The sequence below is a fragment of the Miscanthus floridulus genome, chromosome 11, assembly GCF_019320115.1.
Source record: "Miscanthus floridulus cultivar M001 chromosome 11, ASM1932011v1, whole genome shotgun sequence".
NCBI lineage: Eukaryota > Viridiplantae > Streptophyta > Magnoliopsida > Poales > Poaceae > Miscanthus > Miscanthus floridulus.
The window spans coordinates 26,542,575-26,595,687 of record NC_089590.1 but is presented as its reverse complement, the minus strand read 5'-3'; the positions used below and the strand labels follow the sequence as shown (position 1 = coordinate 26,595,687).

At 46.5% G+C, this 53,113-nt stretch overlaps 1 protein-coding gene across 1 annotated transcript; it reads right to left on the bottom strand.

The window, feature by feature from the left end:
• Positions 1–2,658: 2,658 nt before the first annotated feature.
• Positions 2,659–41,468, bottom strand: LOC136491724 (uncharacterized). The gene is made up of 2 exons (XM_066487976.1): positions 37,959–41,468; positions 2,659–2,805 (listed from the first exon to the last, which is right to left on the bottom strand). Exons 1-2 carry the CDS (start codon positions 41,364–41,366, stop codon positions 2,659–2,661), a joined length of 3,555 nt encoding a protein of 1,184 aa, XP_066344073.1. The 5' UTR covers positions 41,367–41,468.
• Positions 41,469–53,113: the final 11,645 nt, after the last annotated feature.

Genomic DNA, 53,113 nt, shown 5'->3' with positions numbered 1-53,113 from the left:
TCATCGCCAGCATGGCCAAGAGGTCGAACAGGACGCCCAAGTACACCTCAGTAACCTTCGGGATGCACGATGGCGTATCGATCAATGATGTTTTGGGCACCATGAAGATGAAGTACGATGTCGCCAAGAGTACGAACAAGAGTATGGTAACCCAGACTCAGCTCTGGAGCCGATCGTTGCCGGCAATACTGCCGATATCGGCCCCAACAGCCCGAAAGGGCCCCCAGTGTTCACCAGGGCGCTCCAAACGCTCTAGTGGCCCCACGGTTTCAAGATCACCGGAGTCGAGCCCTATGAAGGGAGGATGAACCCAACCCAGTGGCTGCAGGCTTGCACCACCGCCGTTCACGCCGCCGGAGGAGACACCAACGTCATGGCAAATTATCTCCCCATCATGCTCACGCCAGCCACCATGAGCTGGTTCACAAGCCTTGCCCCAGACTCCATCGGATCTTGGGAAGATCTGAAGAGAGTCTTTACCGACAACTACATGGCCACATGCAGGCGGCCGGGCACCAAGCATAATCTCAACCGCATCACCCAAAAGCCGTCTGAGCTACTCCGCAGCTACATTAGATGCTTCTCCGAGATGAGGAACTCTATTCCCAACATCACAGAAGACGAAGTCATCACCGCCTTTGTCCGAGGACTTCATCATCGAGAACTCCGTTCTAAGTTCAACAGGAAGCCACCCACTGGCATCGGCGAGATGATCACAACTGCCAACCAGTACGTCGACGCCGAGGAAGCGGAGGTGTGTTTTAATGAAGATACGGGCACTAATCGCCCGCCTCGTCGCCACGACGACTGCAACGACGACCGAAAGCATAACGATCACCGCCATAATGACCGCAACGATGACCGATAGCACAACGATCGTTGCTATGACGACCACAGTTTCCACTGGGACAGCGGACAAGATTGGCCAGATGGATTCAAACCTGGTCAGAATCGTTGTCGCCGACCAGATCACTTTGTTGCCAACATCAATGAGCCATGCACAAAGTGTAACTATGATGAGCAGGACAAGAAGATCCTTGACAGATCATGCCCCCTGCACAAGAACGCCAAACACAAGATGAAGGACTGCCTTGGTTTGGCTAAGGAGTTCTAGGAGAAAAAGTACAACAATGACAATGGTGGAAACGGAGGACGCCGACCACCTAGGGATAATAATAATGCCTTCCAGGATCACGACAAGGTGGTCGCCACAATCTTTGGGGGTTTTGCCTCCAACGAGAGCAGAAGGGAACGGAAGCTCGTCGCCCGACGAGTGCTCGCCGTTGTTTTAGAAGAAACTACCGTCAACCCCAGCTATCGCCCGTGGTCCGAAGTCTCCATCACCTTCAGTAGGGCTGACCAGTGGGCGGACATACCCTACATAGGGTGTTTTTCTAAGCCTGACACCACATGACTACGTCACCTACTGTCAGGCTCGGGGACTAAGTGGGCACACTTCACCTTGCGGTGAATGTGTTTGTTTTTCATCTCGAGGCTACGATTGGGGACTGGTTACCTGCTTGGCTGGTTCAATATTTTCTGAGCCTAGCACCACCTAACTACATCACCTACTGTCAGACTCGAGGACTAAGTGGGCACACTTCACCTCGCGGTGAATGTGTTTGTTTTTTTCCAAAAGACTCCGAGCCTCTAAAAGTTAAACCAAGGTTTCTTTAACCTCGTGGTCGGACTCTAAGTGGGCACACTTCATTTTACCACGCGGGAATTTTCAATTCTGAAATTGAGCTCCTTACACCCTTATGACAAGCCGTGCTCGAAACACACTGGTCGGCGATGGTGCACGCTGCTCGGCAACTGCTCACAACTGATCGGCGATTTGTTATGGTGGTCGGACCATGATTTGGACAGCTCGGTTTTTGTTCACACCTGCTCAGAAAAGTTCAAGACGGCATTGCTCAACGGGTACAAGGTGCTCGGGGACTAGCTGTGGGGGGTATGACACCGGATACCCATGGCAGGCCACATGGGCTATGCCTCCAGGGGTAGTCCAGCCCACAAGAAGGAGCCTTATGGGGCACGATTCTGCTCGACGCCTCCCGCAAGGCATGGGAAGGATATCTGGAAGATGTCACGTAGTCTGATAGGATATGCATGATCCCGTGTTTCTTGTAATCTGTTATTACTTTCCGGTTATCTCTTAGATCTAACCGACTTGTAACCTTGCCCCCTGGACTATATAAGGCGGGCAGAGACCCCCTACAAAATCATGGCAAATCATACGATAGCTAATACAAACCAACAGACCATAGGAGTAAGGTATTACATCATACTGACGGCCTAAACCTATATAACTCGTGTGTCTCTATTGCCTTCTTGTTCTTGATTACACGCTCCTCTACCGATCAATCTACCATCGCGGGATACCCCTCGGTGGACTACCGATGATATTCTATCGATAATGAACAAAGATAGAAATGTGAAGGACTGCATTAGGAGCAAGATGATTCAGGCAAATACCAAAATAGTTGAGAAATTGATGAAGAAAGGCGGAGGCAAGAAGGCAAAGTCTAGCACGAATGAAGGAGACGAAAAGAACGATCTCACCAGGACCTAGAGCAGGGACCCGATGCTCGCCTAGAACTCTCCATTTAGCAATGGCCTTGCTCTGGATCAAACCATGCTGACAAGTTCTCAAAGCTAATCTTCGGTCGTCGTCGGAGTCGGCCAAGACTTCTGGGCAGCCCTCATGGCCACGAACTCCTGGTTCTCAATCACGGAAAGTGATGATTCGTCGTCCACGAAGGTTGCCTGGGACTTGCTCACGGCCTTCTTCTTACCCACATACTAACGGAGGCAAAAAGCAACTAGGAGAAGAGAAAGCTTAGATGGTGGCGGCAATGGCGATGGCGGATTTATGAGAGCTAGGGTTTTAAGGCAAGAGATGGGCAGTAAAGAAAAAGAAGATGAAAGGTCTTTAAATAGATTTTACAGCGATAAAAATGGCCCACCAGGCCCATTAAAGCACGGTGTGAGAACGCAACGGTCCATTTACTGACACAGCTAAAATGATAGAGGGCACAAATCCACACAATGGTACAATTCAACGAGCAGATTTTAGACTTATCCATCCAACAATATGATGGAGTTATCAGATTACTGCAAAAAACAACCCATCAACCATGAAGAAAAGAAGGGCTACCTCACAAGGAACATAAGAACTCGGTTCTTACGAAAAGAACTTGGGAATCTCATGAACAACTAGGACTATAGCAGAAAAATAAATGACAACTCAGAAGACAAGATTCTTTCTATTACAAGCGACTTCAAAAATAGAAGATTACAAATCTTACAAGACCCAACAAACTCGGTACCATGAAAAGCAAAGTAGCAAAGAGGAACCCAGATGGCTAGGCTCTAGAATGACTATGTGTCCCAAATTGCTACTCAGAAGGACAAACCGCCCTCGGCTATACTATTTTCTTCAAAGGACGGACACAGTGCATCCAAGGTGGAAATCAACAGCACGGTAGGACAACATGGAGCATAGAAGGCCGGCAGGCATCTGTCTACCCAAGACCGATGTGATGCTGGATATGGTGTTGATCTGCACCGGACAGTCTCAGGATAGGCGACGAGGATCAATCCAGAACTGCCAAATGAAGGAACAAAGCCCACATCACAAGACCTCCTCCAACTACCGCCACGTACATCCTAGTACAATGCTGCTGCGGGATTAGCCTACCTCTAATCCCTATCACAAGACTTCCTCTAGCTACGACAAGACACACAGGAACTACAAAACACGCCCGGGGGCTGCTCTACTTCGCAAACTACCATGTTCATGACCATGAAGGCTTCAACAGAATATTCAATGAATGAAAACAAGCACTCCAGGAGGGTATTTATAGATCGAAGGAGCGATGCACATGGACTAGGAGTACCAACAAAACAAGCCTAACAAAGGACACAGTGAAAAGATAGGGTTCAATAATGGAAGACTCAAGCGAGAGGAAACAGTACTCGAAGACGAGCATATTCGGAAGAATATACCAACACAGTACAACCCATGAACAAAAGGCATTTACACTCAACCACCACCATACAACTACATCTGACAACAGTAGACTACCAAAGAATACGCCAAGACTCTGCATCCGAGTTCTTCCTGAACAAAACAACCTAGATATATGCTCGGGGGCTGCAAAAGGAGAGGTATACAATTCTGTCGAACAACTCAGATTCAAGACCCTACAACTTTTTGTTCCAAATAGCAAGAGGCTCGGGGGCTACACTCAGTGAGTGCATTTTTTTCTTCAAAAAAGCGCACATCACTCAGAACACTTCTTCAAGACAGACGACTTCAATGCCACAAGATAAAAAGAACCCGGACAAAGCCATATCCGAGCTCTTTCTGACAAAAAGAACCCGAACACAGCTAAATCAGAGCTCTTTTAAAACAAAGAAAGCGGGTATATGCTTGGGAGCCTTTCGACGAAGAATCAAGGCAATTTCAACAAAAGACCCTCAAGCTCCTTGTGCCAAATAGCAAGAGGCACGGGGGCTACATCCAAATGGGAGTATTTTTTTCTTCAAAAAGGTACACACCACGCGAAGATCTCATGAAGCGCTACACGGTTTTGCTCAAAAAAGCACTCGGACGACGCTTGTTCTTGCTCGACAAGACTTGAAGGAACAAGACGAGGCTTCCAGAACTCAACCATGAAGTGGTCAAGGGCTTGTCGGTGCAGGACCCATGGGATACCCCGCAAGGAAGGAAGAAGAACTAGCTTGACTAGGATTCTTCCCCTGTAATCTTAGTAGTAGTATTATCCTATAATCCTACTAGGAACTCTCATTGTAAACTGACTAGGACTCTAGCCTCCTGACTATATAAAGGAGGGCAGGGCTCCTTGAGTCTAGAGGTTTAAGACAACAATTGTACAACACAACACTGTACAATCAATCCAACGCAAAGGCAAACGCCGACTAGACGTAGGGCTATTACTCGATCAAAGATCGAGGGTCCAAACCAGGATAAATCGACTATCTCTTGCGTTAACCGTCGAGTTCTGCATACGCTGAAGCCCAAACATACTGCCCCAAGGACCCCCGTGGCAGGCTATCGGTGGTAAAACATCAACAATTACGTTCAACGCAAACCATGCACCTATCTTGCGTCAAGATTAGCACTATCTCTAAGCGGACCGAAACGAGCTTCCACTTGAACCTTGTCACCTAGTGGTACCATCGGTTGCGTCCAAAATGATCTCAGAGCCTATGGTACATCTAGCGTAAACCAGGCACCTATCTTGCACCGACACTAACACTGTCTCCAAACCAAAAGAAGTAAGATTCCACATAACCCACGTCACCTAGGAGTTCCATTGGGTGCATCCAAAATGATTTCCTAGCCAATGGTACATTCGAAGCAAACCGTGCACCTATCTTGTGTTAAGATTAGCACTATCTCCAAACGTACTGAAATGAGCTTCCACTTGAGCATCGTCACCTTGTGGTACCATCGGGTGCGACCAAAATGATTTCTGAGCCTATGGTACGTCTAGTGCAAACCATGCACCTATCTTGCACCGATGCTAACACTACCTCCAAACAGAAAGAAGAGAGATTCCACATGACCCACGTCACCAAGGAGCTCCATCGGGTGCATGCAAAATGATTTTCGAGCCTATGTTATGTTCAACGCAAACCGTGCATCTATCTTGCGTCAAGATTAGCAATATATCTAAGCGGACCAAAATGAGCTTCCACTAGAGCCTTGTCACCTAGTGGTACCATCGGTTGCATCCAAAATGATCTTAGAGCCTATGGTACGTCTAGCGTAAACCAGGCACCTATCTTGCACCGACACTAACACTGTCTCCAAACCGAAAGAAGTAAGATTCCACATAACCACGTCACCTAGGAGTTCCATTGGGTGCATCCAAAATGATTTCCTAGCCTATGGTACGTTCGACGCAAACCGTGCACCTATCTTGTGTTAAGATTAGCACTGTCTCCAAACGTACCGAAATGAGCTTCCACTTGAGCATCGTCACCTTGTGGTACCATCGGGTGCGACCAAAATGATTTCTGAGCCTATGGTACGTCTAGTGCAAACCATGCACCTATCTTGCACCGATGCTAACACTACCTCCAAACAGAAAGAAGAGAGATTCCATGTGACCCATGTCACCAAGGAGCTCCATCGGGTGCATGCGAAATTATTTCCGAGCCTATGTTACGTTCGACACAAATAGTGCACCTATCTTGCGTCAAGATTAGCACTATATCTAAGCGGACCGAAATGACCTTCCACTAGAGCCATGTCACCTAGTGGTACCATCGGTTCGCTAACACTACCTCCAAATGGAAAGAAGAGAGATTCCACAAGACCCACGTCACCAAGGAGCTCCATCGGGTGCATGCAGAATGATTACCGAGCCTATGTTATGCTAGACGCAAATCGTGCACCTATCTTGCGTCAAGATTAGCACTATCTCTAAATGGACCGAAATGAGCTTCCACTTGAGCCTCGTCACCTAGGGGTGCCATCAGTTGCGTCCAAAATGATCTCAGAGCCTATGGTACGTCTAACGCAAACCATACACCTATCTTGCACCGACACTAACACTATCTCCAAAAGGAAAGAAGTGAGATTCAACATGACGCACGTCACCTAGGAGTTCCATTGGGTGCATCCAGAATGATTTCCTAGCCTATGGTATATGTTCGACACAAACCGTGCACCTATCTTGCGTCAAGATTAACACTATCTCCAAACGTACCGAAATGAGCTTCCACTTGAGCCTCGTCACCTAGTGGTACCATCGGGTGTGACCAAAATGATTTCTGAGCCTATGGTACATCTAGTGCAAACCATGCACCTATCTTGCACCGACGCTAACACTACCTCCAAATAGAAAGAAGAGAGATTCCACATGACCCACGTCAAAAAGGAGCTCCATCGGATGCATGCAAAATGATTTCCAAGCCTATGTTATGTTCGACGGAAACCGCGCACCTATCTTGCGTCAAGATTAGCACTATCTCTAAACGAAACGAAACAAGCTTCCAAAAGGGCCTTGTCACCTAGTGGTACCATCGGTTGCGTCCAAAATGATCTCAGAGCCTATGGTACATCTAGCGCAAACCATACACCTATCTTCCACCAACACTAACACTGTCTCCAAAAGGAAAGAAGTGACATTCCACATGACCCACGTCACCAAGGAGGTCCATTGGGTGCATCCAAAATGAATTCCTAGCCTATGATACGTTCGACGCAAACCGTGCACCTATCTTGCATTAAGATTAGCACTATCTCCAAACGTACCGAAATGAGCATCCACTTGAGCATCGTCACCTAGTGGTACCATCGGGTGCGACCAAAACGATTTCTAAGCCTATGGTAAGTCTAGTGCAAACCATGCAGCTATCTTGCACCGACGCTAACACTACCTCCAAATGAAAAGAAGAGAGATTCCACATGATCTACGTCACCAAGGAGCTCCATCGGGTGCATGCAAAATGATTTCCGAGCCTATGTTATGTTCGACGCAAACCGTGCACCTATCTTGCGTCAAGATTAGCACAATCTAGAAATGTACCGAAATGGGCTTCCACTTGAGCCTCGTCACCTAGTGGTACCATCGGGTGCGACCAAAATGATTTCTGAGCCTATGATACGTCTAATGCAAACCATGCACCTATCTTGCACCGACGCTAACACTACCTCTAAACGGAAAGAAGAAAGATTCCACATGACCCACGTCACCAAGGAGGTCCACTGGGTGCATCAAAAATGATTTCCTAGCCTATGGTACGTTCGACGCAAACCGTGCACCTATCTTGCGTCAAGATTAGCACTATGTCCAAACGTACCGAAATGAGCTTCCACTTGAGCCTCGTCACCTAGTGGTACCATCGGGTGCGACCAAAATGATTTTTGAGCCTATGGTACGTCTAGTACAAACCATGCACCTAACTTGCACCGACGCTAACACTACCTCCAAACAGAAAGAAGAGAGATTCCACTTGACCCACATCACCAAGGAGCTCCATCGGGTGCATGCAAAATGATTTCCGAGCCTATGTTATGCTCTGATGAGGACATCAACACCGATCATACATCCACGCCGTCCACGCCGACACCTGCTGGTCCTATTACCCGTGCTCGCGCTCGAACACTTAATCATCAAGTGAGTTCCTTCTTGAGCTCTTGTCCATCCTGTTTAGATCTTGGAGACACGTGCACTCTTGTTTTGATTAGGAATCAAAGAGAAGACCGAAAGGGAAAAGGACTCGCGTAGGCTGGATTCGGACTGCAGCACACCTCCAACTTGCGACGGTCACCACGGTTACATACGGAGTCGGATTGGGGTGATTCTGGACTTGTTGGAAAGCTAATAAAGTCTACTTTCATACGGATCTGACCTCATACTCATACCTGCTCATAAACGGCGTCAACAGCCCAAAAATCACCAAGAGGTCTATTCTGTCCAGGGTGCTGTGCCACCTTAAGTTAGCCCAATGGGCTTGTATCGTTTAGAGTCCAGTAGGGACGCGTCCTAGAGTTGGAGCACGACCCAAACTCTCTTGTGGTCGTCCTTCACACGTCATATACCCCTTAGCCGCCACCAGGAACACTTGGGTTTTGTTTAGATCAAGTTTAGCCTTTGCTACTTGCTTGTAGGCGCGCGTGCTGATCCAGCCGCCCGTCTCCTTGTCTTCGGAACCCCACTCAAAATAAGATTCAGTTTGAGGCTTTCAATTCCATCTTGCAAATTCAGTGCTTGTTTCCTTGTTCTTGCTAGTTCTTCGATTGCTTGCAGGACAGGAGCCCTAGTGGCTGGTTGTCGCGCTCCACAAGATCGTGACGGCCTTTGGAGGTGGTGTATCGGTTGCTAAGGCGCAGTCTTGGAAGGCTGTAGTCGGGCCGTGAACGTCATCTCCATCCACCAAATCGAGTGATCTCACGCCTCTCATCGAAAGATCGTCCATAAACCCTAGCGGGTTCATATCAATTGGCCTCATTCGCCTCACACAAAGGGCATCATACAACATTTTGAAAGGAAAGTGAAGTTGCACACGGAGGGACTTGATAATGACTTGCAGGTGACAAATGACAAACTTGGGCAGTTGGAGGCTACGCAGATTACCGCAAACAACAAGCTTGCAGGTTTGGAGCAGTCCATTGCTAGTGTGGACAAAAGCCTTGCTGCTCTGCTGAGGCGTTTTGATGACCTCCACAACAATGATAAAGACCAGCATAAAGAAGAAAAGAAGGAGGAAGATCGAGAGGATGGTAGTTATGATGAAGAATACACAGGTGATACTGAACATGATGATCGAGACACTCGTGATCGACGTCGCCTACATCACAACCGTAGAGGTATGGGTGGCCACCGCCGACGCGAGGTACACAATAATGATGATGCTTTCAGTAAGATTAAATTTAAAATACCTCCTTTTGATGGTAAATATGACCCTGATGCATACATTACTTGGGAGATTGCTGTTGATCAAAAGTTTGCATGCCATGAATTTCCTGAGAACACACGTGTTAGGGCTGCTACTAGTGAGTTCACAGATTTTGCTTCTGTTTGGTGGATTGAATATGGCAAGAAAAATCCTAATCACCTACCTAAAACTTGGGATGCACTGAAACGAGCCATGAGAGCTAGATTTGTCCCATCTTACTATGCTCGTGATATGATAAATAAGTTGCAGCAATTGAGACAAGGTTCTAAAAGTGTAGAAGAATACTATCAGGAATTACAAACGGGTATGTTGCGTTGTAAATTAGAGGAGGATGAGGAACCTGCTATGGCTAGATTTTTAGGTGGGTTAAATCGGGAAATTCAGGATATCCTCGCTTACAAAGAATACAATAACGTAACCAAACTGTTTCATCTTGCTTGTAAAGCTGAACGGGAAGTGCAGGGACGACGTGCTAGCGCAAGGACTAATGTTTCTGCAGGGAAAGCTAGTTCATGGCAGCCGCACACGTCTACAACTCCATCTACACGTACTCCTACGCCATCATCTAGTGATAAGACTCGAGCTGCCCCCACCAATTCAGTAGCGAAGACAGCGCAAAAGCCGGCTGCGAGTACTTCATCCGTGGCATCGACAGGTAGAACAAGCAACATACAATGTCATCGGTGCAAGGGATATGGCCATATGATGCGTGACTGCCCAAACAAGCGTGTTATGATTGTCAAAGATGATGGTGAGTGTTCATCCGCTAGTGATTTTGATGAAGATACACTTGCATTGCTTGCGGCTGACTATGCAGGTAGTGAGGAACACATAGAAGAACACATTAATGCAGGTGACGCGGAGCACTATGAGAGCTTGATTGTACAGCGAGTGCTTAGTGCACAAATGGAGAAGACGGAGGACATTCTTTCTGGTCATTTCTTTTGGCCAAAGATGCGACGAGACGTGGAGAGATTTGTTGCTCGCTGCACAACATGTCAAAAGGCTAAGTCCCGGTTGAATCCACACGGTTTGTATATGCCTCTTCCTGTTCCTAGTGCTCCTTGGGAGGATATTTCTATGGATTTTGTGTTGGGATTGCCACGGACTAGGAAAGGGCGAGATAGTGTTTTTGTGGTTGTGGATCGATTCTCTAAAATGGCACATTTCATACCATGTCATAAAACTGATGATGCTACAAATATTGCTGATTTGTTCTTTCGAGAAGTTGTTCGCTTGCATGGTGTGCCAAATACAATTGTTTCTGATCGTGATGCTAAATTTCTTAGCCATTTTTGGAGAACTTTATGGGCAAAATTGGGGACTAAGCTTTTATTTTCCACCACTTGTCACCCCCAAACTGATGGTCAAACTGAAGTTGTGAATAGAACTTTGTCTACTATGTTAAGGACTGTTTTAAAGAAGAATATTAAGATGTGGGAAGATTGTTTGCCTCATATTGAGTTTGCTTATAATCGTTCGCTGCATTCTACTACGAAGATGTGTCCCTTTGAGATTGTTTATGGCTTGTTACCACGTGCTCCTATTGATTTAATGCCATTGCCAAGTTCTGAAAGGTTGAATTTTGATGCTAAGCAACGTGCTGAATTGATGCTAAAACTACATGAAACCACTAAAGAAAACATAGAGCGCATGAATGCTAAGTACAAATTTGCTGGAGATAAAGGTAGAAGGGAATTGATTCTTGAACCTGGAGATTTGGTTTGGTTGCATTTGCGAAAGGATAGGTTTCCTGAATTAAGAAAATCTAAATTGATGCCTAGAGCGGATGGTCCTTTTAAAGTGATGCAACGAATAAATGAGAATGCATATAAGCCTGATCTTCCTGCAGATTTTGGGGTTAGTCCCACATTTAACATTGTAGATTTGAAGCCTTATTTGGGTGAGGAAGATGAGCTTGAGTCGAGGACGACTCAAATTCAAGAAAGGGAGGATGATGAGGACATCAACACCGATCATACATCCACGCCGTCCACGCCGACACCTGCTGGTCCTATTACCCATGCTCGCGCTCGAACACTTAATCATCAAGTGAGTTCCTTCTTGAGCTCTTGTCCATCCTGTTTAGATCTTGGAGACACGTGCACTCTTGTTTTGATTAGGAATCAAGGAGAAGACCGAAAGGGAAAAGGACTCGCGTAGGCTGGATTCGGACTGCAGCACACCTCCAACTTGCGACGGTCACCACGGTTACATACGGAGTCGGATTGGGGTGATTCTGGACTTGTTGGAAAGCTAATAAAGTCTACTTTCATACGGATCTGACCTCATACTCATACCTGCTCATAAACGGCGTCAACAGCCCAAAAATCACCGAGAGGTCTATTCTGTCCAGGGTGCTGCGCCACCTTAAGTTAGCCCAATGGGCTTGTATCGTTTAGAGTCCAGTAGGGACGCGTCCTAGGGTTGGAGCACGACCCAAACTCTCTTGTGGTCGTCCTTCACATGTCATATACCCCTTAGCTGCCACCAGGAACACTTGGGTTTTGTTTAGATCAAGTTTAGCCTTTGCTACTTGCTTGTAGGCGCGCGTGCTGATCCAGCCGCCCGTCTCCTTGTCTTCGGAACCCCACTCAAAATAAGATTCAGTTTGAGGCTTTCAATTCCATCTTGCAAATTCAGTGCTTGTTTCCTTGTTCTTGCTAGTTCTTCGATTGCTTGCAGGACGGGAGCCCTAGTGGCTCGTTGTCGCGCTCCACAAGATCATGACGGCCTTTGGAGGTGGTGTATCGGTTGCTAAGGCGTGGTCTTGGAAGGCTGTAGTCGGGCCGTGAACGTCATCTCCATCCACCAAATTGAGTGATCTCACGCCTCTCATCGAAAGATCGTCCATAAACCCTAGCGGGTTCATATCATGCTCGACGCAAACCGTGCACCTATCTTGCGTCTAGATTAGCACTATCTCTAAATGGAAAGAAATGATATTCCACATGACCCACGTCACCTAGGGGTTCCATTGGGTGCATCCAAAATGATTTCCTATCCTATGATACGTTCGACGCAAATCGTGCACCTATCTTGCATCAAGATTAGCACAATGTCCAAACGTGCCAAAATGAGCTACCACTTGAGCCTCGTCACCTAGTGGTACCATTGGGTGCGACCAAAATGATTTTTGAGCCTATGGTACGTCTAGTGCAAACCATGCACCTATCTTGCACCGACGCTAACACTACCTCCAAACAGAAAGAAGAGAGATTCCACATGACCCATGTCACCAAGGAGCTCCATCGGGTGCATGCAAAATGATTTGCGAGCCTATGTTACGCTCGACGCAAACCATGCACCTATCTTGCGTCTAGATTAGCACTATCTCTAAATAGAAAGAAGTGACATTCCACATGACCCACATCACCTAGGGGTTCCATTGGGTGCATCCAAAATGATTTCCTATCCTATGGTACATTCGACGCAAACCGTGCACCTATCTTGCATGAATATTAGCACAATATACAAACGTACCAAAATGAGCTACCACTTGAGCCTCGTCACCTAGTGGTACCATCGGGTGCAACCAAAACGATTTCTGAGCCTATGGTACGTCTAGTGCAAACCATGCACCTATCTTGCACCGATGGTAACACTACCTCCAAACATAAAGACGAGCGATTCCACATGACCCACATCACCAAGGAGGTCCATTGGGTGCATCAAAAATGATTTCCTAGCCTATGGTATGTTCGACACAAACCATGCACCTATCTTGCGTCAAGATTAGCACTATCTTTAAACGGACCGAAATGAGCTTCCACTTGAGCCTCGTCACCTAGTGGTACCATTGGTTGCGTCCAAAACGATCTCAGAGCCTTTGGTACGTCTAGCGCAAACCTTGCACCTAGCTTGCTCCGACACTAACACTGTCTCCAAACGGAAAGAAGTAAGATTCCACATAACCCACGTCACCTAGGAGTTCCATTGGGTGCATCCAAAATGATTTCCTAGCCTATGTTACGTTCGACGCAAATCGTGCACCTATCTTGCGTCAAGATTAGCACTATGTCCAAACATACCAAAATGAGCTTCCACTTGAGACTCGTCACCTAATCGGGTGCGACCAAAATGATTTCTGTGACTATGGTACGTCTAGTGCAAACCATGCACCTATCTTGCACCGACGCTAACACTACCTCCAAACAGAAACAAGAGAGATTCCACATGACCCACGTCACCAAGGAGCTCCAACGGGTGCATGCAAAATGAATTCCGAGCCTATGTTACGCTCGACACAAACCGTGCACCTATCTTGCGTCAAGATTAGCACTATCTCTAAACGGAAAGAAGTGACATTCCACATGACCCATGTCACCTAGGGGTTCCATTGGGTGCATCCAAAATGATTTCCTATCCTATGGTATGTTTGACGCAAACCGTGCACCTATCTTGCATCAAGATTAGCACAATGTTCAAACGTACCGAAATGTGCTACCACATGAGCCTCGTCACCTAGTGGTATCATCGGGTGCGACCAAAATGATTTATGAGCCTATGGTATGTCTAGTGCAAACCATGCACCTATCTTGCACCGACGCTAACACTACCTCCAAATAGAAAGAAGAGAGATTCCACATGACCCACGTCACCAAGGAGCTCCATTGGATGCATGCAAAATGATTTTCGAGCCTATGTTACGCTTGACGCAAACCGTGCACCTATCTTGCGTCAAGATTAGCACTATCTCCAAATGCACCGAAATGAGCTTCCACTTGAGCCTTGTCACCTAGTGGTACCATCGGGTGTGACCAAAATGATTTCTGAGCCTATGGTACGTCTAGTGCAAACCATGCACCTATCTTGCACCGACGCTAACACTACCTCCAAACAGAAAGAAGAGAGATTCCACATGACCCACGTCACCAAGGAGCTCCATCAGGTGCATGCAAAATGATTTCCAAGCCTATGTTACATTCGACGGAAACTGTGCACCTATCTTGCGTCAAGATTAGCACTATCTCTAAATGGAACAAAACGAGCTTCCACTTGAGCCTTGTCACCAAGTGGTACCATCGGTTGCGTCCAAAACGATTTCTGCGCCTATGGTACGTCTAGTGCAAACCATGCACCTATCTTGCACCGACACTAACACTGTCTCCAAATGGAAAAGAAGTGAGATTCCACATAACCCACGTCACCTAGAAGTTCCATTGGGTGCATCCAAAATGATTTCCTAGCCTATGGTACATTCGACGTAAACCATGCACCTATCTTGCGTCAAGATTAGCACTATCTCCAAATGTACGGAAATGAGCTTCCACTTGAGCCTAGTCACCTAGTGGTACCATCTAGTGCGACCAAAACGATTTCTGGGCCTATGGTACGTCTAGTGCAAACCATGCACCTATCTTGCACCGACGGTAACACTACCTCCAAACAGAAAGAGGAGAGATTCCACATGACCCACATCACCAAGTTGGTCCATTGGGTGCATCAAAAATGATTTCCTAGCCTATGGTACGTTCGACGCAAACCGTGCACTTATCTTGCGTCAAGATTAGCACTATCTCTAAACGGACCGAAACGAGCTTCCACTTGAGCCTCGTCACCTAGTGGTACCGTCGGTTGCGTCCAAAATGATCTCAGAGCCTATGGTACATCTAGCGCCAACCATGCACCTAGCTTGCTCTGACACTAACACTGTCTCTAAACGGAAAGAAGTGAGATTCCACATAACCCACGTCACCTAAGAGTTCCATTGGGTGCATCCAAAATGATTTCCTATCCTATGGTACGTTCGACGCAAACCGTGCACCTATCTTGCGTCAAGATTAGCACTATGTCCAAACGTACCGAAATGAGCTTCCACTTGAGGCTCGTCACCTAGTGGTACCATCGGGTGCGACCAAAATGATTTTTGAGCCTATGGTACGTCTAGTGCAAACCATGCACCTATCTTGCACCGATGCTAACACTACCTCCAAACGAAAAGAAGAGAGATTCCACATGATCCACGTCACCAAGGAGCTCCATCGGGTGCATGCAAAATGTTTTCTGAGCCTATGTTACGCTCGACGCAAACCATGCACCTATCTTGCGTCAAGATTAGCACTATCTCTAAACGGAAAGAAGTGACATTCCACATGACCCACGTCACCTAGGAGTTCCATTGGGTGCATCCAAAATGATTTCCTATCCTATGGTATGTTCGACGCAAACCGTGCACCTATCTTGTATCAAGATTAGCACTATGTCCAAATGTACCAAAATGAGCTACCACTTGAGCCTCGTCACCTAGTGGTACCATCGGTTGCGACCAAAATGACTTCTGAGCCTATGTTACGTCTAGTGCAAACCATGCACCTATCTTGCACCGATGCTAACACTACCTCCAAACAGAAAGAAGAGAGATTCCACATGACCCACGTCACCAAGGAGCTCCATCGGGTGCATGCAAAATGATTCCCGAGCCTATGTTACGTTCGATGCAAACCATGCAGCTATCTTGCATCAAGATTAGCAGTATCTCTAAGTGGACTGAAACAAGCTTCCACTTGAGCCTTGTCACCTAGTGGTACCATCGGGTGCGTCCAAAACTATCTTCGAGCCTATGGTACGTCTAGCGCAAACCATGCACCTAGCTTGCACCGACACTAACACTATCTCCAAACCAAAAGAAGTGAGATTCCACATAACCCACGTCACCTAGGAGTTCCATTGGGTGCATGCAAAATGATTTCCTAGCCTAGGGTACGTTCGACGCAAACCGTGCACCTATCTTACGTCAAGATTAGCACTATCTCCAAATGTACCAAAATGAGCTTCCACTTGAGCCTCGTCACGTAGTGGTACCATCGGGTGTGACCAAAATGATTTCTGAGCCTATGGTATGTCTAGTGCAAACCATGCACCTATCTTGCACCGACGCTAACACTACCTCCAAACGGAAAGAAGAAAGATTCCACATGACCCACATCACCAAGGAGGTCCATTGGGGGCATCAAAAATGATTTCCTAGCCTATGGTACGTTCGACACAAACCGTGCACCTATCTTGCGTCAAGATTAGCACTATGTCCAAACGTACCGAAATGAGCTTCCACTTGAGGCTCGTCACCTAGTGGTACCATCGGGTGCTACCAAAACGATTTTTGAGCCTATGGTATGTCTAGTGCAAACCATGCACCGATGCAAACACTACCTCCAAACGAAAAGAAGAGAGATTCCATATGATCCACATCACCAAGGAGCTCCATCGGGTGCATGCAAAATGATTTACGCCTATGTTACGCTCGACACAAACCGTGCACCTAATTTGCGTCCAGATTAGCACTATCTCTAAATAGAAAGAAGTGACATTCCACATGACCCACGTCACCTAGGGGTTCCATTGGGTGCATCCAAAATGATTTCCTATCCTATGGTACGTTCAATGCAAACTGTGCACCTATCTTGCATGAAGATTAGCACAATGTCCAAACGTACCAAAATGAGCTACCACTTGAGCCTCGTCACCTAGTGGTACCATCGGTTGCGTCCAAAACGATCTCAGAGCCTATGGTACGTCTAGCGCAAACCATACACGTATCTTCCACCGACACTAACACTGTCTCCAAAAGAAAAGAAGTGAGATTCCACATGACCCACATCACCAAGGAGGTCCATTGGGTGCATCAAAATAATTTCCTAGCCTATGGTATGTTTGACGCAAACTGTGCACCTATCTTGCGTCAAGATTAGCACTATCTTTAAACGGACTGAAACGAGCTTCCACTTGAGCCTCGTCACCTAGGGGTACCATCGGTTGCGTCCAAAATGATCTCAGAGCCTATGGTACGTCTAGCGCAAACCATGCACCTAGCTTGCTCCGACACTAACACCGTCTCCAAACGGAAAGAAGTGAGATTCCACATAACCCACGTCACCTAGGAGTTCCATTGGGTGCATCCAAAATGATTTCCTAGCCTATGGTACGTTCGACGCAAACCGTGCACCTATCTTGCGTCAAGATTAGCACTATGTCCAAACATACCAAAATGAGCTTCCACTTGAGACTCATCACCTAGTGGTACCATCGGGTGCGACCAAAACGATTTATGTGCCTATGGTACGTCTAGTGCAAACCATGCACCTACCTTGCACCGACGCTAACACTACCTCCAAACAGAAACAAGAGAGATTCACATGACCCACATCACCAAGGAGCTCCAACGGGTGCAAGCAAAATGATTTCCGAGCCTATGTTACGCTCGACACAAACCGTGCACCTATCTTGCGTCAAGATTAGCACTATCTCTAAACGGAAAGAAGTGACATTCCACATGACCCACGTCACCTAGGGGTTCCATTGGGTGCATCCAAAATGATTTCCTATCCTATGGTACGTTTGACGCAAACCGTGCACCTATCTTGCATCAAGATTAGCACAATGTTCAAACGTACCGAAATGAGCTACCACTTGAGCCTCATCACCTAGTGGTACCATCGGGTGCGACCAAAATGATTTATGAGCCTATGGTATGTCTAGTGCAAACCATGCACCTATCTTGCACCGACGCTAACACAACATCCAAATAGAAAGAAGAGAGATTCCACTTGACCCACGTCACCAAGGAGCTCCATCGGATGCATGCAAAATGATCTCCAAGCCTATGTTACGTTCAACGGAAACCGTGCACCTATCTTGTGTCAAGATTAGCACTATCTCTAAACGGAACGAAACAAGCTTCCACATGAGCCTTGTCACCTAGTGGTACCATCGGGTGCAACCAAAATGATCTCAGAGCCTATGGTACGTCTAGCGCAAACCATACACCTTTCTTCCACCGACACTAACACAATCTCCAAATGGAAAGAAGTGACATTCCACATGACCCACATCACCTAGGAGTTCCATTGGGTGCATCCAAAATGATTTCCTATCCTATGGTACGTTCGACGCAAACCGTGCACCTATCATGCGTCAAGATTAGCACTATGTCCAAACGTACCAAAATGAGCTTACACTTGAGCCTCATCACCTACTGGTACCATCAGGTGCGACCAAAATGATTTCTGAGCCTAGGGTACATCTAGCGCAAACCATGCACTTATCTTGCACCGACACTAACACTACCCCCAAATGAAAAGAAGAGAGATTCCACATGACCCACGTCACCAAGGAGCGCCATCGGGTGCATGCAAAATGATTTCCGAGCCTATGTTACGCTCGACGCAAACCATGCACCTATCATGCGTCAAGATTAGCACTATCTCTAAACGGACCGAAACGAGCTTCCACTTGAGCCTTGTGACCTAGTGGTGCCATCGGTTGCGTCCAAAACGATCTCAGAGCCTATGGTACGTCTAGCGCAAACCATACACGTATCTTCCACCGACACTAACACTGTCTCCAAAAGAAAAGAAGTGAGATTCCACATGACCCACATCACCTAGGAGTTCCATTGGGTGCATCCAAAATGATTTCCTAGCCTATGGTATGTTCGACGCAAACCGTGCACCTATCTTGCGTCAAGATTAACACTATCTCCAAACGTACCGAAATGAGCTTCCACTTGAGCCTCGTCACCTAGTGGTACCATCGGGTGCGACCAAAACGATTTTTGAGCCTACGGTACGTCTAGTGCAAACCATGCAGCTATCTTGTACCAACGCTAACACTACCTCCAAATAGAAAGAAGAGAGATTCCACATGACCCACGTCACCAAGGAGCACCATCGGGTGCATGCAAAATGATTTTCAAGCCTATGTTACGTTCAACGGAAACTGTGCACCTATCTTGCGTCAAGATTAGCACTATCTCTAAACGGAATGAAACGAGCTTCCACTTGAGACTTGTCACCTAGTGGTACCATCGGTTGCGTCCAAAACGATCTCAGAGCCTATGGTACGTCTAGCGCAAACCATGCACCTATCTTGCACCGACACTAACACAGTCTCCAAACGGAAAGAAGTGAGATTCCACATAACCCACATCACCTAGGAGTTCCATTAGGTGCATCCAAAATGATTTCCTAGCCTATGGTACGTTCGACGCAAACCGTGCACCTATCTTGCGTTATGATTAGGACTATCTCCAAACGTACCGAAATGAGCTTCCACTCGAGCCTCGTCACCTTGTGGTACCATCGGGTGCGACCAAAATGAATTCTAAGCCTATGGTACATCTAGTGCAAACCATGCACCTATCTTGCACCGACGCTAACACTACCTCCAAATGGAAAGAAGTGAGATTCCACATAACCCATGTCACCTTTAAGTTCCATTGGGTGCATCCTAAATGATTTCCTAGCCTATGGTACGTTCGACGCAAATCGTGCACCTATCTTGCGTCAAGATTAGCACTATCTCCAACTGTACCGAAATGAGCTTCCACTTGAGCCTCGTCACCTAGTGGTACCATCGGGTGCATCCAAAACGATCTCAGAGCCTATGGTACGTCTAGCGCAAACCATGCACCTAGCTTGCTCCGACACAAACACTGTCTCCAAACAGAAAGAAGTGAGATTCCACATAACCCACATCACCTAGGAGTTCCATTGGGTGCATCCAAAATGATTTCCTAGCCTATGGTACGTTCGACGCAAACCGTGCACTTATCTTGCGTCAAGATTAGCACTATGTCCAAACGTACCGAAATGAGCTTCCACTTGAGGCTTGTCACCTAGTGGTACCATCGGGTGCGACCAAAACGATTTCTGAGCCAATGGTATGTCTAGTGCAAACCATGCAACTATCTTGCACCGACGCTAACGCTACCTCCAAATAAAAAGAAGAGAGATTCCACATGACCCACGTCACCAAGGAGCTCCATCGGGTGCATGCAAAATGATTTCCGAGCCTATGTTACGCTCGACGCAAACCGTGCACCTATCTTGCGTCAAGATTAGCACTATCTCTAAACGGAAAGAAGTGACATTCCACATGACCCACGTCACCTAGGGGTTCCATTGCGTGCATCCAAAATGATTTCCTATCCTATGGTACGTTCGATGCAAACCGTGCACCTATCTTGCATCAAGATTAGCACAATGTCCAAACGTACCGAAATGAGCTACCACTTGAGCCTCGTCAGCTAGTGGTACCATCGGGTGCGACCAAAATGATTTCTGAGCCTATAGTACGTCTAGAGCAAACCATGCACCTATCTTGCACCGACGCTAACACTACCTCCAAATGAAAAGAAGAGAGATTCCACATGACCTACATCACCAAGGAGTTCCATTGGGTGCATCAAAAATGATTTCCTAGCCTATGGTACGTTCGACGCAAATCGTGCACATATCTTGCGTCAAGATTAGCATTATGTCCAAACGTACCGAAATGAGCTACCACTTGAGCCTCGTCACCTAGTGGTACCATCGGGTGCGACCAAAATGATTTCTGAGCCTATAGTATGTCTAGAGCAAACCATGCACCTATCTTGCACCGATGCTAACACTATCTCAAAATAAAAAGAAGAGAGATTCCACATGACCCACATCACCAAGGAGCTCCGTCGGGTGCATGCAAAATGCTTTCTGAGCCTCGTAAACCATGCACCTATCTTGCGTCAAGATTAGCACTATATCAAAACGGACCGAAACGAGCTTCCACTTGAGCCTCGTCACCTAGTGGTACCATCGGTTGCGTCCAAAATGATCTCAAAGCCTATGGTACGTCTAGCGCAAACCATACACCTATCTTCCACCGATACTAACACTGTCTCCAAAAGGAAAGAAGTGAGATTCCACATGACCCACGTCACCTAGGAGTTCCATTGGGTGCATCCAAAATGATTTCCTAGCCTATGGTATGTTCGACGCAAACCATGCACCTATCTTGCGTCAAGATTAGCACTATCTCCAAACGTACTGAAATGAGCTTCCACTTGAGCCTCGTCACCTAGTGGTACCATCGTGTGCGACCAAAACGATTTTTGAGCCTTTGGTACGTCTAGCGCAAACCATGCACCTAGCTTGCTCCGACACTAACACTGTCTCCAAACGGAAAGAAGTAAGATTCCACATAACCCACGTCACCTAGGAGTTCCATTGGGTGCATCCAAAATGATTTCCTAGCCTATGTTACGTTCGACGCAAACCGTGCACCTATCTTGCGTCAAGATTAGCACTATGTCCAAACATACCGAAATGAGCTTCCACTTGAGACTCGTCACCTAATCGAGTGCGACCAAAACGATTTCTGTGACTATGGTACGTCTAGTGCAAACCATGCACCTATCTTGCACCGACGCTAACACTACCTCCAAACAGAAACAAGAGAGATTCCACATGACCCATGTCACCAAGGAGCTCCAACGGGTGCATGCAAAATGAATTCCGAGCCTATGTTACGCTCGACACAAACCGTGCACCTATCTTGCGTCAAGATTAGCACTATCTCTAAACGGAAAGAAGTGACATTCCACATGACCCACGTTACCTAGGGGTTCCATTGGGTGCATCCAAAATGATTTCCTATCCTATGGTATGTTTGACGCAAACCGTGCACCTATCTTGCATCAAGATTAGCACAATGTTCAAACGTACCGAAATGAGCTACCACTTGAGCCTCGTCACCTAGTGGTATCATCGGGTGCGACCAAAATGATTTATGAGCCTATGGTACGTCTAGTGCAAACCATGCACCTATCTTGCACCGACGCTAACACTACCTCCAAATAGAAAGAAGAGAGATTCCACATGACCCACGTCACCAAGGAGCTCCATCGGATGCATGCAAAATGATCTCCAAGCCTATGTTACGTTCGACGGAAACCGTGCACCTATCTTGCGTCAAGATTAGCACTATCTCTAAACGGAACGAAACAAGCTTCCACATGAGCCTTGTCACCTAGTGGTACCATCGGTTGCGTCCAAAATGATCTCAGAGCCTATGGTACGTCTAGCGCAAACCATACACCTTTCTTCCACCGACACTAACACTGTCTCCGAAAGGAAAGAAGTGAGATTACACATGACCCACGTCACCAAGGAGGTCCATTGGGTGCATCCAAAATGATTTCCTAGCCTATGGTACGTTCGACGCAAACCGTGCACCTATCTTGCGTTAAGATTAGCACTATCTCCAAACGTACCAAAATGGGCATCCACTTGAGCATCGTCACCTAGTGGTACCATCGGGTGCGACCAAAATGATTTTTGAGCCTATGGTACGTCTAGTGCAAACCATGCAGCTATCTTGCACCGACGCTAACACTACCTCCAAACGAAAAGAAGATAGATTCCATATGATCCATATCACCAAGGAGCTCCATCGGGTGCATGCAAAATGATTTTCGAGCCTATGTTACGCTTGACGCAAACCGTGCACCTATCTTGCATCAAGATTAGCACTATCTCCAAATGCACCGAAATGAGCTTCCACTTGAGCCTTGTCACCTAGTGGTACCATCGGGTGTGACCAAAATGATTTCTGAGCCTATGGTACGTCTAGTGCAAACCATGCACCTATCTTGCACCGACGCTAACACTACCTCCAAACAGAAAAAAGAAAGATTCCACATGACCCACGTCACCAAGGAGGTCCATTGGGTGCATCAAAAATGATTTCCTAGCCTATGGTACGTTCGACGCAAACCATGTACCTATCTTGCGTCAAGATTAGCACTATGTCCAAATGTACCAAAATGAGCTTCCACTTGAGCCTCGTCACCTAGTGGTACCGTCGGGTGCGACCAAAAGGATTTTTGAGCCTATGGTACGTCTAGTGCAAACCATGCACCTATCTTGCACCAACGCTAACACTACCTCCAAACAGAAAGAAGAGAGATTCCACATGACCCACGTCACCAAGGAGCTCCATCGGGTGCATGCAAAATGATTTCTGAGCCTATGGTACGTCTAGTGCAAACCATGCACCTATCTTGCACCGACACTAACACTGTCTCCAAATGGAAAAGAAGTGAGATTCCACATAACCCACGTCACCTAGAAGTTCCATTGGGTGCATCCAAAATGATTTCCTAGCCTATGGTACATTCGACGTAAACCATGCACCTATCTTGCGTCAAGATTAGCACAATCTCCAAATGTACGGAAATGAGCTTCCACTTGAGCCTAGTCACCTAGTGGTACCATCTAGTGCGACCAAAACGATTTCTGGGCCTATGGTACGTCTAGTGCAAACCATGCACCTATCTTGCACCGATGGTAACACTACCTCCAAACAGAAAGAGGAGAGATTCCACATGACCCACATCACCAAGTTGGTCCATTGGGTGCATCAAAAATGATTTCCTAGCCTATGGTACGTTCGACGCAAACCGTGCACTTATCTTGCGTCAAGATTAGCACTATCTCTAAATGGACCGAAACGAGCTTCCACTTGAGCCTCGTCACCTAGTGGTACCGTCGGTTGCGTCCAAAACGATCTCAGAGCCTATGTATGTCTAGCGCCAACCATGCACCTAGCTTGCTCTGACACTAACACTGTCTCTAAACGGAAAGAAGTGAGATTCCACATAACCCACGTCACCTAAGAGTTCCATTGGGTGCATCCAAAATGATTTCCTATCCTATGGTACGTTCGATGCAAACCATGCACCTATCTTGCGTCAAGATTAGCACTATGTCCAAACATACCGAAATGAGCTTCCACTTGAGGCTCGTCACCTAGTGGTACCATCGGGTGCGACCAAAATGATTTTTGAGCCTATGGTACGTCTAGTGCAAACCATGCACCTATCTTGCACCGATGCTAACACTACCTCCAAACGAAAAGAAGAGAGATTCCACATGATCCACGTCACCAAGGAGCTCCACCGGGTGCATGCAAAATGTTTTCCGAGCCTATGTTATGCTCGACGCAAACCATGCACCTATCTTGCGTCAAGATTAGCACTATCTCTAAACGGAAAGAAGTGACATTCCACATGACCCACGTCACCTAGGAGTTCCATTGGGTGCATCCAAAATGATTTCCTATCCTATGGTATGTTCGACGCAAACCGTGCACCTATCTTGTATCAAGATTAGCACTATGTCCAAATGTACCAAAATGAGGTACCACTTGAGCCTCGTCACCTAGTGGTACCATCGGTTGCGACCAAAATGATTTCTGTGCCTATGGTATGTCTAGTGCAAACCATGCACCTATCTTGCACCGACGCTAACACTACCTCCAAACAGAAACAAGAGAGATTCCACATTACCCACGTCACCAAGGAGCTCCAACGGGTGCATGCAAAATGATTTCCGAGCCTATGTTACGCTCGACACAAACCGTGCACCTATCTTGCGTCAAGATTAGCACTATCTCTAAACGGAAAGAAGTGACATTCCACATGACCCACGTCACCTAGGGGTTCCATTGGGTGCATCCAAAATGATTTCCTATCCTATGGTACGTTTGACGCAAACCGTGCACCTATCTTGCATCAAGATTAGCACAATGTTCAAACGTACCGAAATGAGCTACCACTTGAGCCTCATCACCTAGTGGTACCATCGGGTGCGACCAAAATGATTTATGAGCCTATGGTATGTCTAGTGCAAACCATGCACCTATCTTGCACCGACGCTAACACAACATCCAAATAGAAAGAAGAGAGATTCCACTTGACCCACGTCACCAAGGAGCTCCATCGGATGCATGCAAAATGATCTCCAAGCCTATGTTACGTTCAACGGAAACCGTGCACCTATCTTGTGTCAAGATTAGCACTGTCTCTAAACGGAACGAAACAAGCTTCCACATGAGCCTTGTCACCTAGTGGTACCATCGGGTGCAACCAAAATGATCTCAGAGCCTATGGTACGTCTAGCGCAAACCATACACCTTTCTTCCACCGACACTAACACAATCTCCAAATGGAAAGAAGTGACATTCCACATGACCCACATCACCTAGGAGTTCCATTGGGTGCATCCAAAATGATTTCCTATCCTATGGTACGTTCGACGCAAACCGTGCACCTATCATGCGTCAAGATTAGCACTATGTCCAAACGTACCAAAATGAGCTTACACTTGAGCCTCATCACCTACTGGTACCATCAGGTGCGACCAAAATGATTTCTGAGCCTAGGGTACATCTAGCGCAAACCATGCACTTATCTTGCACCGACACTAACACTACCCCCAAATGAAAAGAAGAGAGATTCCACATGACCCACGTCACCAAGGAGCGCCATCGGGTGCATGCAAAATGATTTCCGAGCCTATGTTACGCTCGACGCAAACCATGCACCTATCATGCGTCAAGATTAGCACTATCTCTAAACGGACCGAAACGAGCTTCCACTTGAGCCTTGTGACCTAGTGGTGCCATCGGTTGCGTCCAAAACGATCTCAGAGCCTATGGTACGTCTAGCGCAAACCATACACGTATCTTCCACCGACACTAACACTGTCTCCAAAAGAAAAGAAGTGAGATTCCACATGACCCACATCACCTAGGAGTTCCATTGGGTGCATCCAAAATGATTTCCTAGCCTATGGTATGTTCGACGCAAACCGTGCACCTATCTTGCGTCAAGATTAACACTATCTCCAAACGTACCGAAATGAGCTTCCACTTGAGCCTCGTCACCTAGTGGTACCATCGGGTGCGACCAAAACGATTTTTGAGCCTACGGTACGTCTAGTGCAAACCATGCAGCTATCTTGTACCAACGCTAACACTACCTCCAAATAGAAAGAAGAGAGATTCCACATGACCCACGTCACCAAGGAGCACCATCGGGTGCATGCAAAATGATTTTCAAGCCTATGTTACGTTCAACGGAAACTGTGCACCTATCTTGCGTCAAGATTAGCACTATCTCTAAACGGAATGAAACGAGCTTCCACTTGAGACTTGTCACCTAGTGGTACCATCGGTTGCGTCCAAAACGATCTCAGAGCCTATGGTACGTCTAGCGCAAACCATGCACCTATCTTGCACCGACACTAACACAGTCTCCAAACGGAAAGAAGTGAGATTCCACATAACCCACATCACCTAGGAGTTCCATTAGGTGCATCCAAAATGATTTCCTAGCCTATGGTACGTTCGACGCAAACCGTGCACCTATCTTGCGTTATGATTAGGACTATCTCCAAACGTACCGAAATGAGCTTCCACTCGAGCCTCGTCACCTTGTGGTACCATCGGGTGTGACCAAAATGAATTCTAAGCCTATGGTACATCTAGTGCAAACCATGCACCTATCTTGCACCGACGCTAACACTACCTCCAAATGGAAAGAAGTGAGATTCCACATAACCCATGTCACCTTTAAGTTCCATTGGGTGCATCCTAAATGATTTCCTAGCCTATGGTACGTTCGACGCAAATCGTGCACCTATCTTGCGTCAAGATTAGCACTATCTCCAACTGTACCGAAATGAGCTTCCACTTGAGCCTCGTCACCTAGTGGTACCATCGGGTGCATCCAAAACGATCTCAGAGCCTGTGGTACGTCTAGCGCAAACCATGCACCTAGCTTGCTCCGACACAAACACTGTCTCCAAACAGAAAGAAGTGAGATTCCACATAACCCACATCACCTAGGAGTTCCATTGGGTGCATCCAAAATGATTTCCTAGCCTATGGTACGTTCGACGCAAACCGTGCACTTATCTTGCGTCAAGATTAGCACTATGTCCAAACGTACCGAAATGAGCTTCCACTTGAGGCTTGTCACCTAGTGGTACCATCGGGTGCGACCAAAACGATTTCTGAGCCAATGGTATGTCTAGTGCAAACCATGCAACTATCTTGCACCGACGCTAACGCTACCTCCAAATAAAAAGAAGAGAGATTCCACATGACCCACGTCACCAAGGAGCTCCATCGGGTGCATGCAAAATGATTTCCGAGCCTATGTTACGCTCGACGCAAACCGTGCACCTATCTTGCGTCAAGATTAGCACTATCTCTAAACGGAAAGAAGTGACATTCCACATGACCCACGTCACCTAGGGGTTCCATTGCGTGCATCCAAAATGATTTCCTATCCTATGGTACGTTCGATTCAAACCGTGCACCTATCTTGCATCAAGATTAGCACAATGTCCAAACGTACCGAAATGAGCTACCACTTGAGCCTCGTCAGCTAGTGGTACCATCGGGTGCGACCAAAATGATTTCTGAGCCTATAGTACGTCTAGAGCAAACCATGCACCTATCTTGCACCGACGCTAACACTACCTCCAAATGAAAAGAAGAGAGATTCCACATGACCTACATCACCAAGGAGTTCCATTGGGTGCATCAAAAATGATTTCCTAGCCTATGGTACGTTCGACGCAAATCGTGCACATATCTTGCATCAAGATTAGCATTATGTCCAAACGTACCGAAATGAGCTACCACTTGAGCCTCGTCACCTAGTGGTACCATCGGGTGCGACCAAAATGATTTCTGAGCCTATAGTATGTCTAGAGCAAACCATGCACCTATCTTGCACCGATGCTAACACTATCTCAAAATGAAAAGAAGAGAGATTCCACATGACCCACATCACCAAGGAGCTCCGTCGGGTGCATGCAAAATGCTTTCTGAGCCTCGTAAACCATGCACCTATCTTGCGTCAAGATTAGCACTATCTCAAAACGGACCGAAACGAGCTTCCACTTGAGCCTCGTCACCTAGTGGTACCATCGGTTGCGTCCAAAATGATCTCAAAGCCTATGGTACGTCTAGCGCAAACCATACACCTATCTTCCACCGATACTAACACTGTCTCCAAAAGGAAAGAAGTGAGATTCCACATGACCCACGTCACCTAGGAGTTCCATTGGGTGCATCCAAAATGATTTCCTAGCCTATGGTATGTTCGACGCAAACCATGCACCTATCTTGCGTCAAGATTAGCACTATCTCCAAACGTACCGAAATGAGCTTCCACTTGAGCCTCGTCACCTAGTGGTACCATCGTGTGCGACCAAAATGATTTTTGACCCTTTGGTACGTCTAGCGCAAACCATGCACCTAGCTTGCTCCGACACTAACACTGTCTCCAAACGGAAAGAAGTAAGATTCCACATAACCCACGTCACCTAGGAGTTCCATTGGGTGCATCCAAAATGATTTCCTAGCCTATGTTACGTTCGACGCAAACCGTGCACCTATCTTGCGTCAAGATTAGCACTATGTCCAAACATACCGAAATGAGCTTCCACTTGAGACTCGTCACCTAATCGAGTGCGACCAAAACGATTTCTGTGACTATGGTACGTCTAGTGCAAACCATGCACCTATCTTGCACCGACGCTAACACTACCTCCAAACAGAAACAAGAGAGATTCCACATGACCCATGTCACCAAGGAGCTCCAACGGGTGCATGCAAAATGAATTCCGAGCCTATGTTACGCTCGACACAAACCGTGCACCTATCTTGCGTCAAGATTAGCACTATCTCTAAACGGAAAGAAGTGACATTCCACATGACCCACGTTACCTAGGGGTTCCATTGGGTGCATCCAAAATGATTTCCTATCCTATGGTATGTTTGACGCAAACCGTGCACCTATCTTGCATCAAGATTAGCACAATGTTCAAACGTACCGAAATGAGCTACCACTTGAGCCTCGTCACCTAGTGGTATCATCGGGTGCGACCAAAATGATTTATGAGCCTATGGTACGTCTAGTGCAAACCATGCACCTATCTTGCACCGACGCTAACACTACCTCCAAATAGAAAGAAGAGAGATTCCACATGACCCACGTCACCAAGGAGCTCCATCGGATGCATGCAAAATGATCTCCAAGCCTATGTTACGTTCGACGGAAACCGTGCACCTATCTTGCGTCAAGATTAGCACTATCTCTAAACGGAACGAAACAAGCTTCCACATGAGCCTTGTCACCTAGTGGTACCATCGGTTGCGTCCAAAATGATCTCAGAGCCTATGGTACGTCTAGCGCAAACCATACACCTTTCTTCCAGCGACACTAACACTGTCTCCGAAAGGAAAGAAGTGAGATTACACATGACCCACGTCACCAAGGAGGTCCATTGGGTGCATCCAAAATGATTTCCTAGCCTATGGTACGTTCGACGCAAACCGTGCACCTATCTTGCGTTAAGATTAGCACTATCTCCAAACGTACCAAAATGGGCATCCACTTGAGCATCGTCACCTAGTGGTACCATCGGGTGCGACCAAAATGATTTTTGAGCCTATGGTACGTCTAGTGCAAACCATGCAGCTATCTTGCACCGACGCTAACACTACCTCCAAACGAAAAGAAGATAGATTCCATATGATCCATATCACCAAGGAGCTCCATCGGGTGCATGCAAAATGATTTTCGAGCCTATGTTACGCTTGACGCAAACCGTGCACCTATCTTGCATCAAGATTAGCACTATCTCCAAATGCACCGAAATGAGCTTCCACTTGAGCCTTGTCACCTAGTGGTACCATCGGGTGTGACCAAAATGATTTCTGAGCCTATGGTACGTCTAGTGCAAACCATGCACCTATCTTGCACCGACGCTAACACTACCTCCAAACAGAAAAAAGAAAGATTCCACATGACCCACGTCACCAAGGAGGTCCATTGGGTGCATCAAAAATGATTTCCTAGCCTATGGTACGTTCGACGCAAACCATGTACCTATCTTGCGTCAAGATTAGCACTATGTCCAAACGTACCAAAATGAGCTTCCACTTGAGCCTCGTCACCTAGTGGTACCGTCGGGTGCGACCAAAAGGATTTTTGAGCCTATGGTACGTCTAGTGCAAACCATGCACCTATCTTGCACCAACGCTAACACTACCTCCAAGCAGAAAGAAGAGAGATTCCACATGACCCACGTCACCAAGGAGCTCCATCGGGTGCATGCAAAATGATTTCTGAGCCTATGGTACGTCTAGTGCAAACCATGCACCTATCTTGCACCGACACTAACACTGTCTCCAAATGGAAAAGAAGTGAGATTCCACATAACCCACGTCACCTAGAAGTTCCATTGGGTGCATCCAAAATGATTTCCTAGCCTATGGTACATTCGACGTAAACCATGCACCTATCTTGCGTCAAGATTAGCACAATCTCCAAATGTACGGAAATGAGCTTCCACTTGAGCCTAGTCACCTAGTGGTACCATCTAGTGCGACCAAAACGATTTCTGGGCCTATGGTACGTCTAGTGCAAACCATGCACCTATCTTGCACCGATGGTAACACTACCTCCAAACAGAAAGAGGAGAGATTCCACATGACCCACATCACCAAGTTGGTCCATTGGGTGCATCAAAAATGATTTCCTAGCCTATGGTACGTTCGACGCAAACCGTGCACTTATCTTGCGTCAAGATTAGCACTATCTCTAAATGGACCGAAACGAGCTTCCACTTGAGCCTCGTCACCTAGTGGTACCGTCGGTTGCGTCCAAAACGATCTCAGAGCCTATGTATGTCTAGCGCCAACCATGCACCTAGCTTGCTCTGACACTAACACTGTCTCTAAACGGAAAGAAGTGAGATTCCACATAACCCACGTCACCTAAGAGTTCCATTGGGTGCATCCAAAATGATTTCCTATCCTATGGTACGTTCGATGCAAACCATGCACCTATCTTGCGTCAAGATTAGCACTATGTCCAAACATACCGAAATGAGCTTCCACTTGAGGCTCGTCACCTAGTGGTACCATCGGGTGCGACCAAAATGATTTTTGAGCCTATGGTACGTCTAGTGCAAACCATGCACCTATCTTGCACCGATGCTAACACTACCTCCAAACGAAAAGAAGAGAGATTCCACATGATCCACGTCACCAAGGAGCTCCACCGGGTGCATGCAAAATGTTTTCCGAGCCTATGTTATGCTCGACGCAAACCATGCACCTATCTTGCGTCAAGATTAGCACTATCTCTAAACGGAAAGAAGTGACATTCCACATGACCCACGTCACCTAGGAGTTCCATTGGGTGCATCCAAAATGATTTCCTATCCTATGGTATGTTCGACGCAAACCGTGCACCTATCTTGTTTCAAGATTAGCACTATGTCCAAATGTACCAAAATGAGGTACCACTTGAGCCTCGTCACCTAGTGGTACCATCGGTTGCGACCAAAATGATTTATGAGCCTATGGTACGTCTAGTGCAAACCAGGCACCTATCTTGCACCAATGGTAACACTACCTCCAAACATAAAGACGAGAGATTCCACATGACCCACATCACCAAGGAGGTCCATTGGGTGCATCAAAATGATTTCCTAGCCTATGGTATGTTCGACGCAAACCGTGCACCTATCTTGCGTCAAGATTAGCACTATCTTTAAACGCACCGAAACGAGCTTCCACTTGAGCCTCGTCACCTAGGGGTACCATCGGTTGCGTCCAAAACGATCTCAGAGCCTATGGTACGTCTAGCGCAAACCATGCACCTAGCTTGCTCCGACACTAACACTGTCACCAAACGGAAAGAAGTGAGATTCCACATAACCCACGTCACCTAGGAGTTCCATTGGGTGCATCCAAAATGATTTCCTAGCCTATGGTACGTTCGACGCAAACCATGTACCTATCTTGCGTCAAGATTAGCACTATTTCCAAACATACCAAAATGAGCTTCCACTTGAGACTCATCACCTAGTGGTACCATCGGGTGCGACCAAAACGATTTCTGTGCCTATGGTATGTCTAGTGCAAACCATGCACCTATCTTGCACCGACGCTAACACTACCTCCAAACAGAAACAAGAGAGATTCCACATTACCCACGTCACCAAGGAGCTGCAACGGGTGCATGCAAAATGATTTCCGAGCCTATGTTACGCTCGACACAAACCGTGCACCTATCTTGCGTCAAGATTAGCACTATCTCTAAACGGAAAGAAGTGACATTCCACATGACCCACGTCACCTAGGGGTTCCATTGGGTGCATCCAAAATGATTTCCTATCCTATGGTACGTTCGACGCAAATCGTGCACCTATCTTGCATCAAGATTAGCACAATGTTCAAACGTACTGAAATGAGCTACCACTTGAGCCTCGTCACCTAGTGGTACCATCGGGTGCGACCAAAATGATTTATGAGCCTATGGTACGTCTAGTGCAAACCATGCACCTATCTTGCACCGACGCTAACACTACATCCAAAGAGAAAGAAGTAAGATTCCACATAACCCACGTCACCTAGGAGTTCCATTGGGTGCATCCAAAATGATTTCCTAGCCTATGTTACGTTCGACGCAAACCGTGCACCTATCTTGTGTCAAGATTAGCACTATGTCCAAACATACCGAAATGAGCTTCCACTTGAGACTCGTCACCTAATCGGGTGCGACCAAAACGATTTCTGTGACTATGGTACGTCTAGTGCAAACCATGCACCTATCTTGCACCGACACTAACACTACCTCCAAACAGAAACAAGAGAGATTCCACATGACCCACGTCACCAAGGAGCTCCAACGGGTGCATGCAAAATGATTTCCGAGCCTATGTTACGCTCGACACAAACCGTGCACCTATCTTGCGTCAAGATTAGCACTATCTCTAAACGGAAAGAAGTGACATTCCACATGACCCACGTCACCTAGGGGTTCCATTGGGTGCATCCAAAATGATTTCCTATCCTATGGTATGTTTGACGCAAACCGTGCACCTATCTTGCATCAAGATTAGCACAATGTTCAAACGTACCGAAATGAGCTACCACTTGAGCCTCGTCACCTAGTGGTATCATCGGGTGCGACCAAAACGATTTTTGAGCCTATGGTACGTCTAGTGCAAACCATGCACCTATCTTGCACCGACGCTAACACTACCTCCAAACAGAAAGAAGAGAGATTCCACATGACCCACGTCACCAAGGAGCTCCATCGGATGCATGCAAAATGATCTCCAAGCCTATGTTACGTTCGACGGAAACCGTGCACCTATCTTGCGTCAAGATTAGCACTATCTCTAAACGGAACGAAACAAGCTTCTACATGAGCCTTGTCACCTAGTGGTACCATCGGTTGCGTCCAAAATGATCTCAGAGCCTATGGTATGTCTAGCGCAAACCATACACCTTTCTTCCACCGACACTAACACTATCTCCGAAAGGAAAGAAGTGAGATTACACATGACCCACATCACCAAGGAGGTCCATTGGGTGCATCCAAAATGATTTCCTATCCTATGGTACGTTCGACGCAAACCGTGCACCTATCATGCGTCAAGATTAGCACTATGTCCAAACGTACCAAAATGAGCTTACACTTGAGCCTCATCACCTACTGGTACCATCAGGTGCGACCAAAATGATTTCTGAGCCTAGGGTACATCTAGTGCGAACCATGCACTTATCTTGCACCGACACTAACACTACCCCCAAATGAAAAGAAGAGAGATTCCACATGACCCACGTCACCAAGGAGCTCCATCGGGTGCATGCAAAATGATTTCTGAGCCTATGTTACGCTCGACGCAAACCATGCACCTATCATGCGTCAAGATTAGCACTATCTCTAAACGGACCGAAACGAGCTTCCACTTGAGCCTTGTGACCTAGTGGTACCATCGGTTGCGTCCAAAACGATCTCAGAGCCTATGGTACGTCTAGCACAAACCATACACGTATCTTCCACCGACACTAACACTGTCTCCAAAAGAAAAGAAGTGAGATTCCACATGACCCACATCACCTAGGAGTTCCATTGGGTGCATCCAAAATGATTTCCTAGCCTATGGTATGTTCGACGCAAACCGTGCACCTATCTTGCGTCAAGATAAACACTGATGGGACAAGGGGTTGTTCCTGATCTTTTGGTGAGTGTGGATAAACTCGATTTAGGGTTTAGGGTTTAGGGTTTAGGGTTTAGGGACAAACGATGCACCTATCTTGCATTAAGATTAGCACTATCTCCAAACGTACCGAAATGAGCTTCCACTTGAGCATCGTCACCTTGTGGTACCATCGGGTGCGACCAAAACGATTTCTGAGCCTATGGTACGTCTAGTGCAAACCATGCACCGATACTAACACTGTCTCCAAACCGAAAGAAGAGAGATTCCACATGACCCAAGTCACCAAGGAGGTCCATTGGGTGCATCCAAAATGATTTCCTAGCCTATGGTACGTTCGATGCTAACCGTGCACCAATCTTGCGTCAAGATAAGCACTATCTCCAAACATATCGAAATGAGCTTCCACTTGAGCACCGTCACCTAGTGGTACCATCGGGTGCGACCAAAATGACTTCTGAGCCTATGGTACATCTAGTGCAAACCATGCACCTATCTAGCACTGACGCTAACACTACCTCCAAACAGAAAGAAGAGAGATTCCACATGACCCACATCACCAAGGAGCTCCATCGAGTGCATGCAAAATGATTTCCGAGCCTATGTTACGTTCGACGCAAACCATGCACCTATCTTGCGTCAAGATTAGCACTATCTCTAAGCGGACCGAAACAAGCTTCCACTTGAGCCTTGTCACCTAGTGGTACCACCGGTTGCGTCCAAAACAATCTCAGAGCCTTTGGTACGTCTAGCGCAAACCATGCACCTATCTTGCACCGACACTAACACTGTCTCCAAACCGAAAGAAGTGAGATTCCACATAACCCACTTCACCTAGGAGTTCCATTGGGTGCATCCAAAATGATTTCCTAGCCTATGGTATGTTCCACACCAACCGTGCACCAATCTTGTGTTAAGATTAGCACTATCGGCAAACGTACCAAAATGAGCTTGCACTTGAGCCTCGTCACCTAGTGGTACCATCTGGTGCGCCAAAACGATTTCTGAGCCTATGGTACGTCTAGTGCAAACCATGCACCTATCTTGCACCGACGCTAACACTCCCCCCAAACAGAAAGAAGAGAGATTCCACATGACCCACGTCGCCAAGGAGGTCCATCGGGTGCTTGCAGAATGATTTTCGAGCTAATGTTACACTCGACGCAAACCGTGCACCTATCTTGCATCAAGATTAGCACTATCTCTAAACGGACCGAAATGATCTTCCACTTGAGCCTCGTCACCTTGTGGTACCATCGGTTTTGTCCAAAATGATCTCAGAGCCTATGGTACGTCTAGCGCAAACCACACACCTATCTTCCACCGACACTAACACTGTCTCTGAAAGGAAAGAAGTGAGATTCCACATGACCCACATCACCCAGGATTTCCATTGGGTGCATCTAAAATGATTTCCTAGCCTATGGTATGTTCGACGCAAACCGTGCAGCTATCTTGCGTCAAGATTAGCACTATCTCCCAACGTACCGAAATGAGCATCCTCTTGAGCCTCGTCACCTAGTGGTACTATCGGGTGTGACCAAAATGATTTCTGAGCCTATGGTACGTCTTGTGCAAACCATGCAACTATCTTGCACCAACGCTAACACTACCTCCAAACGGAAAGAAGAAAGATTCCATATGACCCACGTCACCAAGGAGGTCCATTGGGTGCATCAAAAATGATTTCCTAGCCTATGGTATGTTCGACGCTAACCGTGCACCTATCTTGCATCAAGATTAGAACTATCTCCAAACGTATCGAAATGAGCTTCCACTTGAGCATCATCACCTAGTGGTACCATCGGGTGAGACCAAAATGACTTCTGAGCCTATGGTCCATCTAGTGCAAACCATGCACCTATCTAGCACCGACGCTAACACTGATGGGACAAGGGGTTGTTCCTGATCTTTTGGTGAGTGTGGATAAACTCGATTTGGGGTGGATTCGACGTTGGCTGTCCGACTACAACGACCACAAGGTTGCTGCGCCTTAGCAACAGGTACACCGGCTCCGATTGTGATGTTCTTGCCGTGCCAAGAACACCATGAACCTGCAAGCAACCGAGAACAAGCAAGAACAAGATGAACAAGCAAATAACTCACGGATTTAAGCCAAAGGCCGAATCTGAATCACAAGTTGGGGTCTTGAAACAAGCAAATCGGGTGGTCTAGTCGACACACGCGTTTACAAGGAAGAAGCAGCAGCTATCTTGCATCTAAACAAAACCCAACCTCATTCTGATGGCTGCTGGCTCTATTTATAAGGAGGAGAGCACAAGGGGGAGTGGGAAACCCTAATCTAGGCGTCCCTCAATGGGCTGTAGGTCTGTGCGTCCTTTGGCTTGCTGCGCACAGATTCGGTAGATTCTGATAGTGGGGTTGGACCCATGTGAAAGAGGACGACGCGCTCTTTCCAACAAGTCAAAAACCAGCTTCATTGGATCTCGTATCAAGGAGTTATGGTACTTTTGATGGAGTGTTTCCTGCTGTCTCGAGATGAGCTGAGCGCCCCATTAATGATGATTCCCACTTGTTCGGCTGCTCCATCCTCATCATGGGGTCTAAACATGAGGCAATGGGGTCTTGACCAACATTCCTAAGAATAAGACAATCATCACCATGATTTAGTAGCATCCAATTCTGAGACGAGTTTGTATGAACAGCGAGGAACGACTTTACCTGATAATTAAGTTGTTGTGCTCGAGCTCTTGTCATCGGACCTTGTTGTGCAGCAGGTGTGGTTGTATCAATGGAAGGGATGTCCTCATCATCCTCCCCTTCTTGCATTTGAGTCGTCCTCGACTCTAGTTCATCCTCTTCTCCCAAATATGGTTTCAAATCTGCAATGTTAAAAGTGGGGCTAACCCCAAAAGCTGCAGGTAGCTCAAGTTTGTACGCATTATCATTAATCCTTTCTAACACTTTAAAAGGACCATCGGCTCTAGGCAGCAACTTAGACTTTCGCAAATCAGGGAACCTATCTTTTCTCAAATGGAGCCAAACTAGATCACCAGGTTCAAAAATGACATGTTTCTTCCCTTTGCTACCAGCTAGTTTATACTTTGCATTCATGCACTCTATTTTCTCTTTAGTGGTTTCATGCAATTTTAAGATCAGTTCAGCACGTTGTTTAGCATCAAAGTTCACTCGCTCCGAGGTCGGAAGAGGTAACAAATCAATAGGAGCACGTGGCACAAACCCATAAACAATCTCAAAAGGGCTTTTCTTAGTGGTAGAATGCTGTGAACGATTATAAGCAAACTCAACATGAGGCAAGCACTCTTCCCACATTTTTATGTTCTTTTTCAAAACAGCCCTAAGCAAAGTAGATAATGTTCTATTGACAACCTCAGTTTGTCCATCAGTTTGGGGATGACAAGTAGTGGAAAATAAAAGCTTAGTCCCTAGCTTAGCCCACAAAGTTCTCCAAAAATGACTAAGAAATTTTGCATCCCGATCAGAAACAATGGTGTTAGGCACACCGTGCAATCGAACAATCTCACGAAAGAACAAATCAGCAACATGTGTAGCATCATCGCTCTTATGACATGGTATGAAATGTGCCATTTTAGAAAATCTGTCCACAACAACAAACACACTATCCCTCCCCTTCTTTGTTCTAGGCAGTCCTAAAACAAAGTCCATTGAAATATCTTCCCACGGTGCACTTGGAACAGGAAGAGGCATGTATAAACCATGAGGATTAAGGTGTGACTTAGCTTTCTGGCATGTTGTGCAGCGAGCAACGAACCTCTCCACGTCTCTCCTCATCTTGGGCCAAAAGAAATGACCAGCAAGGATGTCCTCTGTCTTTTTCACACCAAAATGTCCCATGAGTCCTCCTCCATGCGCTTCCTGCAACAATAACAAACGCACAGAGCTAGCTGGAATGCATAGCTTGTTAGCTCTAAAGACAAACCCGTCGGTAAGGATGAATCTGTTCCATGTTTTCCCCTCTTGGCAATTCAGCAATACATCTTTGAAATCATTGTCATGTGCATATTGTTCCTTAATAGTTTCCAAACCAAAGATTTTAAAGTCAAGTTGTGAAAGCATGGTGTAACGTCTAGACAAAGCATCAGCAATTATATTTTCCTTCCCCTTTTTGTGTTTGATGACATAAGGAAAGGACTCGATGAATTCAACCCACTTGGCATGTCTACGGTTCAGTTTTGCTTGACTACGGATGTGTTTCAAAGATTCATGATCAGAATGTATGACAAACTCTTTGGGCCACAAATAATGCTGCCATGTTTCCAAAGTCCGAACTAGAGCAAGCAATTCCTTATCATAAGTAGAATAGTTCAAACTAGGGCCACTCAACTTTTCACTGAAATACGCCACAGGTTTCCCCTCTTGTAACAGCACACCACCCAACCCAATTCCACTAGCATCACATTCAAGCTCAAAGGTTTTGTTGAAATCAGGAAGTTGGAGTAAAGGTGCATGAGTTAACTTATCTTTGAGCGTGTTGAAAGCATCCTGTTGGGTTGCAGCCCAAGTGAAGGTTGCACCCTTCTTGGTGAGTTCATGCAGCGGGGCTGCAATGGTGCTGAAGTCCTTCACAAATCGACGGTAGAAACTAGCAAGTCCTAGAAAACTCCGCACTTGTGTGACCGTGCAGGGAACAGGCCAGCTGTGTATGGCCTCAACCTTGGCTTGATCAACTTCGATTCCCTGCGGTGTCACAACATATCCAAGAAAAGAAACTCGATCTGTGCAAAAGGTGCACTTCTCAAGATTGCCAAACAAGTGTGCATCCCGTAGAGCATTGAAAACGGCACGCAAATGATCAAGATGTTCCTCTAATGATCTACTATATATCAAGATGTCATCAAAGTATACCACCACGAATCTGCCAATAAAAGAGCGTAAAACCTCGTTCATTAATCTCATGAAAGTGCTGGGTGCATTAGTCAATCCAAAGGGCATGACAAGCCATTCATATAAACCAAACTTAGTTTTAAACGCTGTTTTCCATTCATCTCCTAGCTTCATACGAATTTGGTGGTAACCACTACGCAAATCAATTTTAGAGAACACAATTGAGCCACTCAATTCATCAAGCATATCATCTAACCTTGGAATAGGATGACGATATCTGATTGTGATGTTGTTTATCGCTCTACAATCAACACACATGCGCCATGATCCATCCTTCTTAGGAACTAAAAGCACGGGAACGGCACAAGGGCTAAGAGACTCACGCACATAACCTTTGTTGAGCAATTCTTGTACTTGTCTCTGAATCTCTTTTGTCTCATCCGGGTTGGTCCTATACGGCGCACGATTAGGCAAGGAAGCCCCAGGGATGAGGTCAATCTGGTGTTCAATCCCTCGAATTGGTGGCAGCCCCGGTGGTACCTCCTTTGGAAAAACATCGGCATACTCCTGCAAAAGATTAGTGACAGCAGGAGGCAAAGAAATAGATGTATCTTCGAGTGAAAATAAAGTTTCTTTGCAAACCAAAGCATAGCAAACAGTAGTACTAGCATCAATCTCATCCAAATCAGATTTGGTGGCAAAGTAACAAGAGCCTTTCAGCTTGATCTCATTTTTATTATGATGAACAGATTTGCTAGACTTCTTCTTATGTTTCTCAAGTTCATTAGCGACAATCTGATTTTCACTAGCAACAGCCTGATTCTTAAGTTTGCTAGCTCTAGCAAGTTCATCTCTTAGAATAGCCTCAGGGGACATGGGGTGCAACACAATCTTCTTGTCATTATGCACAAAAGAGTATTGATTTGTTTTACCAAAGTGCAAGGAATCTTTATCAAACTGCCATGGTCTACCTAACAACATAGAGCATGCTTGCATAGGCACAACATCGCAGTCAATGGAATCATGATAAGAACCAATGGCAAACTCTACCCTTACCAATCGTGTTACCTTCACCTTGCCGCTGCTGTTAAGCCACTGAATGTAGTAAGGCTGCGGGTGTGGTTTTGTGCTCAACAAAAGCTTCTTCACCATTTCAGCACTTGCCAAGTTGTTGCAGCTTCCTCCATCTATGATCACACGGCAAGAGCGTTCCTTGATCACACACTTGGTTTGAAACAAAGTGTGGCGCTGATTTTGCTCAGCCCTCTCCATTTGGGCACTTAGCACCCGCTGCACCACGAGGCTCTCATAGTGCTCAGCAGCTTCAGCCCCAATGTGCTCTTCGTCTTGTTGGAAATCATCTCCTTCCGCTACATTGTTAGCAGCAAGCAAAGCATATGTTTCTTCATCAAAATCACTAGCAGAGGAATACCCACCATCAGCTCGCACAACCATCACACGTGTGCTTGGGCAGTCCTTGCGTACGTGGCCATATCCTTTGCAGCGTAGGCACTGAATATCCCTTGTTCTCCCCGTGGATACCACCGAGGATGAACTCTTGGCAGATGTAGCCGTTGCTCCTCTAGTTGGTTCACTTGGGCATGGTACAGAATTTGTTGTAGAGGAGCGTGGCTTGATGGTCGAGGAAGATTGTGGGGGTGCACGCGTTGACGGTGCAGCAGCATTGGAGGGTGTCCATGGGCTAGCACGACCTGCAGGAATGTTAGCCCTCATGCTAGCTCGTCGTCCCTGCACTTCTCGTTCAGCTTTACAAGCAAGGTGAAATAAACGATTGACAGAATTATATTCCTTATAAGCTAGAATATCCTGAATCTCCCGGTTCAGCCCACCCATAAATCTAGCTATGGCACCATCCTCATTTTCCTCTAGCCTGCAACGAAGCATACCCATTTGTAGCTCTTGATAGTATTCTTCTACAGATTTGGATCCTTGCCTCAATTGTTGCAACTTATGTAAAAGATCACGGGAATAATAAGAAGGAACAAATCTGGCCCGCATGACCCGTTTCAAAGCATCCCAAGTTGGTGTGTTATTTGGGTTCTTACGATGGTATTCAGACCACCAAACAGAGGCAAAGTCAGTAAACTCACTAGTTGCAGCCCTAACACGTTTGTCCTCAGGGAAATCATGGCAAGTAAATTTCTGATCAACAGCTAATTCCCAACTAAGGTACATATCAGGATTATACCTCCCATCAAAAGCAGGTATGGTGAATTTAATCTTGCCAAATGAGTCATCGGCACGTACCTCTTGCCGTGGTCGGCGAGGACCTGTCTCATGGCGGCGGCGATGTTGTTCGATGCGTCGATGACCATTCAGCTCCTCATCAAGCTCAGTGTCCGCTGCATATTCTTCTTCATCATGACCAGCAGCACTGCCCATGGTGTTGTTGTTGTTGTGATTGCGTCGTTCGAAACCATCACAGCGATTCTGTTCCATCCTCTCCAATCGCTCCAAGACACCTACAAGAGATGTATTAACAGAACCAAGAGTGCCTTCCAAGGAAGCCAACTTGGTGTTGGTCTCAATCTGAGCCGTCTCCAATTGACCAAGGCGCTCATTGGTGACACGAACATCCTCATCAAGGTGTTCAGCATGGAGCCTCACTTTGCGTTCAAAGTGTTGCAGCAAGGCTTTTGATCGAGGTGATTGTGGAGGGGCCCTTTCACCTTCTCCTGCCATGGTTAGTATGTAGCAAGGGAATCACAAGAAAATATGTCCTACCAACTAACTGAATTAGGTGGCAACAATTTTCATTCTCTCAGCATGTGCAACCGAGTTCTTACAAGTCCTTACCTTGCTATGCAGATGGTGTTGGCGACGACAAGAACAACACAAGTAGTAGCAAGTAGAACCCTGTGACGTTGTAGATAATTTGTGGAGCTGTAGGTGGCTTAAAAAAAATCAAGGTACAGCTGGAACCACGTTAGTCAATGCAAGTTGAATAAGTGTTCAAAGATAGTACCGTGCTGGTCCTAGGCTAACCCGTGCTAGAGACGCGAGCCTAGACACAAATGTTGTCACCGGACAGTAGCAAACAATGGAAATGATGAGAGTAAATAGCATCAACTTAACCCTTCTTTTTTTTCTTTCTTTCTTTCTTTCCTCCTTTTCCTTTCTTTTTCTTTTCTATTTTCTTTTTCTTTTCTTTTCTTTTCTTTTCTTTTCTTTTCTTTTCTTTTCGACAAGTAGCACAAACTGAACTTTTGCAATATGATTATAACAAGAATGCAGCAAGTAGCATAGACTTTCTTTTACTAGGGATAAGGATTGCAACAAGTAGTACAAATATGCAATTTGAACTCTCTTATTTTCAGAACTGAGTGTACTCAGATTTGCACCAAAACGACAGGTGCATAAGGTAGTGTTTGTGTAGGCACGGCTGAAGGTGATGGTGGTGAGGGTTTCAGCGAAAAGGTCGAGAAAAACAGCGGTGCTTTTGCTGCTGGTTGTGGTGGTATTGGTGGAGATTGCAGCGGCTGAAGTGGGGGGAAAGGCAACAACGGATTGTGTGGTGACTGAAACATGACAAGAACTCGAAACTCTAAAGGATTAGAACCTAAGAACCAGCACTTGACACCACGATGTAAACCACAAACTCAACAAGCAAAGAACTAAGCAGATCAGCAAGGCTCAAACTTGTGTTTGGAATTTCAGTTCTATCCTATTTTTATATTTCTGGACTATAGGTAAAGTAATGAACGGTAAATCACTCACCAAAGAACCTTGCTCTGATTACCACATGATGGGACAAGGGGTTGTTCCTGATCTTTTGGTGAGTGTGGATAAACTCGATTTGGGGTGGATTCGACGTTGGCTGTCCGACTACAACGACCACAAGGTTGCTGCGCCTTAGCAACAGGTACACCGGCTCCGATTGTGATGTTCTTGCCGTGCCAAGAACACCATGAACCTGCAAGCAACCGAGAACAAGCAAGAACAAGATGAACAAGCAAATAACTCACGGATTTAAGCCAAAGGCCGAATCTGAATCACAAGTTGGGGTCTTGAAACAAGCAAATCGGGTGGTCTAGTCGACACACGCGTTTACAAGGAAGAAGCAGCAGCTATCTTGCATCTAAACAAAACCCAACCTCATTCTGATGGCTGCTGGCTCTATTTATAAGGAGGAGAGCACAAGGGGGAGTGGGAAACCCTAATCTGGGCGTCCCTCAATGGGCTGTAGGTCTGTGCGTCCTTTGGCTTGCTGCGCACAGATTCGGTAGATTCTGATAGTGGGGTTGGACCCATGTGAAAGAGGACGACGCGCTCTTTCCAACAAGTCAAAAACCAGCTTCATTGGATCTCGTATCAAGGAGTTATGGTACTTTTGATGGAGTGTTTCCTGCTGTCTCGAGATGAGCTGAGCGCCCCATTAATGATGATTCCCACTTGTTCGGCTGCTCCATCCTCATCATGGGGTCTAAACATGAGGCAATGGGGTCTTGACCAACATTCCTAAGAATAAGACAATCATCACCATGATTTAGTAGCATCCAATTCTGAGACGAGTTTGTATGAACAGCGAGGAACGACTTTACCTGATAATTAAGTTGTTGTGCTCGAGCTCTTGTCATCGGACCTTGTTGTGCAGCAGGTGTGGTTGTATCAATGGAAGGGATGTCCTCATCAAACACTATCTCCAAACGTACCGAAATGAGCTTCCACTTGAGCCTCGTCACCTAGTGGTACCATCGGGTGCGACCAAAACGATTTTTGAGCCTACGGTACGTCTAGTACAAACCAAGCAGCTATCTTGTACCAACGCTAACACTACCTCCAAATAGAAAGAAGAGAGATTCCACATGACCCACGTCACCAAGGAGCTCCATCGGGTGCATGCAAAATGATTTTCAAGCCTATGTTACGTTCAACGGATACTGTGCACCTATCTTGCGTCAAGATTAACACTATCTCTAAACGGAATGAAACGAGCTTCCACTTGAGACTTGTCACCTAGTGGTACCATCGGTTGCGTCCAAAACGATCTCAGAGCCTATGGTACGTCTAGCGCAAACCATGCACCTATCTTGCACCGACACTAACACAGTCTCCAAACGGAAAGAAGTGAGATTCCACATAACCCACATCACCTAGGAGTTCCATTAGGTGCATCCAAAATGATTTCCTAGCCTATGGTACGTTCGACGCAAACCGTGCACCTATCTTGCATTACGATTAGGACTATCTCCAAATGTACCGAAATGAGCTTCCACTCGAGCCTCGTCACCTTGTGGTACCATCGGGTGCGACCAAAATGATTTCTAAGCCTATGGTACATCTAGTGCAAACCATGCACCTATCTTGCACCGACGCTAACACTACCTCCAAATGGAAAGAAGTGAGATTCCACATAACCCATGTCACCTTTGAGTTCCATTGGGTGCATCCTAAATGATTTCCTAGCCTATGGTACGTTCGATGCAAATCGTGCACCTATCTTGCGTCAAGATTAGCACTATCTCCAACTGTACCGAAATGAGCTTCCACTTGAGCCTCGTCACCTAGTGGTACCATCGGGTGCGTCCAAAACGATCTCAGAGCCTATGGTACGTCTAGCGCAAACCATGCACCTAGCTTGCTCCGACACAAACACTGTCTCCAAACAGAAAGAAGTGAGATTCCACATAACACACATCACCTAGGAGTTCCATTGGGTGCATCCAAAATGATTTCCTAGCCTATGGTACGTTCGACGCAAACCGTGCACCTATCTTGCGTCAAGATTAGCACTATGTCCAAACGTACCGAAATGAGCTTCCACTTGAGGCTCGTCACCTAGTGGTACCATCGGGTGCGACCAAAATGATTTCTGAGCCAATGGTATGTCTAGTGCAAACCATGCAACTATCTTGCACCGACGCTAACGCTACCTCCAAATAAAAAGAAGAGAGATTCCACATGACCCACGTCACCAAGGAGCTCCATCGGGTGCATGCAAAATGATTTCCGAGCCTATGTTACGCTCGACGCAAACCGTGCACCTATCTTGCGTCAAGATTAGCACTATCTCTAAACGGAAAGAAGTGACATTCCACATGACCCACGTCACCTAGGGGTTCCATTGCGTGCATCCAAAATGATTTCCTATCCTATGGTACGTTCGACGCAAACCGTGCACCTATCTTGCATCAAGATTAGCACAATGTCCAAACGTACCAAAATGAGCTACCACTTGAGCCTCGTCAGCTAGTGGTACCATCGGGTGCGACCAAAATGATTTCTGAGCCTATAGTACGTCTAGAGCAAACCATGCACCTATCTTGCACCGACGCTAACACTACCTCCAAATGAAAAGAAGAGAGATTCCACATGACCTACATCACCAAGGAGTTCCATTGGGTGCATCAAAAATGATTTCCTAGCCTATGGTACGTTCGACGCAAACCGTGCACATATCTTGCGTCAAGATTAGCATTATGTCCAAACGTACCGAAATGAGCTACCACTTGAGCCTCGTCACCTAGTGGTGCCATCGGGTGCGACCAAAATGATTTCTGAGCCTATAGTATGTCTAGAGCAAACCATGCACCTATCTTGCACCGATGCTAACACTACCTCAAAATGAAAAGAAGAGAGATTCCACATGACCCACATCACCAAGGAGCTCCGTCGGGTGCATGCAAAATGCTTTCTGAGCCTATGTTACAGTCGACGTAAACCATGCACCTATCTTGCGTCAAGATTAGCACTATCTCAAAACGGACCGAAACGAGCTTCCACTTGTGCCTCGTCACCTAGTGGTACCATCGGTTGCGTCCAAAACGATCTCAAAGCCTATGGTACGTCTAGCGCAAACCATACACCTATCTTCCACCGACACTAACACTGTCTCCAAAAGGAAAGAAGTGAGATTCCACATGACCCACGTCACCTAGGAGTTCCATTGGGTGCATCCAAAATGATTTCCTAGCCTATGGTATGTTCGACGCAAACCATGCACCTATCTTGCGTCAAGATTAGCACTATCTCCAAACGTACCGAAATGAGCTTCCACTTGAGCCTCGTCACCTAGTGGTACCATCGTGTGCGACCAAAACGATTTTTGAGCCTACAGTACGTCTAGTGCAAACCATGCAGCTATCTTGTACCAACGCTAACACTACCTCCAAATAGAAAGAAGAGAGATTCCACATGACCCACATCACCAAGGAGCTCCATCGGGTGCATGCAAAATGATTTTCAAGCCTATGTTACGTTCGACGGAAACTGTGCACCTATCTTGCGTCAAGATTAGCACTATCTCTAAACGGAATGAAACGAGCTTCCACTTGAGACTTGTCACCTAGTGGTACCATCGGTTGCGTCCAAAACGATCTCAGAGCCTATGGTACGTCTAGCGCAAACCATGCACCTATCTTGCACCGACACTAACACTGTCTCCAAATGGAAAGAAGTGAGATTCCACATAACCCACGTCACCTAGGAGTTCCATTGGGTGCATCCAAAATGATTTCCTAGCCTATGGTACGTTCGACGCAAATCGTGCACCTATCTTGCGTCAAGATTAGCACTATCTCCAACTGTACCGAAATGAGCTTCCACTTGAGCCTCGTCACCTAGTGGTACCATCGGGTGCGTCCAAAACGATCTCAGAGCCAATGGTACGTCTAGCGCAAACCATGCACCTAGCTTGCTCCGACATAAACACTGTCTCCAAACAGAAAGAAGTGAGATTCCACATAACCCACATCACCAAGGAGTTCCATCGGGTGCATGCAAAATGATTTCCGAGCCTATGTTACGCTCGACGCAAACCGTGCACCTATCTTGCGTCAAGATTAGCACTATCTCTAAACGGAATGAAACGAGCTTCCACTTGAGACTTGTCACCTAGTGGTACCATCGGTTGCGTCCAAAATGATCTCAGAGCTTATGGTACGTCTAGCGCAAACCATGCACCTATCTTGCACCGACACTAACACTGTCTCCAAACGGAAAGAAGTGAGATTCCACATAACCCACGTCACCTAGGAGTTCCATTGGGTGCATCCAAAATGATTTCCTAGCCTATGGTACGTTCGACGCAAACCGTGCACCTATCTTGCGTTACGATTAGGACTATCTCCAAACGTATCGAAATGAGCTTCCACTTGAGCCTCGTCACCTTGTGGTACCATGGGGTGCGACCAAAATGATTTCTAAGCCTATGGTACATCTAGTGCAAACCATGCACCTATCTTGCACCGACGCTAACACTACCTCCAAATGGAAAGAAGTGAGATTCCACATAACCCATGTCACCTTTGAGTTCCATTGGGTGCATCCAAAATGATTTCCTAGCCTATGGTACGTTCGACGCAAATCGTGCACCTATCTTGCGTCAAGATTAGCACTATCTCCAACTGTACCGAAATGAGCTTCCACTTGAGCCTCGTCACCTAGTGGTACCATCGGGTGCGTCCAAAACGATCTCAGAGCCAATGGTACGTCTAGCGCAAACCATGCACCTAGCTTGCTCCGACACAAACACTGTCTCCAAATAGAAAGAAGTGAGATTCCACAAAACCCACATCACCTAGGAGTTCCATTGGGTGCATCCAAAATGATTTCCTAGCCTATGGTACGTTCGACGCAAACCGTGCACCTATCTTGCGTCCAGATTAGCACTATGTCCAAACGTACCGAAATGAGCTTCCACTTGAGGCTCGTCACCTAGTGGAACCATCGGGTGCGACCAAAACGATTTCTGAGCCAATGGTACGTCTAGTGCAAACCATGCAACTATCTTGCACCGATGCTAACGCTACCTCCAAATAAAAAGAAGAGAGATTCCAAATGACCCACGTCACCAAGGAGCTCCATTGGGTGCATGCAAAATGATTTCCGAGCCTATGTTACGCTCGACGCAAACCGTGCACCTATCTTGCGTCAAGATTAGCACTATCTCTAAATGGAATTAAACGAGCTTCCACTTGAGACTTGTCACCTAGTGGTACCATCGGTTGCGTCCAAAACGATCTCAGAGCCTATGGTATGTCTAACACTGTCTCCAAACGGAAAGAAGTGAGATTCCACATAACCCACGTCACCTAGGAGTTCCATTGGGTGCATCCAAAATGATTTCCTAGCCTATGGTATGTTCGACGCAAACCGTGCACCTATCTTGCGTTACGATTAGCACTATCTCCAAACATACCGAAATGAGCTTCCACTCGAGCCTCATCACCTTGTGGTACCATCGGGTGCGACCAAAATGATTTCAAAGCCTATGGTACATCTAGTGCAAACCATGCACCTAACTTGCACCGACGCTAACACTACCTCCAAATGGAAAGAAGTGAGATTCCACATAACCCACGTCACCTTTGAGTTCCATTGGGTGCATCCAAAATGATTTCCTAGCCAATGGTACGTTCGACGCAAATCGTGCACCTATCTTGCATCAAGATTAGCACTATCTCCAACTATACCGAAATGAGCTTCCACTTGAGCCTCGTCACCTAGTGGTACCATCGGGTGCGTCCAAAACGATCTCAGAGCCTATGGTACGTCTAGCGCAAAACATACACCTATCTTGCACCGACGCTAACACTATCTCCAAAAGGAAAGAAGTGAGATTCAACATGACCCACGTCACCTAGGAGTTCTATTGGGTGCATCCAAAATGATTTCCTAGCCTATGGTATATGTTCGACGCAAACCATGCACCTATCTTGCGTCAAGATTAGCACTATCTCCAAACGTACCGAAATGAGCTTCCACTTGAGCATCGTCACCTAGTGGAACCATCGGGTGCGACCAAAACGATTTCTGAGCCTATGGTATGTCTAGGGCAAACCATGCACCTATCTTGCACCGACGCTAACACTACCTCCAAATAAAAAGAAGAGAGATTCCACATGACCCACGTAACCAAGGAGCTCCATCGGGTGCATGCAAAATGATTTCCGAGCCTATGTTACGCTCGACGCAAACCATGCACCTATCTTGCGTCAAGATTAGCACTATCCCTAAACGGAAAGAAGTGACATTCCACATGACCCACGTCACCTAGGGGTTCCATTGCGTGCATCCAAAATGATTTCCTATCCTATGGTACGTTCGACGCAAACCGTGCACCTATCTTGCATCAAGATTAGCACAATGTCCAAATGTACCGAAATGAGCTACCACTTGAGCCTCGTCACCTAGTGGTACCATCGGGTGCGACCAAAATGAATTCTGAGCCTATAGTACGTCTAGAGCAAACCAAGCACCTATCTTGCACCGACGCTAACACTACCTCCAAATGAAAAGAAGAGAGATTCCACATGACCTACATCACCAAGGAGTTCCATTGGGTGCATCAAAAATGATTTCCTAGCCTATGGTATGTTCGACGCAAACCGTGCACATATCTTGCGTCAAGATTAGCATTATGTCCAAACGTACCGAAATGAGCTACCACTTGAGCCTCATCACCTAGTGGTACCATCGGGTGCGACCAAAATGATTTCTGAGCCTATAGTATGTCTAGAGCAAACCATGCACCTATCTTGCACCGATGCTAACACTACCTCAAAATAAAAAGAAGAGAGATTCCACATGACCCACATCACCAAGGAGCTCCGTCGGGTGCATGCAAAATGCTTTCTGAGCCTATGTTACACTCGACGTAAACCATGCACCTATCTTGCGTCAAGATTAGCACTATCTCAAAACGGACCGAAACGAGCTTCCACTTGAGCCTCGTCACCTAGTGGTACCATCGGTTGCGTCCAAAATGATCTCAAAGCCTATGGTACGTCTAGCGCAAACCATACACCTATCTTCCACCGACACTAACACTGTCTCCAAAAGGAAAGAAGTGAGATTCCACATGACCCACGTCACCTTGGAGTTCCATTGGGTGCATCCAAAATGATTTCCTAGCCTATGGTATGTTCGACGCAAACCATGCACCTATCTTGCGTCAAGATTAGCACTATCTCCAAACGTACCGAAATGAGCTTCCACTTGAGCCTCGTCACCTAGTGGTACCATCGTGTGCGACCAAAACGATTTTTGAGCCTACAGTACGTCTAGTGCAAACCATGCAGCTATCTTGTACCAACGCTAACACTACCTCCAAATAGAAAGAAGAGAGATTCCACATGACCCACATCACCAAGGAGCTCCATCGGGTGCATGCAAAATGATTTTCAAGCCTATGTTACGTTCGACGGAAACTGTGCACCTATCTTGCGTCAAGATTAGCACTATCTCTAAACGGAATGAAACAAGCTTCCACTTGAGACTTGTCACCTAGTGGTACCATCGGTTGTGTCCAAAACGATCTCAGAGCCTATGGTACGTCTAGCGCAAACCATGCACCTATCTTGCACCGACACTAACACTGTCTCCAAATGGAAAGAAGTGAGATTCCACATAACCCACGTCACCTAGGAGTTCCATTGGGTGCATCCAAAATGATTTCCTAGCCTATGGTACGTTCGACGCAAATCGTGCACCTATCTTGCGTCAAGATTAGCACTATCTCCAACTGTACCGAAATGAGCTTCCACTTGAGCCTCGTCACCTAGTGGTACCATCGGGTGCGTCCAAAACGATCTCAGAGCCAATGGTACGTCTAGCGCAAACCATGCACCTAGCTTGCTCCGACATAAACACTGTCTCCAAACAAAAAGAAGTGAGATTCCACATAACCCACATCACCTAGGAGTTCCATTGGGTGCATCCAAAATGATTTCCTAGCCTATGGTACGTTCGACGCAAACCGTGCACCTATCTTGCGTCCAGATTAGCACTATGTCCAAACGTACCGAAATGAGCTTCCACTTGAGGCTCGTCACCTAGTGGAACCATCGGGTGCGACCAAAACGATTTCTGAACCAATGGTACGTCTAGTGCAAACCATGCAACTATCTTGCACCGACGCTAACGCTACCTCCAAATAAAAAGAAGAGAGATTCCACATGACCCACGTCACCAAGGAGCTCCATCGGGTGCATGCAAAATGATTTCCGAGCCTATGTTACGCTCGATGCAAACCGTGCACCTATCTTGCGTCAAGATTAGCACTATCTCTAAATGGAATGAAACGAGCTTCCACTTGAGACTTGTCACCTAGTGGTACCATCGATTGCGTCCAAAACGATCTCAGAGCCTATGGTATGTCTAACACTGTCTCCAAATAGAAAGAAGTGAGATTCCACATAACCCACGTCACCTAGGAGTTCCATTGGGTGCATCCAAAATGATTTCCTAGCCTATGGTACGTTCGACGCAAACCGTGCACCTATCTTGCGTTATGATTAGCACTATCTCCAAACGTACCGAAATGAGCTTCCACTCAAGCCTCGTCACCTTGTGGTACCATCGGGTGTGACCAAAATGATTTCAAAGCCTATGGTACATCTAGTGCAAACCATGCACCTATCTTGCACCGACGCTAACACTACCTCCAAATGGAAAGAAGTGAGATTCCACATAACCCATGTCACCTTTGAGTTCCATTGGGTGCATCCAAAATGATTTCCTAGCCAATGGTACGTTCGACGCAAATCGTGCACCTATCTTGTGTCAAGATTAGCACTATCTCCAAACGTACCGAAATGAGCTTCCACTTGAGCATCGTCACCTAGTGGAACCATCAGGTGCGACCAAAATGATTTCTGAGCCTATGGTACGTCTAGGGCAAAGCATGCACCTATCTTGCACCGACGCTAACACTACCTCCAAATAAAAAGAAGAGAGATTCCACATGACCCACGTCACCAAGGAGCTCCATCGGGTGCATGCAAAATGATTTCCGAGCCTATGTTACGCTCGACGCAAACCGTGCACCTATCTTGCGTCAAGATTAGCACTATCTCTAAACGGAAAGAAGTGACATTCCACATGACCCACGTCACCTAGGGGTTCCATTGCGTGCACCCAAAATGATTTCCTATCCTATGGTACGTTCGACGCAAACCGTGCACCTATCTTGCATCAAGATTAGCACAATGTCCAAACGTACCGAAATGAGCTACCACTTGAGCCTCGTCACCTAGTGGTACCATCGGGTGCGACCAAAATGATTTCTGAGCCTATAGTACGTCTAGAGCAAACCATGCACCTATCTTGCACTGACACTAACACTACCTCCAAATGAAAAGAAGAGAGATTCCACATGACCTACATCACCAAGGAGTTCCATTGGGTGCATCAAAAATGATTTCCTAGCCTATGGTACATTCGACGCAAACCGTGCACATATCTTGCATCAAGATTAGCATTATGTCCAAACGTACCGAAATGAGCTACCACTTGTACCATCAGGTGCGACCAAAATGATTTCTGAGCCTATAGTATGTCTAGAGCAAACCATGCACCTATCTTGCACCGACACTAACACTGTCTCCAAAAGGAAAGAAGAGAGATTCCACATGACCCACGTCACCTTGGAGTTCCATTGGGTGCATCCAAAATGATTTCCTAGCCTATGGTATGTTCGACGCAAACCATGCACCTATCTTGCGTCAAGATTAGCACTATCTCCAAACGTACCGAAATGAGCTTCCACTTGAGCCTCGTCACCTAGTGGTACCATCGTGTGCGACCAAAACGATTTTTGAGCCTACAGTACGTCTAGTGCAAACCATGCAGCTATCTTGTACCAACGCTAACACTACCTCCAAATAGAAAGAAGAGAGATTCCACATGACCCACATCACCAAGGAGCTCCATCGGGTGCATGCAAAATGATTTTCAAGCCTATGTTACGTTCGACGGAAACTGTGCACCTATCTTGCGTCAAGATTAGCACTATCTCTAAACGGAATGAAACGAGCTTCCACTTGAGACTTGTCACCTAGTGGTACCATCGGTTGCGTCCAAAACGATCTCAGAGCCTATGGTACGTCTAGCGCAAACCATGCACCTATCTTGCACCGACACTAACACTGTCTCCAAACGGAAAGAAGTGAGATTCCACATAACCCACGTCACCTAGGAGTTCCATTGGGTGCATCCAAAATGATTTCCTAGCCTATGGTACGTTCGACGCAAACCGTGCACCTATCTTGCGTTACGATTAGCACTATCTCCAAACGTACCGAAATGAGCTTCCACTCGAGCCTCGTCACCTTGTGGTACCATCGGGTGCGACCAAATTGATTTCTAAGCCTATGGTACATCTAGTGCAAACCATGCACCTATCTTGCACCGATGCTAACACTACCTCCAAATGGAAAGAAGTGAGATTCCACATAACCCACGTC

Coding starts and splice junctions, on each gene's coding strand:
- LOC136491724 (XM_066487976.1), bottom strand. CDS start 41,366: ATGGAACAGAATCGCTGTGATGGTTTCGAACGACGCAATCACAACAAC. Junction 2,806..37,958: donor TATGCATTCCAGCTAGCTCT/GTGCGTTTGTTA, acceptor TGCCTCCGTTAG/TATGTGGGTAAGAAGAAGGC.